A 71,477-nucleotide genomic window follows, 5' to 3' on the forward strand; every position below is an offset into this window, starting at 1 on the left:
GATCAACGGCAGACAATCGCTTTGCGCCTTTTTTCCTGGGTTACCTGTGCAGACGACATACCACAGCAAGCATGGAGCCCGCTCAGCTCAGCTCACCATCACCATACGTCATCTGGGTGCCGGCAGACATGGTACTGCATTGCTACACAGCAGCAGCTAATTGCCTTTTGGCAGTAGACGGTGCAGTATGACTGGTAGCCATCATCGGCATACTTGGTGCTGGCAGATGTGGGAGTGCATTGCTATACAGCAGCAGCTCCTTGCCTTTTGGCAGCAGATGGTGCATTACAATTGGTATCCGTCGCCGTCGTACTCCTCAGTGAGTTCGGTCAGAGGTGCCTGGGCAGACATGTTTTGTCTCCTGGAGACTCAGTCCTGCCGGCAGTCCTATTGCACCGTCTTGACAATGATGGCTAGCAATCATAATGCAGCATCTTCTGCCAAGCACCCAGAAGATGCCAATGGCTATCAGTCATGCTGCACCATCTGCTGCCAACCTAAGATGTAAAAGATAGATGGACCAGATTTGTTCTGTATTCATTTGCTTCACCCTCCCTCCGTGAAATCAACAGCCTGCTAAACCCAGGGTTTTGAGTTCAATCTTTGGGGGGGCCATTCTGTGTGACAGTTGTTTGTGTTTCTCCCTGATGCACAGCCACCTTTGTTGATTTTAATTCCCTGAGCCATGTCGTCAGTTGCCCCTCCCTCCCTCCATCAGACAATAGTTTTGCAGCTTTTTTGAGCCCAGACGCTATAGCACTGGGATCATGGAGCCCGCTCAGATCACTGCGGCAATTATGATCACTATAAACACCATGTGCATTATTCAGGAGTATATGCAGAGCCAGAACCTGCCAAAGCAAAATCAGGCGAGGAGGCGACTGCAGCGCGGCAACGAGAGTGATGAAGAAATAGACATGGACATAGACCTCTCACAAAGTATGGGCACCAGCAATGTGCAAATCATGGTGTTAATGGGGCAGGTTCATGCCATGGAACGCCAATTCTGGGCCCAGGAAACAAGCACACACTGGTGGGACCGCAACGTGTTGCAGATGTGGGACGATTCCCAGTGGCTACGAAACTTTCGCATGCATAAGGGCACTTTCATGGAAATTTGTGAGTTGCTTTCTCCTGCCCTGAAGCACCAGAATAACAAGATGAGAGCAGCCCTCGCAATTGAGAAGTGAGTGGCGATAGCACTGTAGAAGCTTGCAACGCCAGACAACTACCGGTCAGTCGGGAATCAATTTGGAGTGGGCAAATCTACTGTGGGGGCTGCTGCGATCCAAGTAGCCAATGCAATCAAAGACCTGCTGGTAGTTGGTCAAGGGTAGTGACTCTGGGAAACGTGCAGATCATAGTGGATGGTTTTGCTGCAATGGGATTCCCTAACTGTGGTGGGGCGATAGACTGAACCGATATCCCAATCTTGGCACCGGAGTACCAAGCCAGCGAGTACATAAACCGAAAAGGGTACTTTTCAATGCTGCTGCAAGCACTGGTGGACCACAAGGGACGTTTCACTAACATCAACATTGGATGGCTGGGAAAGGTACATGATGCACGCATCTTCAGGAACTCTGGTCTGTTTCAAAAGCTGCAGGAAGGAACTTTCTTCCCCGACCAGAAAATAACCATTGGGGATGTTGAAATGCCTATAGTTATCCTTGGGAACCCAGCCTACCCCTTAATGCCATGGCTCATGAAGCCGTACACAGGCAGCCTGGACAGTAGTCAGGACCTGTTCAACTATAAGCTGAGCAAGTGCAGAATGGTGGTAGAATGTGCATTTGGACGTTTAAAAGCGCGCTGGCGCAGTTTACTGACTCAGATAGACCTCAGCGAAACCAATATTCCCATTGTTATTACTGCTTGCTGTGCGCTCCACAATATTTGTGACAGTAAGGGGGAGACAATTATGGCGGGGTGGGAGGCTGAGGCACATCCCCTGGCCGCTGATTACATGCAGCCAGACACCAGGGCGGTTAGAAGAGTACAGCAGGGCGCGGTGCGCATCAGAGAAGCTTTTAAAACCAGTTTTGTGACTGGCCAGGCTACGGTGTGAAACTTCTGTTTCTTTCTCCTTGATTAACCCCCCCCCACCCCGGTTCACTCTACTTCCCTGTAAGCTAACCACCCTCCCCTCCCCCTTTCGATCACCGCTTGCAGAGGCAATAAAGTCATTGTTACTTCACATTCATGCATTCTTTATTGATTCATCACACAAATAGGGGGATAACTGCCAAGGTAGCCCGGGAGTGATGGGGGAGGAGGGAAGCACCAAGTGGGGTGGGGGAGGAGGGAAGGACAAGGACACACTGCACTTTAAAACTTTAACACTTATTGAAGGCCAGCATTCTGTTGCTTTGGCAATCCTCTGGGGTGGAGTGGCTGGGCATCTGGGTGAGGAGGCTATGGAACTTGTTGGTTACACGGGGGCTGTAGCAGCTGTCTCTGCTCCTGCTGCCTATCCTGCAGCTCAACCATATGCTGGAGCATATCAGTTTGATGCTCCAGCAGCCGGAGCATCGACTCTTGCCTTCTGTCAGCAATCTGACACCACCTATTCTCTTCAGCTCACCACTTGCTCTCTTCAGCCCGCGATTCAGCCCGCCACCTCTCTGCTCGTTCATATTGTGCTTTTTTGCACTCTGACATTGTCTGCCTCCACACATTCTGCTATGCTCTCTCAGCATGGGAGGACATCTGGAGCTCCGAGAACATATCATCCCGAGTGCGCCGTTTTCTCCTTCTAATCTTCACTAACCTCTGCAAAGGAGAAACATTTGCAGCTCATGGAGGAAAAGGAAGAGGTGGTTTAAAAGACACATATTAGAGAACAATGGGTACACTCTTTCACATTAAATTTTGCTGTTCACTTTACACAGCACATGTGCTTTCGTTACAAGATTGCATTTTTCCTCTTATATTGAGGGCTTGCCGGTTTGGTGTGAGAGATCACTCACGCAGTGCCAGACAACAGAATTCAGCTTGCAGGCAGCCATGGTAAGCCACAGTCTTTTGGCTTTTTTAACCTTCATAACATGTGGGAATGGTTTCAAACAGCAGTGCCCTCATTTCCCATATCAAGCGACCATTGGGTTGGCCATTTAAAATGGGTTTGCAATGTAAAAGGAGGGGCTGCGGTTTCCAGGTTAACATGCAGCACAACCCAACTAACCCCTCCGCCCCACACCCAATTCTCTGGGATGATCACTTCACCCCTCCCCCCCAACGCGTGGCTAACAGTGGGGAATATTTCTGTTCAGCCGAGCAGGAACGGGCACCTCTGAATGTCCCCTTAATAAAATCACCCCATTTCAACCAGGTGATCGTGAATGATATCACTCTCCTGAGGATAACAAAGAGAGATAAGGAATAGATGTTGTCTGCATGCCAGCAAACACCGGGACCATACGCTGCCATGCTTTGTTATGCAATGATTCCAGACTACGTGCCACTGGCCTGGCGTGGTAAAGTGTCCTACCATGGCGGACGGAATAAGGTAGCCCTCCCCAGAAATCTTTTGCAAAGGCTTTGCGAGTACATCAAGGAGAGCTTTCTGGAGATGTCTCTGGAGGATTTCTGCTCCATCCCCATACATGTTAACAGACTTTTCCAGTAGCTGCACTGGCCGCGAATGCCAGGGCAAATTAATCATTAATCATTAAACACGCTTGCTTTCAAACCATGTGTAATATATACAAAGGTACACTCACGAGAGGTGCCTTGTGTGCCCTCAGGGTCTGGGAGCGTGCCTTGGGTGGATTCGGGGTTTACTGCCTCCAGGTCCAGGGTGAAAAACATATCCTGGCTGTTGGGGAAACCGGTTTCTCCGCTTCCTTGCTGGGAGCTATCTTCATTGTCTTCATCATCATCTTCCTCGTCCCCCAAAACCGCTTCCATGTTGCGTGATTCTCCATTGATGGATTCAAAGCACAAGGTTGGGGTAGTGGTGGCTGCACCCCCTAGCATGGCATGCAGCTCACCGTAGAAGCAGCATGTCTGCGGCTCTGCCCCGGACCTTCCGTTTGCCTCTCTGGTTTTGTGGTAGGCTTGTCTTAGCGCCTTCATTTTCATGCGGCACTGCTATGCGTCCCTGTTATGGCCTCTGTCCCTCATGCCCTTTGAGACTTTTTCTAATGTTTTGGCATTTCGTTTACTGAAACGGAGTTCAGCTAGCACTTATTCATCTCCCCATATGGCGAGCAGATCCCGTACCTCCTGTTCGGTCCATGCTGGAGCTCTTTTGCGATCCTGGGACTCCATCATGGTTACCTGTGCTGATGAGCTCTATGTGGTCACCTGTGCTCTCCACGCTGGGCAAACAGGAAATTAAATTCAAAATTTCGTGGGCCTTTTCTTGTCTACCTGGCCAGCTGTCCAGAGCGGTCACAATGAAGCACTCTGGGATAGCTCCCGTAGGCCAATACCATCAAATTCCATCCACACTACCCCAAATCTGACCCAGAAAGGCCGATTTCAGTGCTAATCCCCTCATCGGAGGTGGAGTACAGAAATCAGTTTAAAGGGCTTTTTACGTCGAAAAAAGGGGCTTCGTCGTGTGGACGTGTCCAGGCTTATTTCTAGTTAACGCTGCTAAATTTGACCTAAACTCGTAGTGTAGACCAGGCCTAAGAAGAGATGAAGGGGTCTTATCATCCATCCAGGGTTATTGATCTCTGGTTGTAAAAACTCCCACCTTCCCAGAGGGCTTACAAAGCATGTAATGACCCTAAGTTAGCATCTCTCTGCCCCTTGTACACTGGGCTGGATGGCTTTATTGGACCGGCAAAATGTTATCCCCAGCTTCAACATCTTCTAGCAGGCCTATGCAAGTGTCTAGAACTCTGGCATTGAAAGGAGGGCACATTCTGGGGTGGGGTAATTGGTGCTAGTGGAAATGTAAGCTGGTTAAGTTTCATTCACTGCTGAAAACTGTATTTATTAATTGATTTATTGAAGTGCCTCCCGCTGATTTAAATTGGTTGTGACATTTTTAATTAATCTCAGCCTGTTATATCACATTTTCTTAAATTGTTAGATAAAGGTGTGTTTACTCTAATCTAAGTGTATATCGGGTGTTTATAATCAGTGCCTTGAGTAAGACCCATTGCATAGATTAGCTCAGGTTTATTCCTGGAGATTCCCAAGGTATGTCATTGAGTGGATACAGGACCCAGCCCAGTGGAGGAACCACCAAGATTCTATCTTTGCTGGTTTGTGGGTTTCACTGAGCCTTATATACAACATTGTCTCAGTACTAAACAACATTTTTATTAAAAAAAATAGAACAACATAAAATTAAGACAGCTCACATTAAATGCATTAAAAACTAGCTAATTGTTAGATCACAAAATGCAACTGTAAACAGGGAATCATCATTGAGTGGGAGTGTGTCTAACAGGGTCCTATAGGTATCAGTACTTAGCCTTTCACTAGTCAAGATTTTCATCAATTACCTGGATTATATTTGTAGGTGACACAAAAGTTAGGGCTGTATAAAATAATGAAGCTGATAGGTCACTGATTCTGAGTGATCTGAATTGCTTGGTTAACTGTGAACAAGCATACAATTGGCTTTTTAATCCGGCTACATGTAAATGTATGCATCTAGGAAGAATGAATGCAGGCCACACTTACAGCATGGGGGACTCTATCCTGGGAAACAGTGACTCTGGAAAACATTTGAGGGTTGTAGTAGAAAATAAGGTGAACATGAGCTCTCAGTGCAATGCTTTGGCCCAAACAGCTAATTCCATCCTGTGATGCATAAACAGGGGAATCTCAAGTAGGAGTAGAGGGGTTATTTCACCATTGTATTTGCTGTGGTGTAACCACTGCTGAAATGCTAACAGAGGGTCCTGTGGCACCTTTAAGACTAACAGAAGGACTTAAAGGTGCCACAGGACCCTCTGTTACTTTTTAGAGATTCAGACTAACACGGCTATCCCTCTGATGCTGAAATGCTGTCTACTTCTTCTGTCCACGGTTCAAGAAGGTTACTGATAAATTTGAGAGGTTTCAGAGAAGAGCCATGAAAATGATTAAAGGATTAGAAAATCTGCCTCACAGTGATGGACTGAAGGAGCTCAATCTATTTTGCTTTAGAAAGAGAAAATTAAGAGGTGACTTGATTACAGTGTATAAGTATCTACATAGAGAACAAATATTTTAATAATGGGCTCTTCAATTTAGAAGAAAAAGATATAACATGATGGAATGGCTGAAAATTAAAGCTAGACAAATTCAGACCCAAAGTAGGGCATACACTACCCATTGGAACAATTAACCAAGGGTCATGGTGGATTCTCCCTCACTGACCATTTTAAAATCAAGATTGGATGTTTTTCGAAAAGATCTGTTCTAGGAATTATTTTGGGGACGTTCTGTGGACTGTGTCATACAGGAGGTCAGATGAGGTGATCACAATGGTCCTGTCTGTCATTGGAATCTATGAATCCAGATGCCTAGAGAGAGGCCACGTTGCTCACACCCAGAGCCTTACAAGCAGGCATCTAGGGTACATTGACATCAAGAAACTGAGCTGCCTACAGGGCTTTGCGAACACCAGTGGTAGCTAAATCTGGGATTTAGGCACCTAAAGTAGCATTTAGGCACCATACTCTATTTGTGAATCTAACCCTAACCCTTCCTCACAATGAGGATATGAGTTGTGGGGTAATGTTTCCATTGACGTGCATTAAAGGCCAGACTTGCAAAGGATTCAGGTCATTCAGGTGCCTAACTCTGAGTCAAGTCAATGGGAATTAGGCACGTACATACCTTGATAAACATGGGCCTGGCTGCCTAAGTCACTTTCAAAATTGGTACTTAAGCTTGTAAATCACTTAGATGTTTAGAAAATTATATAGATTAGATTGATTAGAAAATTTTACCCTTGATTAATTAGGAGCAGGTTCTGCCAATCTTGTTCACATTGAAAATAACGGAGCTTTTGTAGATGAAGATGCTATTAATTGTTTTTAAGAATCTTTCCTTTGATGTTGTGAAGTTGCCATTTGTCAAAGGTAGCATGGGCTCAGTCCTGTAATTGTGATGTGATGCAACGATCCTGCCATTTCCCTTGGGTGGGAATTGTGTGCACTCAATGGCATTTGGCTGGAGGCGTCCTGCATTTGGACCAAACTATGAGGCCTTTGCTTGGTTATGAGAGGTGGAATTTCGAAAGGTGCCTACAGGATTTAGGACTTTAACACACAACCAAAGATGCAAATATTCTGTGCCAAATTGTACTCCTATTGAAGTCAACTATTTGGTATTGATTTTAATGGGAGGAAGACACTGCCTGAATAGATATGATATGGCTTCATATAATGGGGTATTTGAGGTGAATCAAAGACCAGGTCCCCAGGGTTTCTAAAGAAGCTGTTAAATTTTCAGATTCCTTCTGATACTGAATTTGTTGTTGATCACAGAAAGGAGATGAATGTGGCCTGCGGAAGAGGTGAGAAATTTCTTGTTTTGACTATATTTCCTTTGGATTCTTCTAAATGTTCTGAATCTAGATGAGTCTCCTTAAATTCCTATTATTTCTTGAACTGAAATGTGCTCTGTTTTAAAGTTCCAAGCACAGATATTCAACTGCGTGCAAAATCACAAGTGACTGTATTGCAGGTAATAGTAGAACAGTTTTCCACCGGAAAATGCTGATTTGATTAAATCAAAACCTTTACATTGCAACGTATTGATTCTGTCTAAATTTGGATAGGACATTATCAGCAAGTTTTGGCTATTTTATTCAATTCAAAATGATTACATGGGAAGATATCATTCAAATATACATTCAAATGAAATATTGTTAGATGATTGAAATGAAACATTTCATCATGTATTCATAAGATTCCAACAAAATAGTTTTGGAATAAATAATTTTGTAAAATAAAATCAGATATTTTGCCTTTTCATCCTGGTTTGTGATTAAATTAAATTTTGAAATCTTTGTATTTACCATGGGGCATAAATTCTGTTTTTTGATCAAATATAGTTAATAATATGAAAACTCTGATCTCACTTAATTGAGTTTACACTGATGGAACTATGTGGACTTCAATGAAATGACTGTGTACATCAGAAGATGATCTGATAGGGTAGATGTTTAGCTACCACAGCTTTCCTCCTATTTTTCACTGGCGTAATTTGCATTAATTGCAATGAGTTTCACAGGGATAAGAGAGAGGAGAACCATGACCTAAATAACTGTAATTTGACAAAGAGACTTAGGAGACTGTCAAAATATTTATTCAGTAATAATTCATTATTGGACTTTTGATGAAGACTCAGGGTGCAATTTTAGTGATGAGCAGGTCTCAAATACAAATAAAATAAAATGCAAATAAAAATTGCACTCAATAAAAACTGATTCCCATATATATACACATTCAAGAGGACAATAATTTTTACAATCATTATCTAAATGGTTTACATAAGGAGAGACATGTGTTCTCATCTTCCTTACCATAATGTAATGTTACTGCAACTCATTTGGCTCCAATAAAGCTACTGCTGATTTATCATAGTATAATTAAGCTTAAGAAAGGGACAACTAATGGGGGAAATGTTAGACTTCTATCAAATCATGAATGGTGTGGAGAAAATGAAAAGAGAAGTCTTATTTACTCATTTGCATAACATGACAAACCAGGGGTAACTCAATAAAATTAATAGGCAGCATGTTTAAGACAAGCATAAGGAATTATTTCTTCATATGTACACAGTGATCGTGTGGAACTTATTGCCAGGGATGTTGTGAAGATCAAAAGTATAACTGGGTTAAAAAAAGAATTAGATAAGTCCATCAATAGCTATTATCAAAGATAGCCAAGGACACAACCCCATGCTCTGGGTGTCCCTAAGTTTCTAACTATCAGAAGCCGGGACTGGATGAGAGGGGATGGATCACTCATTAATGACTCTGAACTTGTTCATCCCCTTTGAATCATCTTACACCGTCCACTGTCAGAAGACAAGATACTGGGCTAGATGGACCATTGGTTTGATTCCGGGTGAGCACCCTTACTTTCTGAAGTAAGAGTAGAATTGGTGAAATGAAGAGGATTAATAAAGTTTTATGATATGGGGAAAAGGGGAAGATTAATGGGTAGATAAAATGGGGCACAAACAGAGGTGGAGGGATGAAGAAAGGGAGGACAAAGTAAATCAGATCAGGATTACTGGCACTGAAGTCAATGGACTGTTATTGGTTTCGTGGAGAAGAGAGGAGAAACAGGCCATTAGATTATATGTATGTGTGTGTGTGTGTGTGTGTGTGTGTGTGTGTGCTATAGAGTAGCACAGTGAATAGCATAACCCCTACACGTGCTTTTCATATAGACAGTTGGAATAGCAATGCAGTGAAATTACGATAAACCCGTCCATATGCTCAGTTGAAGTATATTGGCGCAGCTTCCCAGATTGTTCCACATTCCCGTTGAGAATAAAATAAATGGTGATATATTATTTTAACATACATGTTCCAAGAAACTTGAGTGCAGATGTTGAAATTACTTACACTAGTGTAACTCTATTGAACCTGATTCTGGTTGCACCTCTGTTTTATATAATTATAAGGTCATTGATCCAAGTATTTTTTCTTCTGATGCTAGTATAGAACAGGTGCATTTCCACTGAGTTTATTAACATACACTAATATAAAGCCAGCGATACTGAGGAAAGAATGGAAACCATTGACTTCAGTGAAGTTACTCTGGATTTACTGTGTTGTGATAAGATAATTGGTCCAAAATGGTGGCCGGTCCTGATTCATATCAGACAGGCAGAGGTATGGTTCCATGGAGAGATAGGTGAAAGAACATAGATTAATAGATAAATAGATAAATATATTTAATTCACTGTACCAAACTAATATGTAGTTTTTCTTTTTATTTCTCAAGATGAAGTATGTTGATCGAGAAAAAATGAGAAATAAGACCTTCGTGACTGAGTTTGTCATACTTGGCTTCTCTAACCACACAGACGGGAATATCATTCTGTTTGTGGTGTTTCTATCCATATACATCATCACAGTGCTGGGCAACATCCTCATAATCATTGCCATAAGTGTTGATCCGGCCCTTCACACCCCCATGTATTTCTTTCTCAGGAACTTGTCCTTCCTGGAGATCTGCTACACCTCGGTCACTCTTCCCAAGATGCTGGCCAACCTCCTCTCAGAAGACAAAACCATCTCCTTTGCTGGTTGTGCTGTACAAATGTATTTCTTTCTATTCTTTGGTGGAACAGAGTGCTTCCTCCTAGCTGCTATGGCCTATGACCGCTACTGTGCCATATGCAACCCACTGCGCTACACGGCCATCATGAATAAGAGGGTTTGCATCCAGCTGTCTGGTGGCTCATGGATCTGTGGCACGCTGGTGGCTCTGGAGCACACAGTCTTTATCTTCACACTTCCTTTTTGTGGATCCAATGTTATCAACCACTTCTTGTGTGAGATCCAGCCGGTGCTGAAGCTGGTATGCGGGGACACCTACTGGAATGAGATCCAGATCATTGTGGGTGCTGCTGTCATCCTCATTCTGCCACTGTTGCTGATCCTGGTCTCCTACACCTGTGTCATCTCCACCATCCTTAAAATTAGGTCTGCTGAAGGCAGGCACAGAGCCTTCTCCACCTGCTCCTCACACCTCATTGTGGTGATGTTGTTCTATGGGATGGCCCTTATCATGTACGTGCGCCCCAAGTCCAGCTTCTCTCCAGATGTGAACAAGTTACTCTCTCTGTTCTACTCAGTGGTGACTCCAACCTTGAACCCCATTATCTACAGCCTCAGGAACAAGGAGGTGAAAGATGCCTTGCGGAAAACAGGCATGAAGATATTCAGTTAAGACAGAGATTATTGTCCTTCATCAGGTTTGTCATCCGTGGACTGTCTAAACTCTAATGGGACTTTACAGCTCTGAAGAGACCAAATGGCATCTGAACTCTACAAAGAATTTCCCTTTATCAAACTGGTCAACCTGTTCTGAAGTATTGTATTTCCAGGAATTTTTTGATTAATATTTTGAATGTTGACAAATCAAATGAGGAAAAATTATTTAATTTATTCATTTGAAATCTCCTTCAGGCCTTAAAAGCAATTAATTCTATTAAAATAAAGAAAAAGAAAGGAAAACTTTGAAATGTCATCTCTCCCCTTCCCATTGTTTGAGCAGCTCTAATCTGTAATTCAAGGATATCTGGATTTTATGAAAAAAGTCTTCCTTATTTTAATCAGAACTGGTTGAAATTTCCCATATGACCTTTTTCTCCCAAAAGCTGATGATAGAAATGTGTGTTGGGTAAAGAAACTTTCATGGGACATCCAAGGTCTAAGAGTAAATTTGCATTGTTGGTGTGATTCTTGCCAGGGCAATCCAGGGTTGCTTATAGTGAAATCAAATGTAAGTTTATTAAATAAAGCACAGATATTCGAATGATAGTAGGCAGAAGCAATGGAAACCAATGGTTACATATAAAATCATAACTGTGATGTAGAAACCCCACACTGGACAAGAAGGGGTTAAGGGATTATTTTGGGCTGAACCCGTGCCCCCCTCCCGGTTCCACATGCAGCAAATGCTCCATCTGCTGGAGGCATTAAAAACTGGGAATTAACTCATTTGAGTAGCAGAGCTGGAGGTGAGCAGCCCTGCAGCCCACAGCTCCAGCAGCGCAGAGCAGAGGGAAGCCTAAAGGCTCTCACACAACTGCCCAAAGGGGCCCTCCCTGAGGGAAAGGAGGACCCACCCTAGAGACAACCAGAGAGGGAAGTATTCTGTGGATCTTGGACATTGGTAACCCTCTCTTCTTTTGGTTTGGATTTCCCCACCAGGGGAAAGCCTTGGACGAAACTGGCCCCGGGGCAGGGGGGACAAACGAGAGGTTGCCAGGGCCCAGGATTGGAGCACAGTGGAGTGGGAGGACTCGGGCTCTTCTCCCCACAATCCCTTTGGCAGTCAGCAGTTGCAGCTATGACCACTAGGCCGTGCTCCCCAACCAATCCCTGAGTGAGGACTATTACTTAACACACCTTCTAGAGCCTAGATTTAATTAAGAACAGCCTCAGGAACAAGGAGGTGAAAGATGCTTTCAAGAAAACAGGGATGAAGACTGGCCAGAGACAGGACACTAAACAGGGAGGGCTCTGAGTTACTACAGAGAATTCTTTCCCAGGTAGCTGCCTGATGGGTCTTGCCCACATGCTAAGGGTCTAACTGATCACCATATTTGGGGTCAGGAAGGAATTTTCCTCCAGGTCAGATTGGCAGAGCCCCTGGGTTTTTTTCCGAGTGGTAGCCATGTTAGTCTGTATCAGCAAAAATAATGAGGAGTCCTTGTGGCACCTTAGAGACTAACACATTTATTTGGGCATAAGCTTTCGTGGGCTAAAACCCACTTCATCAGCTGTATGGAGTGAAAAATACAGTAAGCAGTATATATATTACAGCACATGAAAAGATGCTAGTTGCCTTACCAAGTCTGTGGGGGGGGAGGGGTCAGTGCTAACGAGGCCAATTTGATCAAGGTGGAAGTGGTCTATTCTCAACAGTTGACAAGAAGGTGTGAGGTATCAACAGAGGGAAAATTACTTTTTGTAGTGACCCAGCCACTTTTTTCGCCTTCCTCAGCATGGGGCCTGGGTCACTTGGAAGCTTAAACTAGTGTAAATGGTGAATTCACTGTAACTTCAAGCTTTTAAACCATGATTTGAGAATTTCAGTAACTCAGCCTGAGGTTAGGGGTCTCTTATAGGAGTGGGTGGATGAGGTTCTGTGGCCTGCAATATGCAGGAGTTCAGACTAGATGATCATGATGGCCCTTTCTGACCTTATAGTCTATGAGTCTATGAGTCTATAGACCTTGAGTCTATGAGTAACAACGTACTCCCCCGTCTAATAAAGTATAACTCTCCAGCACTTTACAGCCAGGCTGGCTGTAACCTCCTGTTTCATGAGACAAAACACAACGTTGGCTTGTCTCCTCAGGGAAGGATACAGGGAATGTTTTTGCACCCCTAGATATATCGAACTGCCCTTTGTTCTGTATTCATAAACAAGAGGCCCTCCTGCTGATTGATTATTCCTGTATATTTGCTTTCTTGTAGATATCACAATCTCTTAATCAGCACTTGGCTCTGTATGCAAATAAGCTAACATTATGAGGCAGACAGTATACAATGTACACATGACTAGACAGGAAGATAAGCATCTGTTACCAACTGCCTGAAGGGCCCATGTCCTAGGTGTGTCACCTCCTGGTTTCCTTAACTTCAAGACCTTGAGAACATCATTTCCAGTATAGATGCATACATTTTTAAATATTAGCCATCCATGCATTTCACAATACTTATGATGACCACAGGGCTACGTACATGCCACCCTTTGGCGAACTAATATGCAGATATCTGACCTAATGAATACCTGAATAAACCTCTGCCCCACCTGTCCATGCCCTCTGAAAGTTAGCAACAAGAGGTTGCTGGTTCATAGTTGGTCAGCTTATTTTTATGATTGTGTGGTCCTGGGACATGAAAAATCCTTCATTGCAGGATCTTTCCCCCCCTGGGGAATTCATTATTAGTCAAAGGTTCATCCAGTATTATGAGTTTTTCTCCTTCTGAGAAGGCCTAAGTTGTAGGCACCTAGAAAATCATTGGGATTCACAGAGCCTGGGTTAGGGGCCCAGACTCCCTGTGCAATGAGTGGAGGGGAATAGGCACCAAATAATAGGATCCATAAAAGCCAGAATGGTGAGTTGGGAACTGCCTAAACTAGCTAATTGGAGATGCCGAGTTGAGGGGTGTGTGCTAGGCCTTGTCCCTCAACAGGAGTTCGGCGACAAAGTCCAGGCTGAAGAGAGGTGCCTACCATGGCTTGGATTCCACAACCAGGAAGCCCTCTCCTAGAGTTAGGTGCCTATGGGGTTTCTCACAAAAAAAACTAAAACCAATACAAAAAACAGCAATGGAGGAGGAGGTGGTGCAGGAGGAGCTGTCTCAGAACCTTTAGCTCAGTGGCTAGGGCATTCACATGGGATGTGGGAGACCCCCTGCAGTTTGGTTCTCCATCTGTCTGATGAGGAGAAGGGATTTGTATCAGGGTTTCTCACATCACAAGTGACGGTCATAACCCCCGGTTACAGGATATCCTGATGTGGGGCTCCCTCAGTCTCTCCTGTTGGAGCTGTTCCATTTGAATAAACAACTAAAAAGTCATTGGAGCAGGGGGACAGGAACTCAGGGCTCTCAGCTTCCAGGGGATTACGCTAACCCCACACAGGAGAGTCAGTCTCACACACTCTCTGCCCCAACGAATATTCATGCATTTAACCAAAGTGAAAGAGCTTCAACAGGAGAGACAGAAGCGACCCCATACTGGAATATCTCATAGGCATTCACATGAGAGAAAGGGAACCCCTGTTCAATTCCCATCTGTTTGTGAGACTGGGGTGGGGACTGGAACAGGGATGTTCCCCATCCCAAGTGGGTATCCTAACCACTAGACTAAAAATTATGAAGGATGTCCTCATCCTTAGCTGTTTTTTTGTGGAGTTAGGTGCCTACTGAGCATGCCTACTGGATTAGGCCCCAGAAGCGAGACTGGCAGAGAAATTCTTATCTTCCTCTGGTTGGTGGATTACACTGGGGCCTTACGCATCCAGATGCCTAGAGTGAGGCTCAGAGGCCAAAAAAATAGGCACCTAGGGAAATTTTAAACCAAAAACTTAGGTGCCAAGTGAGTATTGTGATCTACAGGGTGTGGCAGCAGCTGAGTGGGGGTTTTGTGAATAGCAGTGGCACCTAAATCTAGGAATTAGGCACCTAAAGTTTCAGTTAGGTATCTGAGTTCCTTTGTGAGTCTTACCCTAACTCTTGCTTACAAGGAATATATGAGTCTCGGGCTAATGTTTTCATGGTCCCATTGAGTTTCTATAAGTGTCAGATTTTCAAAAGTAGTCAGGCAGCTAACTCGCATTCCAGTCAGTGAGATTTAGGCACATAAATACTTTTAAAAACATGGCTTAGGTGCCTACAGTTGTCTTTACACTGGTGCATATACTCGGTTACTAGATCATGTACATGCTAGTGCATGTTCCCCATACCCATGTCAATACTCCACATATGCTGGGATGGACATGGGTATAATGCTGTGTACATACATGTATAGCTGTATGTCCACAGCTGTTTTTAGGCAAGTATAACACTACCATTTCAGGGGTATCCCAGGGTTCTGAGTGTCAGAGGTGACTCTCTAGGACATGACTTGCTGTGCTTTGTTGGCTCTGTGGTCTGCCTTCACACATTTTCCAATGGGTGTTCCTGACCAGCTCTCCCTCCTTCCTAGCTTTGTGGTAGACATGGAGCAATCAGATGATGATCTGGTTCTGCGCCGGGTTCCTATTGCAGGATATGTGTTTATGGGGCAGTGTATGTGATCATCAAGATGTTGGATGAAATCTTGGCAGAACTTTCTGATATTCCAAAAATGGCTGACAATCCATGTGGGAACCATGGATCGGATATGGTAAATGCCGGCATTGCCATGGCATGCTCATGGGTGGACCCAGTGCTTCTAGTGCAGGAGAACCAGCTCAGTGTCCTGGGATCCCATGGTTCTTGAAACCTGGGATGATGAGCAGTGGCTTCAGAGCTTCTGTATGAGGAAGCAGATCTGTGTGGAGCGGTGTAATGTGCTTACAAGAACACTCAATTTAGGAAAGCCATAGTGGTGCAGAAGTGGGCGGCTCTTGCTTTCTGAAAACTAACAACACCAGACAGCAATTGTTCAGTTGCAAACCACTTTGGGGTTGGGAAGCCCACTGTCAGGGCTGTGGTTGGGCAGGTTTGCGAGGCAATGAACACTGTGATGTTCCCACGGGTGTTTGTCAAAATCAAAGTTCTGTAAATAATAGCTGGACTTGACAGGATGAGGTTTCTGAATGGTGCAGGGTCCATTGATGGCACCAACATCACCATATTTTGCCCATCAGAAGAGGTGAGTGAATATGTGAAGAGGTTACTAAAGACTTAGTGGACCACAGAGGCAGATTTATGAATGGCAATGTGGAAAACACTGGAAAGGTTCAAAATGCCCCATTGCGGAGGAGATCAGGATTGTAGTTGATGGGGGAAAGAAGGGACTTTATTCCCTGGAAACAACATGATTCTCTAGGGTTTGTCTGTGACAATAGTTATTTTGTGGACCCTGCAAACCTGCTTCTAACTTAGTTCAAGAAACCAAAACCTGCCATCCTGGAAACAAAACCCCATGGAAAAAGGAGGGAATTCAATTACAAATTCAATAGCCACAGAATGGTTGTGTAGTGCAGGTTTGGCAGGTTGAAAGCTCATTGGCGCTGCCTGCACTCCTGTCTGGAGGCCAATGCAGCCAATGCCATTCACATAATCATCACCTGCTTCATGCTGCATGAGTTGTGTGAGGGTGTCGTGGAAAAAGTCACCCACGCATTGATTTTAGTTCACAGACTCAAACCTGAGGCCAGTTTATTGCAATACATACCAATGCGTTGGGGTAGCAGTCCGAAAACTACCATACCTAGCACAGCACGCAGGCTGCTTTTGTTTCTTCAAACAGCAAGCATAGTACAAATAATATGTCATTTGCGTGAAATAAGAATTTGGGTCTGTCCCTTTTTCCCCTTACCCCTTTTTCCCTTTTCCCCCTTTTCCCCTTCCTCATTATTTTATGAGAATTGGGTGCCTATTGGGTGAGGGGTTTCTTGGTGGTTTCCGCCATGGGTGGTACTTGGCACCAGTTGGAGTGTTTTTCTCGGCAAGGTACATATTATTTTTCCGGGGTTTTACGGTTAAGGGCATAGGGGTTTATCACGGGACGCCCAAAGAAGATATATGATTGGTTAGTTTGGCAGTTAGCTGGAACTACAGGAGAAGTTGGCCTTTACTAGAAGCAATTTCTTCATATACGCAATAAACAAGCGGTTATCATGTTTCATAAACAAGCAGTTAATCTGTTGATGAGGCCTTTCGCATTGCTCCCTCCTCCTCCCTCCTCTGGTCATAGCCCTTGACCGTATTTGGCAGGGAATTGTACAACTTAGTTTTGTTCAGGCCCTGGCCTGTACTGTCCTTTGTAAGGGCAGTCAGCATATTGAGCCTCTGTCAGAGGGCCTGAATTTGGGCCTTCGGTGTTACTTTGGCTGTCATAAAGAAGGCCACCCAGTTCTTTTTACTCACAAGGGTAAACAGGAGAACTTCCATGCAGTATAGGCAGAGGGCATGTCTGGTTCACAGACTGTCTACAGGCAACCAGATACCAGCCATGTGCAGACTGCTCTGGATTGCAAGTAGGCAAGAGAAATCAGGGATGACATTTGCGTGCGTATTTGGCACAATCTCTTCTGCCTGTCCCAAAGGAAACTTTCACAAGAAAGCATATGAGGGATCACTGGCACTAATAGCTCTGTGAGCACTTTGTTCCCTTGTAGCTGGTGGTTATTAGCCATTTGTTCCTATGACTATTCACCCATTACAGAGAATTACAGCAGGGTGCCTCCATTGGGGTAGGGTAGGGGTTTGTGGCGTGTAGCATGGCAGCCACGTTGTATTGCAATCATATTGCAAATCCCTTTGTGTTTATGTTCTCACTTGTTCACAAAGCTTTTTTGAATGGGGAACACTCAATTGGTCTGAATGACTCATCAAGATTCTTTTCTTTCACCATTCACTCTTTGGCAGTGCTAAGTGTACCTAGGGCATGTCTGCACAGCAAAGAAAAAACCACGGCTGGTCTGTGCCAGCTGATTCAAGTTTGCAGGGTTCAGACTGTGAGGCTGTTTCATTGCTGTGTAGACTTTCAGGCTTGGGCTGGAGCCCAAGTTCTGGGATCCTCCCACCTCGCAGGTTCCTAGAGACCGGGGTCCAGACCGAATCCAGACTTCTAGATAGCAATGAAAAAGCCCTGCAGCCAGAGTCCTGTGTGAGCCAGAACTGTCAGGGATGGATGAGTCACAGATGTAGCTGTGCCCTAAGTGGCTGTTATGGAGCACTTAACAGAGGGCTGAAACTGTTCAAGGTTTGAGGGAGGAGGTAGTTTGAGGGGGAGAAGGGGCTGTTTCATCATTGGTTGCCTGCATTGTAACTTGAACTGTGTTTCATTGTTCTATATTATCTAAGCCATAAAGACATTTATCTACCCCTTTTCTGCGCTGTGAGTTCTGCTGCTTTTAAAACTACTGGTGCTTCCTGAGCACATAACAATGCACTTCCCCCATCCCTCTCATGTATCCTTGGGATGAGATACTTAAGGACCTGGGGGGGGTGGTTAGTGGGGGTGGGATGGACAGAAAAGTGCTTTCAGTGTGATGGCACCAGACAATTACACTCTTCTTATGAATGTGCTGGGAATCAAGGGGCTCCATTCCCAACCTGACAACATCTTACGTTCACCATACTTAAGGAAGGAAGGTCCACACACAAGTAAAGGAAATTTGTAACGTTTATTAAAACTGAAATATCAAATTTATAACCAAAACATTTGTAAAAGGAGATGTAAATAAACAAAAAACAGAGGGACAGATTCCCTGAACAATGGACAACAGTCAATGTTTCTGAACCTGTCGCCTTGACCTTCCCCACCACCTCCCCCTGAGAAGGGGGGAACGACTATGGGGGACAACCAGGAACATCTCCTATGTGGGGTTTTGGGGTTTGGCACTTGATGGGCTTCCAGGAGTGCTTCAGGCTCTTTGTTCCCCTCTTGAACACTGAGGTGGTTCCCTCTGTGAAGGGATTTGGGTGCTGGTGGAGGCTATTGTCCTGGGAGTCCTGTGGTCTCCTCTTGGTCTCTTGGGGCCTGGGTTCTCTGCCAAAGCAGCACCACTGGTGCCAGCTGGAGAAGGAGGAGGTGGTGCCTATTCCCAAAGAGATCCAGCTGCCATGGCAGCAAGCAGATTCCGAGCGCATTGTCCCACGACACCTGTGAGTCTCTCCACTAAGGTCCAGTGAACCCCTGATTGCTCCAGACTCTATGAAAGTTCCCATTACAGGTGTACGTCCCTCCTGCTCCAGGGGAAGTCATGGAGGTCTTATGAAAGGAGACTCAAGCTTGGTTTGTTTAGCCTAACCAAAGAAGGCTGAGGGGAGATATGGTTGCTCTTTATAAATATATCAGAGGGATAAATATCAGGGAGGGAGAGGAATTATTTAAGCTTAGTACCAATGTGGACACAAGAAGAAATGGATATAAACTGGACATTAGGAAGTTTAGACTTGAAATTAGATGAAGGTTTCTAACCATTAGAGGAGTGAAGTTCTGGAACAAGGGGAGTAGTGGGGGCAAAAGACATATCTGGCTTCAAGACTAAGCTTGATAAGTTTATGGAGGGGATGGTATGATGGGATAGCCTAATTTGGGCAATTAATTGATCTTTGATTATTAGCAGGTAAATATGCCCAATGGTCTGTGATGGGATGTTAGATGGGGTGGGATCTGAGTTACTACAGAGAATTCTTTCCTGGGTGCTGGCTGGTGAGTCTTGCCCACATGCTCAGGGTTTAACTGACCGCCATATTTGGGGTCGGGAAAGAATTTTCCTCCAGGGCAGATTGGCATAGGCCCTGGAGGTTTTTTGCCTTCCTCTGCAGCAGGGGGCACGGGTCACTTGCTGGAGGATTCTCTACACCTTGAGGTCTCTAAACCATGATTTGAGGACTTCAATAACCCAATCATAGGTTAGGGGTTTGTTACAGGAGTGGGTGGGTGAGATTCTGTGGCCTGCGTTGTGCAGGAGGTCAGACTAGATGATCATAATAGTCCCTTCTGACGTTAAAGTCTATGAGTCTATGAGTACAGTGGCCACACATGTGTGCTCAGCTGGCCAAGCGGCCGCTCTAGGAGAAGGTTCCATGTTCTTCTGGAGGGATCAAAAGAATGTAGCAGAAAAGTGTTCTGCTGAGCCACTGCAGCTCCCCACTGCCAGTGACATCGAGGTGGGAGGGACAGGGACAATTACCGATTGGGTAAGGGTCAGGCAGAAAAGGGTACAATGCACTGTGGGAAAGGGGGTGAAGGACTATTGGAACTCAAATCCTGGTAAGTACTTCTTCCCCCTTCTACATTTCACACTGGCATGGACACAGGGCCATTCCACAGCCTGAGGCATGCACTTATTCACACCACTCAGGCATGCTAGCTTACTCACCCCATACTCACCCTGAGACAGGTGCTACTGGGTTTCAGGGTGGGCACAACCACACATGTACATGTAGACACATGAACCGCCAGTACTGTAGATGTCACCCCCAAAATTTTGCTAGACTCTGTGAGTGGGCGACAGGGTATGGATCACTTGATGATTGCCTGTTCTGTTTATTCCCTCTGGGACACGTAACATTGGCCACTGTCAGAAGACAGGATCCTGGGCTAGATGGACCTTTGGTCTGACCCAGTATGGCCATACTTATATTCTTATGTTAACGATACTGAAGTTTCCAAGTCACTTAGATTGTTTCGAAAATTTTACCCTGGACTAATTACGGCCAGTTTCTGCCAATCTTACTCATGTGGAAAATATTGAGGCTTCTGTAGATCAAAGAACTATTGTTTGTAAGAATCTTCCCTTTGGACTAGTGCTGTTGTCATTTGTTGAAACCTTTATGGGCTCACGCCTGTAACTGTGGTGTGTTGCAACCATTCTGCCCTTGTCCTTGGATGGGAATTGCATGTACTCAATGGCTTTTTGCTGGAAGCATCCTGCACTTGGATCAAACCCTGAGATCCTTGCTTAGGCATTAGAGGTGGGATTGGAAAATGTGCCCATGGGATTTAGGAGCTTAAGTGCCAGCTGGACGTCTGTCCCTAAGATGCAAAACATTCAATGCCATATTCTACTCTGTTGAAATCATTAGATGTTTGGCACTGATTATAATGGGAGGAAAAGTACTTTCTTAATAATTATGTTATGGCTTCATATAATGAGGCATTTGGGCTGTAAAAAAACATAGGTCCCTGGGGCTTATAAAGAAGCTGTTAAATATTCCAGTTCCATGCGTGACTGATTTCTTTGGTAATCACAGGGAGGAGATGAATGTGGGATACAGACCAGGTGAGAAATCTCTTCATTTGTCTAGAATTATGTTTATTTCCTTGGATTCTTCTAAATGAGCCTAATCTAGATGAGTCTTGTGAAATCCGTATTATTTCTTGAACTGAAATGTGCTCTGTTTTAAAACCCTGATTTCAATCCCACTTAGCTTAAAGCCATGGGTAATTCTACTGCAGTTAATTGTAAAACTATTTGAAAATATTCCAACACAATTTTCCTTCAGAAAATGCTGGTTGGATAGAATCAAAACATCTTACATGGAAACATATTGATTTTGTCTGCATTTTTAAATAACAATATCAAAATGCTTTTTTTCTATTTTATTCCTTTCTATTCTGTTCCTGCCAAAATGATAACGCTGAGTTTATTTGGCCTTACTGAAATGAAACACATTGGCCCCCAGACGGGAGTGCAGGCAGTGCCAATGAGCTTTCAACCTGCCAAACTTGCACTACACAACCACTGACACAGACATTTGGGATACTCTCAAAATATTCCAGAGTAGCAGCCGTGTTAGTCTGTATCCGCAAAAAGAAGAACAGGAGGACTTGTGGCACCTTAGAGACTAACAAATTTATTAGAGCATAAGCTTTCGTGGACTATAGCCCACTTCTTCGGATGCATCTAAGGTGCCACAAGTCCTCCTGTTCTTCTCAAAATATTGATTCAAATCAGATTGGGAATTTCAAAAGAGCCTAAGGAAATTAGACACCCAACTCTATGTCACTGAAGAGAAGGCCTGATATATAGCAAGATAAAATTAAAATTAAATCCTGAACTCAGTAATGCTGATTCCTTTTTAAGGCACTCACCCTTTCCAAGTATGATCTAGATGTCTTAGATCTAGGCTTTGTCTTCACTGGTGGCAGTGTGTAGGGTACAGGAACTACATGTGTATCTATATGCCACAGGGAAAGGGAGGCTGTGTCCTCACTGCAGTGTGTGGCAGTGAAAGGCTCCCAGCAGTGGGAAGGCTGCAGGACACTACACTGCTAGAAATAAAAGTGTATGCTTTTAAAATCACTGCTTAGGGATGTTGAGAGCCATGTAGGGTACATACCCTAAAGCTCTCAAGTGTCTAAGCCATGCCTCACCATCTACACTGCTGTGCTAGGGGACTCATACAGTGTATGTACTCCAAACTCCTTCAAACACGTGTGCAATATAGACATACCAATAGAGAGAAACATGGACCCTGATCTTCCTTACCATACTATAATATTGGTGCAACTCACTTGGGTCCAGTAAAGCTATTCCTGATTTATCTTAGTGTCAGTAAGAGGAGAATTGGTGGAAAAGAAAGGGGTAAGAAAAGCTTTAGAATGGGAAAGGTTAATGGGTAGATAAAGAGGGGCACAGAGATGGAGGCATGAACAAAGAGGGGGCTAAGTGAATGTGAATGAAATCAGGATTAAGGGCACTGAAGTCAATGGATTGTTGTCAATCACATGGAAAGGAGAAGAGAAGCAGTCCATCTCTGTAGCACATTGCATAACATAACCCCCATGTCTGTTCCCATGTAGTTAGTTGGAATTGCCATGCATTGACATTATGATAAGAAAGTCTATGTTCTCGGTGATGTATATTGGCCTAACTTCCCTGATTGTGTCACTCACAAGATGAGAATCTGGTAAAGGGTAATATTTTATTTTAACATACATGCTCCAAGAGACTTGAAGGCAGTTTTTGACATTTAGTTCCACCACATTTAGTTCAGTGTAAATCCACTGAAGCTGTTTTATACAATTATAATTTCATTGGTCAAAATTTTGTTTCTCTGACGCTAGTATAAAACTGTATTTCCACTGAGGTTAGGAACATACACCAATATAAAGCTGGTGTGACTGAGAGGAGAAAACGAACTATCAACATTTGTGAAGTTTCTCTGGATTGACAGTCTTGTGAGAGGAGAATAGGTCTCTTTCCTGATTCATATCAGTTTGAGGAATGTATGTGTGGAGTGATAGGGGACAAGTCATGATAGATAGATAGAAGCCAATTTGACTTGATTTAAAACATCATACTAACAAGTTTTCTTTTTTACTTCTCAAGATGAAATATGCTGAGGGAGAAAATGAGAAAAAACACCTCTGTGACTGAGTTTGTCATTCTCGGCTTCTCTAACCACCGAGACATGAATCTCATTCTGTTTGTGGTGTTTCTATGCATTTACATTGTCACAGTGCTGGGCAACATCCTCATCATCGTCGTCATATATGTTGATCCGACCCTGCGCACACCCATGTACTTTTTCCTGAGGAACTTGTCCTTCTTGGACCTCTGTTACGTCTCAGTCACTCTACCCAAGATGCTGGCCAACCTCCTCTCAGAGAATAAGAATATTTCCTTTTCCAGTTGTGCTGTACAGATGTTTTTCTTTCTATTCTTTGGCATTACTGAATGCTTTCTCCTGGCTTCTATGGCGTATGACCGCTATAATGCAATATGCAACCCATTGCGCTACACTGCTATCATGAATAAGAGGGTTTGCATCCAGCTGACAGGTGGTTCATGGATCTGTGGCACGCTGGTGGCTGTGGGGCACACAACCTCTGTATTCACACTTCCTTTTTGTGGGTCCAATGTGATCAACCACTTTTTCTGTGATATCCAGCCACTGCTGAAGCTGGTGTGCTGGGACACCTACTGGATTGAGATTGAGATCATCGTGGGTGCTGCCTTCACCCTCATGATGCCATTGTTGCTGAGTCTGGTGTCCTACATCTGTATCATCTCCACCATCCTTAAAATCAGATCTACTGAAGGCAGACATAGAGCCTTCTCCACCTGCTCCTCACACCTCATCGTGGTGACATTGTGCTATGGGACTGCCCTTATTGTATATGCACGCCCCAAGTCCAGCTATGGTCTGGGTGCGGACAAGTTGTTCTCTCTTTTCTATTCAGTGGGGATTGCGCTCTTGAACCCCATTATCTACAGCTTCAGGAACAAGGAGGTGAAAGATGCTTTGAGGAAAATAGCAATGAAAATCTTTAAAAAAAATCAGATAATTTTTCTTCAGACACATGAGCCTCTGAGAAATATTTCCCAAGTAGCATCTCAGCCATAATGGAGATGCTTCCCTTGTGTAATATAGTGCTGGTGAAATTTACTGAGTTTTGTTTTTCCATGACATTTTTCCTTTAATGTTTTAATTTTAACAAAAGAAAAAATCATTTTTAGAATATTATTTTATTATTACTTGAATCCTTAAAATCTATTAATATTTTAGGGAAAAAACAAACAAAAAAAATAAAAAGACAATATGAATGGACATTTCTTTTCTCTCACCTCCCATTGCTTTACCAGGTCTAATTAAAAAACATCTCAGTTCTATAGAAAAGTGCCCTTGGGTGGTTGACCTTTTCTGAATTTCCCAAATATTTTCTCTGAAATGTTGATGATAGAAATTGGTAGGGGGAAAAGGAACTCAAAATATTTAACTTTTTTTGGATAATGAGCCAGCTCTAACCATTATATTTTACGGCACCAGTGGTCCTCTTTCCTATAGGTAGTTTGACTTGGGCTGCTGTAGCGGGGACCTCATAATTGCATAGGTGGTTTAAAAGCAGAGCTGGAAAATAATTGGAATTCCTGTCACCCAGGAAAAGCTGGCATTTCAACATTTGTTTTCATTCCAAATGAGGATTAAAAAAAAAATAAAAGTTTGAATTTTTTCACAGAATAGAAATTCTGAAAAAATTGTGATTTGGAAATATTGAAACATTTTATTAAGAAGATAAGAACTGCTATACTGGGTCAGACCAATGGTCCACCTAGCCCATTATCTTGTCTTCTGACAGTAGCCAATGCCAGGTACTCTCAGAGGGAATGAACAGGACAGGTAATCAACAACAGCTTCTGGCAAACTGAGCCTAAGGAGACCATCCCTGCGAATCCTGGCTACTAGACATTGATGGACCTATCCCCATTAACTTATCTAGCTCTTTTTTGAACTCTGTTACAGTCTTGGCCTTCACAATATCCTCAAGCAATAGTTCCACAGGTTGACTGTGCGTTGTGTGAAGAAATAATTCTGTGAAAGTTACTAGTGACCCCCCTTAACAGAGCAGCCTTTATGTCAACCAGTGGCCATTAGGGGGAAGCAGACACTTCAAGTACACAGTAGCCTGAACTTTTCAACTGTCTTCCCTTTCAAGGCCTTATGGTAGTTAGAGCTGGTCCCAAGCCGGTTTTCACTGACCAGATAGCAAAAGCACGCGTCTGACAACCACCAATCAAGTGTTAACACGGCAAGGACCTTTGTCTGAATGTGTATAAAGGATCTGTAAAATGTGTGTAAGACAGAGTCTTTGTACCAAGGTGCAAGGCTCTCCTTTCTTCTGCAGAATAAAGCAACTCTTCCTTATCCCTGTCTGGCTGTTATTGGCTCTCAGCTAGGTGGACCCGATATTTCGGTGACAGTTTCTGGCGACTCCGCCGGGACTCTCCTAGTTCGGACATTGGACTCCGGATGGCTGCGGTGAACTGGGAATGGTGCCAACGGGGTGTTTTACCCCTTTTCTCTGCTTCACCACAACCCCTGGGGTTCGTGCTCTGATAAGGTGAGTCCTAATAGGATAAGGAGACACTATCTGGTTCTGGTTCTGGTTTGGTTTGGTTTTGGTTAACCGGTTAATGAATTTCTGTCTTATACATTTGGGCGTTAGGTGTGTGGACGGAACTGAGCCTCTCATTCGTAATTCCTCAGAGTGGAAGCCATTGCGTGCAATGAAGCTCTGAGGTCGAATTGGGATCCTTCTGTCCCGTCCCCTGTAGCGGTCAATATTAGTAGAAATTCCTGTAATAGGATCCTATTAGGCCATAATTCTCTCTGTGCTCTGTGTAATTCTCTGTTAGAGTGTCAGCAGACAGATGGGTGGGTCTCTGGTAAAACCCTCTAAGGATAGCCCTTTGGATTATATGTTAAGTAAATGGTCTTTACCCGGTGTTCAAAAAGAAATAGTTACACCTTGTGTAGAAATTGATGTGGCTAGTGTTGTGGAAATTGAATTGTGGAAAGGATGTGCATTTTCCCCAGAACATGTGCAGTGTATATTGTAGCAGAGGTAAAAGAAATGCAAACCTACCAATATAGGTTGGTTTGTCTCTTTCAGATCACTGGGTGTTTGAAAGAAGGAGTTAGAAGTAAAAGGCAATCAAAAGTCTGAGAAAGTTGATTGTGTCCCTTTATAAGTAAGAATCTTTAAGCTGTGGATAGCTTTGGATCTGGAAGCAAGCCAGAAAGCATCTGTATTAATGTAATTTTCTAACTACTAAGGTAGAAGCCACTGAAACCTGGGCTGCCTTTGAAACAAATACAAGGAAATATGGGGTAATTCCTCTGTTTTGCCTAAAATCAACAAGAGTATGTGTATATAAAGGAAATATTTTAAGCAATGACTGACTGCCCAGAAGGGGTAGACCTCTGTTCTTTTGTCTTTCAGATCATCAGAAGATGCCAGCTGAATAGCATTCAAAGTACCATGCATTTACTGGCACAATAGGAATTATTTTTGTGTTCTATGGCCAAAATTGTTGTTAAAATTTGCATACCAACAGTCTTTGGAAGCAAGGACATGGAAGGTTAACCCACTCCCCATATTGCCCATGGGATCCTTCTGGCTACCTCAGATTTCTAGCCAGAGGGCTGGGGAGGAAGGAAAGCTATTGGACACCAGAGGTTGTACCAAGTGGACTCCTCAAAAGTGGGTGTGCTCGTCCTGGCTTGTTGCTCCAAAGCTCTGTAATAAAGTTATTTTATTGGAAGGGTGTACATGGCATACATTGAGTATTAAGACTAATGTACTGTATAATGGCAATGTGTATGTGTTCATTGTTGGGAAAAGGTGTATGTGTGAAGAATGGAAGTTTCCTTTGTAGGTTAAAAGAAGCCAAAAAGGGGAGAAGGAAAAAGAACAGAACGAGTTAACTGGAAAAAATAGCTAGCAAGCTCAGTCCAAAGATAAAATGCTGGCCCCAGTCAAGGACACTGCTCACAGCTAAGACTTGGCTGACAGCCAAGAAAAGGGGGGCCTGAATGTGCCCAAGCAACTATGAGATCTGCAAAACACTGCCAGACATTAATGAAATGTGTTAGGTTTCTTTTCTCACAGATAAAAGAAGTGCTACCCAAAGACCCTAGCAGCCCTGCCATTCATTGAAACAAGGAGACTGAGTCTATGTAAAGATCCACCAACGAAAGACTGCTTTGGCTCCCCACTGGAAAGGCCCTTTCCAAGTCCTGTTAACCACCAACACCGCTGTGAAGTGCCAAGGACTGCCTACCTGGACCAATGCTTCTTACTGTAAAAAGACCCCTCCACCTCGGGAGGACTCTTCGACTGATAAGCCTATTTCTCCTTCTAGCTCTGCTGTGCCTTCTGGACAGCAGGAAAAAGGAAAAAAAGACAAGGTGAAGTGCTAGTAACCTCTCCCTTGTCCACTGACAGACCTACTGTGCCTTTGAATTTTTTTTAGAAGACGCAAAACCATTACAGGGTGATGTGCTAGTAACCTCTCCCCTGTATGATGCTAAACCACACTGTTTCAGGAAAAGAGAAGAAGGAGCACTTTCTTCATTGAAACCACAAAGTCCAGGGATTCCTGCCTACAAGAGACATTAAGAACTGACCCTGGTGAAGAAACTTGTGGAACCCATGCTTGGGAATGTGGTATAGTACTACACCAAAGAAAAATGTATTAGGATATCAATGGACTGTGATTAACACTACACTAGGGACTGTTAAATTTTCATTACCTTTATCCAGTTTCCAGATCACCTCTACATACCCAAATTGCTCACAGGGGGCTGCCATTAGATTAGCACAAAAGAGGGCTTGGGTTATTTCTTCTAGAAAGAAGAGAGACTTGACCGGATCCCTTTGGGAGGGGGCCAATAGTGCAGCAACAGTTTGGAATATTTTTAAGAACCAAAACATGATGAAAAATTGGGGCACAGCTAACCCAGGTACAGGCTGGAGTTGGTGAGTTACATGTTATCTCCGCCCTTAGTTCTATGACCCAGAAGTTGCTAACAGAGATGGTATTGAATATCACTGAGGCTGGGAAGGCATTCCAGTGGGATCTAGCATGTTCAGAAATTCAGGATTTCCTGAATGATCAGCTAAATGGCCATTCGGAATGATCTAGAGCATCAGGCTTGGCCCACTGCCCTTACAGACACATCAGGAGTACCATCTGATCTGTGGCCATAGAGACATACTTGGAAACTTTCTGGGTGGAAGTGCAAATGTTCTCAATGCTCCTTCCAAGCATATGAACCAATTGGGGGGGACGGGGGGGACTTGTGCTCGCATCGGGGAAAAATGTTGTTTTTATGTTAATCATTCTGGCTTAATTGAGCAGGATTTACAAGCCATTGAGAATGCTGCTGTTGTTTTCCGTGCTGTATCTCTTGATCACACCTTTAGTTTTGAGGACCTCCTTCCAGACCTTGGGTCATGGTTTACGGGGCTCTTTCAAAAATTGTTAAATGGATTCTTTTCTTTCTTTTCTTTCTATGTGTTATCTGTAGGGTGACCAGACAGCAAGTGTGAAAAATCGGGACAGGGGGTGGGGGGTAATAGGAGCCTATATAAGAAAAAGACCCAAAAATCGGGACTGTCCCTATAAAATCGGGACATCTGGTCACCCTAGTTATCTGGATAATGATACAATGTGCCAAATGCCTGTGTAATGCTATGATCAAAAGCTCTGCTGTCCATATGAAAATCCAGTATCTGTCCCTCCAGCTTGATCGCAAATTGCGTAACGGGCCTGACAATTTTTGAATTTGTCAGGCCCGAAGGGGGGACTGTGAAGTTTACTAGTGACCCCCCTTAACAGAGCAGCCTTTATGTCAACCAGTGGCCATTAGGGGGAAGCAGACACTTCAAGTACACAGTAGCCTGAACTTTTCAACTGTTTTCCCTTTCAAGGCCTTATGGTAGTTAGAGCTGGTCCCAAGCCAGTTTTCACTGACCAGATAGCAAAAGCACGGGTCTGACAACCACCAATCAAGTGTTAACACGGCAAGGGCCTTTGTCTGAACATGTATAAAGGATCTGTAAAATGTGTGTAAGACAGAGTCTTTGTACCAAGGTGCAAGGCTCTCCTTTCTTCTGCAGAATAAAGCAACTCCTCCTTATCCCTGTCTGGCTGTTATTGGCTCTCAGCTAGGTGGACCTGACATTTCGGTGACAAGGTTGTGATCCTTGTCCTTTACCTCCGGGCCTCTGCACACCCTGGGGACTGAGCAGATATGGTCCCCTTCATCCCTGGGGGTCTGTGAACATGTGGGGCCCTGCACCCCTTGAGGTTGTGCACATGTGGCTTCCTGCACCACTGAGGCTTTGCACATCTGGGGCCCTGCACCCTTGGAGGCTGTACACTTGTCTGGACCGGAACCCCCTGGGGTTATACTCTTCTCGGGCCCTGCAGCCCTGGGCCTGTGCATATCTGGGGTGCTGTAGTCCAGGAGACATGCATATCTGGGGCCCTGAACCCCAGGCGACTGTGCATATTGGGGCCACTATGCCCCCCCCTCACCAGCCTGACCCCTGGGGAGTAGGTGTATGAGCAGCATTGTCATGGCCCATCTGGGGAGGGGACATCTGCCTGGGCAGTGAGTTACAGGTCCAGCTGGGCAGCGGGGATGCAAGGCTGGAATCCTTAGGTCATGTGTGCAGGAGTGTGGGTGGGGGACCTGCTGTCTAAGCACTTGGACCCCTCACCACATCAGCTGGGGGTGGGGGGAGGGTGGAAAAGTGGAGTCACCATGTGGGGCCCCTCATCCCCTGAGTGCATTCGGGGGAGGGTGCGGGCATTGCAGGGCTGTTCTCACCCTGCTCAGTGCTCTGCAGCCCTGCTGAGTGGGGGGGAAGTGGTCAGACACTAAGAGGAAGGGCCCAATTTGAAGCCTGTAATGCGGTTAACTTGATGTCACCTCAGTGCCTCTCTGCAACAGGAAGTCAGGAAGTCTCCTGCGTGTGGCTGAGGCATTCACCACTGGGGGACTCACAGACTCACTTGTCTGCCGTTTTGCAAAGCAACACTGTCCCCACTCTCCCTTCACGTCCAGGTGAAGGGGCTGGAGGAAGGTTCCTATACGGACAGGTGCCCTCCACAGCTGGGCATGCGGCACATCTGGACACTGGCTCAGTCTGAAGCCGTGCACATCTGGGGCAGAGCTGAGACCTGATGCAGCTTGCAGTGAGCCCTCCTGGTCCATGCACGCACCTGGTGAGCATGTGGCTAAGGCTGAGACATCTGTTGACATGGCTTCGCTGGCCTTTTCCTCCAGGTGCCTGTGTCGGAGTAGAGATGGAGTGGCGGTGACACCTCTGTGTGATGCTTCCAGCCCCCAGGTGAAGCCTTGGCCATCTCTATGCCTGCACACACCACCACACAGGCAGGGGTGGGGGGATCAGGCCCAGCTGGGTCAGGGTCCCCACAGCTGAGCCCTCAGAGCCCTGCCCAGATGGCAGCTTCCCATTCTGGAGGCAGGAAGGGTTGGGTTATTGAAAAGGAACCCCTAGATACAGAACCTGGCCCTTGTTGCTGCCAACTTAGATGGGCAGAAGGGTTACAGAAGCAACAAGGAAGGGAAAAGTATGGCAACTTATTTATCAAACAAAGAAATACTGCCTGCTTATGTCTTTATCCCCTAATGCCAGGTCAGCACATCAGCAGCTTCCCAGGTCTTTACTTAACCCTAACATATCCCAAGACAAAGGAAGTCCATATGAATTTAAAAAAGAACATGGGGAAGAAACATAGAATGGAATCTGTAAGGCTAGGGCAGAGACAGAAGTCTGGGAAAATAAAAGAGTAATTTCTGACTGGAGGGAAATCTCATGGCAGGCTCAACTACCATTTTTATCTACCCATCCCCAATATCCATCCATCTACTCTCCATCCACTCTTCTGCAATAGCCATACGTCTGTAGCCTTTTTATTTTATTGAAAGTGAATTTTGTACTATGTATATGGATTTGGCTCTGTTGGCTAAAGGTTCAAGCTCACAGAGTGAAAGTCACCTCTGCTAATTGCTTCAGATTTAGAAATGTTAGGAACACCTAAAGACCAAAGGTAGTGACTACATACACATTTCACAAGGACAAGGCCTTCTGTTTTTCAAGTTTTATTAAAGTTACAGTTAAAGTTATGATTACCCAAGGATGTAGAAATTCTATAGAGACCTAGACACACATTACATATATAAAAAGCAACAGAGGGTCCTGTGGCACCTTTGAGACTAACAGAGACTTTGAGGCACCTTTGAGACTTACAGATTCAGACTAACAGGGCTACCCCTCTGATACTTGATTACATATATAGTTACACTCAGATTTTTAATGATATTCTTAAGGTCTGATGGCACAAATTGCACAAAACTAGAGGCTGAGTCGAGAAGTTTTTAGAGCAGTGGTTTTCAACCTTTTTTTCATTTGTGGACCCCTGAAAACATTTGAATGCAGGGGCAGACCCTTTTGGAATTTCAAGCTGTGGTATCCAGACCCCTGCCATAGAAGTCTTAGACCGAAAACTGACTGAACAGAATTCAACTATAAATGTTGCACATGTTCGGAATGGAATTTGATGCTGCATGAGAAAGGGTGCTAAACTGTGTGCATCTATGGTAATGACAACACTCCAGGATTTGTCCTGTAGGAGGAGTATTCACATGCTTTTGATTGATCTGAAAAATGGAATTCCTTTTTTGGGATCTGAAACTTTATTTTCATAGTCACCTTTCGTGACCCCCTTAGACATAGTCTGTGGAACACAGGTTGAAAACCATTGTTTTAGAAAATTTGGCCCATGAACTTTGAAAATAATCCAATCTTTTGGTGGTTCCACTTGAATCTTTGAAAGAAACATTAAAAAAAAAACTTGGTCAAAAGATATCTCATTTTCCACCTGAGGCGAATAGACAGAATCTCTCTTCAGGGATCACAATGTAATGGATAAAATTGCTTTTGTTCACAGCTACATAAACATGTTAATAGATCCCTTTGGTAGCATGTGCCACAATACTTGTGAGATCCCTGAAACAGGAAGGAGTGGAAGGTGGGAGGAGAGTGAGAAAGAATAAAAATCCCCCGGGTCTTTTTGATTTGAAATTAACAATAACATGAGAGCCTACATCAAAGAAAGAGCTTCTTTCAGGAATGAATGATGGCAATGGATCACGCTCATTAGTGAGTGTTTATTTAGTTATGATTGCTATTACAGTGCACAGGTACATATGTGATGTCTGTCTTAGACATAGCTGGATGCAGGATGGATGGATGGAAGCTGTGTACTACATGTGTGTGTGAGAAAGCAATCAAATGGAGTATATCCGATCACTGTTCAAGACAGAACAGGTGAAATGTCTCTTTCAAAACAGGTACATTTTTCATTCTATATTTTTAGTGGAAATTTTCACCAAAATAATCCATTTCCTAAAAATAAAATAAAATAAACATATTTTCATTGAAAAAGAGATAATCTCCAAAGTGTTATTTTTTAAAATTATGTTTGACAACCAAAAACAAAACAAATCAAAACAAAAATTGGAGATTGTGTTTTTTTCAATGAAAATTCAAAACACTTCAAAAATGTTGAAGAAAAGAGAAAACACTTTCATTTTCACCAAAATTGTCCATGAGGGAAAATATTTCCCCAGCCAGCTCTTTTGTTTCTGGCAAGCTTCTCATCTTTGCATTGTTACATAAGAACATAAGAATGGCCATACTGCATCAGATGAATGGTTCATCTAGCCCAGTATCCTGTCTTCCCACAGTGACCAATACCAGGTGCTTCAGAGGGAATGATCAGAACAGGTAATCATCAAGTGATCCATCCCCGGTCGCCCATTCCCAGCTTCCAGCAAACAGAGGCTAGGGACACTTCAGAGCATGGTTTTGCATCTCTTATCAAGTTCTTTTTTTAACCCTGTTATAGTTTTGGCCTTAAGAACATTCTGTGGCAAAGAGTTCCACAGGTTGACTGTGTGTTGTGTGAAGAAATACTTTCTTTTGTTTGTTTTAAACCTGCTGCCTATTAATTTCATTTGGTGACCTCTTGTTCTTGTGTTATGTGAAGGAGCAAATAACACTTCCTTATTTACTTTCTCCATACTAGTCATGATTTTATAGACCTTTTCCAATTTCAGTATGTATATATATATATAAATATATATTTGAGATGGGGTGACGAGATCTGCATGCAGTATTCAAGATGGGGACATAGCATGGTTTTATATAGAGGCAATATGATATTTTCTATCTTATTATCTATCCCAACATTCTGTTCACTTTTTTGACTGCTGCTGCACATTGAATGGATGTTTTCAGAGAACTATCCACAATGTCTCCAAGCTCTCTTTCTTGAGTGGTAACAGCAAATTTAGACCCCATCATTTTATATGTATAGTTGGGATTATGTTTTCCAATGTGTATTATTTTAAATTGTTCCATTCTTGTAATCCTTGTTATTGTCCAGATCTCCCTCTATTTCTATTGTATCCTTTTTTGAGATGGGGATAGCAGAATCAGAACACAACATTCCATTTGGAGATATCTTGTTAGTAGATAGAATGGCATTAGACTATTTTCAGTGTTACTCTTCATCACATAACGTATGCATCCATCCAAGCCGGGATTGTCAAAGGAGTTTAGGTAACTGAAAGCCATGTGTTGTCCCTTTAAAAATAAAAGCCAGTAAGACATTGGAATAACTTTACATATCTGGGTAAATCTCTTCATGTCTCAGTTCATAGATTCATAGATGCCAAGGCCAGAAGGAACCATTGTGATCATCTAATCTGTCCTCCTGCAGAACACAGGCCAGAGAACTTTCCCAAAATAATTCATAGAACAGAGATTTTATAAAAACATCCAGTCTTGATTTAAAATGGAGTGGCAAACAGAGGGAAACATGTTCCCCCTTCCCCCGTGCTACAGGGTGGTTGAATGAACTAATTAATGTTTGAGAGACAACATAGGTGAATCATCTTCTGTTGAACCTCACCCACCTTTTCTCTCAAATATCCTGGGACCAACACAGCTATCACAACACTGCATACACTAACTGTGTGTGAGTTTCACAGTTACAGTGCTAGCTGCATCTCGTGCCTTTTCTGAGAGCCTCATGTCTTGGGTCTCCAACCCTTCCCTGTCCTGGGATGGTATCTGGTGCTTCTCCCACTCTTAAAAGGGGATGGGAGCACACTGCCCTATGCACAAACTACTTAGCACCCTGCAAGGCCAATTGAGACAGAGAATGAAAATGACGCTGTAGCCTAGTGGTTACTTGGGTGAGGTGAGACCAAGGATCACACTCCCTTTGCTGCAATGGATTACACAAAACAGAACAGATTCAAGAGGAGAGTTTGAGAGAGAGAGCTCCCCCATAGCCCAGTGGTTAGGGCTCTCCTCCAGTGTCCCAACTTCAAATCCCTTCTTCACTTCAGGCACACTGGGGAATCAAATGTGGGTCTCGCACATTGTGCATAAGTCCCTTAACCACTGGGGTAAAGTTTATAAAGAAGTAACCACCATCACCTCCCCTTGGTATTTTGTGAATTCTTTACTTTACTTTGCCCTGAAAAATGAAACACAAAGTTCTAGATCAAAACAAAATTAAACATTTCTATTTGACATTTCTGAAATTTTTTGAAATTTCTGAAATGTTTTACTTCCATGAAAACTATTTGGAGAACTCTGCATGAACTTCAGTCTGTGGTTTTCAGTGAATAAACTATTTGTCTGAAAAATTTCACCAAGCTCTAATTTACACTACTAACAATGTAGAATCACTCCTCTGAACTTGGATCAATAGTGATTCTGGATATACACGGGTGTAACTGAAGGCAGATTTGAGAGTGATATACCTGCCAAGCAGGCAGAAGGGGATTTTTACTCCTTCCTTTCCGCTGTTTTTCTCCAACACCTCCTCTTGCGTGTGAGTTACTGTCATTTTGCCACAAAGGCATGACCAATTGGTGCAAATTGCACTGATTTTTTCCTTCTAAACCTTTTTTTTTTGGGTCACCTTATGCCCAAGTCCTGAGTTTGCTGCCCCCTCAATTGAGTTTATACAAGGGCCACTCTGGTAATTTGGATGAATTTACTCCTGAAGAGATCAGAATTAGCACCATGGACTTTAACAGAGTTATTCTTTATTGACATGAGGTGTAAATGACAGAAGAATTAGGCCCATATACTTGAAATAAATGAGGCCATCTATATTCAGACTGAAGAAAGTACTTTTCCTCCCTTCAATAATCTAAGTATCCATCTATCCCGGTATTAGCTCATCTATCTGTAACCCATGCACACTGAGTATGGAGCTGTGTCCCCCTCTGCTGGTGACTGGGCCACATAGAGGTTGATGGGCGTTGGCTAACAGAGATGGCTTTTTTAGCATAGACAGTAGAGGTTCATAGGTTAAGTTCCAGAGGTCTCAGGTCTAATTCCTGCAGCCAATAATCTATCCAGGGTCATGGTGCTTCATAACTGTCTATTTGATAAGGTTTCCCACCACCATGGTGTCTGAGTGTCTCTTCACTTCCTTAGGAGGTGAAACATCCTGATGACATGAAAGGAAGAAACCAATCCACTGCAATTGAGTTCATCCTCTTGGGATTTTCTGGTCTCTCTAACCTTCCAGTTTTACTCTTTGTGTTGGTCCTAGTTATGTACATGATCATCCTGCTAGGGAATGCTCTCATCGTTCTTATAACATTGGCTGACCCAGCCCTTCACACCCCCATGTATTTTTTTCTCCGGAACTTGTCCTTCCTGGAGATCTGCTACACCTCGGTTACCATCCCCGAAATGCTGATCAACCTCCTCACTGGGGAGAAAACTATCTCATTTTCCAGCTGTGCTGCACAGATGTATTTCCTCATCTCCCTAGGGGGCACAGAGTGCTGCCTGCTGGCCCTAATGGCATATGACCGATATGTGGCCGTATGCCGCCCCCTGTCGTATACTGCCATTATGAACAAAGGTGTTTGCATGCAGCTTGTGGGCATTGCATGGCTAAGCAGCAGCCTTGTGACACTAATGCATGTCACGTGGGTATTTAATCTCCCCTTCTGCCTGTCTAATGAGATTGACCATTTCTTCTGCGATGCTCCACCTGTACTAGAGCTGGTCTGCGGAAACACCTACATGATTGAAATTGAAGCCCTTACCTCAACTGTATTATTTGTCGTGATCCCATTTGCACTGATACTTTGGTCCTACGTCTGCATCTTGGCCACAATCCTGAAGATGCCATCTGCTGAGGGACGGCGTAAAACCTTCTCTACTTGCTCCTCACATCTTACTGTGGTGGTCTTGCTCTTCAGCACGACTGGTCTCACCTACTTCCAGCCCAAGTCCAGTAGTTCACCCAGTACCAGCAAATTTTTGTCCCTCTGCTACACCATCCTCACACCGTTGTTAAACCCAGTTGTCTACAGCCTGAGGAACAATGAAATGAAAGGAGCTCTAAGGAGAACCTTTGGCAGGATATTATCTTCCTGGGGACACCCATGATTTTGAGATGAATGACTCTGGATTGAAACTTGAGGATCTGAATGTGACCCCAGAATTGGGATCACAATCTGGATCAGCATCTGACTTTGCCATTCAAAAAGATTCTTGCAAACTGGTTCCTCGTAATTAAGACTGTGGTACACAAATGAGCTAGAGACTTGCTTCTATTGTCCATCACTTCTCCTTCTGGGATGCTTTCTGCTGGTTTGGGCTCAGAATAGGACTCCCAGGAGTTCCCTCAAAGAGCTCAGCACCATTCTACTCCTGCTTTTTGCCTCAGTTTGTCTGGTGTTTCTTTTAGCGCCGGTCAACAAAATTATCTCAAAAATGTTTTTTTACAAAAAGAAATTTTCACGTAAAGAGTCTGCTTTCCTTGCAAATTTTCCATTTTTTAACCAGGAATCCAAATCCTCCCCAAATATTTCTTTGGTTGGTTGGTTAGTTGGTTTTGGTCATTTTGTTTTGTTTTGTTTCTCATTTGCTGAAAAACAATATATATATATATATATATTTTTTTTTTTGGATAAAAAATTTGAAATTTTCCAAGGAAAAAAATCTGACCCACTTTGATCAAATTTTTTGAAACTCTAATCAAACTTATTCACTCTAAAATTGGAGGAGAAAAAACATGCAGAAGAAGAAAATGAAGTGGTGGTGGATGCAATCAGTAGAAAGAGATGTTTTACTAATAATTACAGTCTCCTGCATTTAAGTTCTGTCTGTCTGTCCATCTAGGATATTTCTCTTATTGTTGTTCACTTATTGTAATGATTTATGTATTTGTTTTTAATTGTATGCCTCTCAAAAACTGACACTAAAATTTCACTGGTGTAAATGGGACCAACATTTCTCAGAACCTGTTTTCTAATTTTTATCCAATATCAAATTTACAAACCCATATATATATATGAATGCTATGTTAGGCCCAGAGACTTTCATGACATTTACCCTTGTTTACTGTGGATTTGCTTCTGGATAAATTCAGTCATTGATATGAGGAGTTGTATATGGAAATATGTGTACAAACAAGTATATGCAAATGATGGAGAGAGAGAGAGAGAGAGAGAGAGAGAGAGAGATATCATGCTGTTTCTCTCCCTCTCTCTCTCCTTTTTTCTTGGTCAGTAATTCAGATTAGATGTAGCTCATTGCAGAAACCACAAAGTGCTCTTTTCTAAACAATGAGAGTAAAATGTTCAAGAGTGTCTATTTAATTTAGGAATAGAAGTCCCATGTGTAAAAATGACCTAGGTGCCTAAATCTCATCAGCCTTGAATGTTAACTTACAATATTTGTTAGTCTATTTTCCTCAGCCCTCGCTGATTCTCTAGCTATCTGTCTGGTTCCAATAGTTATTTAAATATTTAATGCAAAGTGGAACAACTTCAGCAGGGTAGAGCTCCACCTGAGAATACCTTATAGACCGGTAGTTAGAGCATTCAGCTGGGATGTGGGAGGTCGACGTTCAAACCACATCTCTAAAATCAGGCAGAGTGCAGACTGAAACCTAGGTCTTCCACACAGAGGGTAAGCTTGAAGGGATAGAGGTATGCAGACACAGAGCCCTCTGAATCTCTCTACAGTTATTCCACCTTGTAGAACTGATGACATATTCATCAGACCAGGGTAAGAATGACAGGTTGCACTGATTGTTTGGACAGTCAGCTAGAAAGATGGAGCCTTTGGTTCTAGTCTCCATGCCAATGAAAATATAATTAGCCTACAAAGTGGAACAGCTCCAACAGGGAAGATTGAAAGCCACCTTCAAATACTGTAGTCCATGGATTAGGACACCACTCTAGGAAATGTAGGTGCATGGCATTGCTTCATAACAGATTAGACAAGGGTCTCCCACTGTGAGGATGGCAAACCAAGTGCCACTTCTGAGCAAGGCCATAGTCTAAGCTAAGAACTGACAAACTCAGAGCTGGAAACCAAACCAGTTCACCTGTATGTCAGTTTTGTTCAAAATAGTTATTAGTTGTATAAGAATGAATTTAGTGTTCAGTCTCTATGAAATGTGTGTAAATTGCTGCATGCATTAATCTCACTTGTAATGTCTGTATCCCATTCTATTAGGAAATACATAAATTTTGCTTTTTAACTATGTAAAAGTTTGCTCTGAATTTGTGAACCCAGGCACGTGAATCATCTCCCCCTGCCCATTCAGGAGGCCTATCAAGATTAAATGGACCATTAAGGAACATTGCAATACCAAGGACCAGTGAACGGCTCTACCATACCTTGGAAATGCTACATGCCAGGGAGCTCCTCTCGTGGACTGGAAGGCCAAATGTAAAAGATAAAGCAGGGTCACAAAATTTTGTCATCTCTTTGCTGTTTGAGAGCCAGAGATATTAAACTAAGGCAGCTATCCCCAGGGATTACTCCTGGATCTGCCCTGAAAGACATTTTGAATTGCCAGATTACTACATCTCTGTCATCTTTAGGAATCATAGATGGTAACTCATTTGTGTGTACATGTTTGCTTGCTTTAACCTGTAAATAACTCTCTTATTTCTTTTACCTAGTTAATAAACCTTTAGATAGTTTATTACAGGATTGGCTACAGGCTTTTTTTGTTTGTTTGTTTGGTGTAAGAGCTAGAGTAGCAAATGATCTGGGGTAAGTGACTGGCCTCTTGGGACTGGAAGCTACCTGAATATTTTGTGATTTTTGGTGTAAGTGATCATTTATCATGAAGTCTAGCTTGCTTGGGTGGCAAGATAGACTGGAGAGTCTAAGGGCAATGTCTGTAACTCCAAGTTAAAACTGTTATAGTGATCCAGGAGTTCATATTTGTTTCTGGGTTGGTGAAAACTAATGACAGAAGACACCAACAGTTTGGGGTGTCTGCCCTGTTTTTGACAGTGTGCCCTGAGGTGGGCACCTACATTTATGAACCAATCCAGGCAGTGCAACACCCACATTTTAGAGGTATGTTCTAAGTATTAGGCTACTGGATTAAAAGGGGCCCCAGCACCTCCTCCTCTGTGTGGGTTTGCAAATGCCCGAAAACAGATTTCCAGTATAGTTCCATTGAAGTCAGTAAAGCAAGCGTTCTAAAATGGAATTATGGAGATATAAGCAATTTGAGAACATGGCCTATAAAAGCAGTGCATGGTTGAGAGTTACTTCACAAGGAGGCATCTCTGCATTATTTCTGTGTTTGGTCCAAAAAATTGCTTTGTGTAATATTTCCAGGGTGGGGAGAAGTTCAACCCATTGATGGGGTAGCCATCCCTTTGAGGGACTCTGGGACACCACACACACCCCCTAAAAACTGGATGGGAGCTTGGAGTGGGCGGATCAGATTGCATGTTTACATTCAAAGGTTTTGAGCTAAGAAGGGTACATGAAATCACCTCCCCATAAGTACTAGGGAGAAAAATTAAACAGGACACCTGATTCATGGTGGCCTGCTAGCAGAATGTTTATTTTCTGAATAGTTGAAATGTGAAATTCTGGAGGGTCATGGCAAAAGGGTCATCTAGGGAATAAACTTGTCCAGGAAATAAATCACTGGGTTCCTCTCCGATGCTTGTCAAGCATCCTGTTTCCACCCATTTTTAACAGGATAGATAAATGTCACAGTTCAGTGTAACTGACTCTGTATTCCCTCTCCATGGTCCCTTGTATCCTCAGGCATCAACTCTTTAGACCAGTGACATGCATCTCTCTCCCTCCTTACTGGGTTTTTTCCAGGCTACACAGCCCCTTGTCTACACTGTCATATTCCTAGAAAGCTTAAACAGGCCAACATCTGCACTTTGCTTTCTCTTCTAAGGTAGTGTTTAGTGTAATAGCCTGTAGTGATAAGTTACCACACAGGTCCTTCTAAGCAAGCACATTTATTCTTAAGGTGAAAGCATTACAGGGACAACTTATGGAAAACAATGAAAGAATTTAAACACATGCTAAAAAGCTTACACCCCAACTCCAATCTCGGGCTCTGGTAGGTGACAAAACCTTCAAAACCCACAGCTGGTTTTTCCCTTTGGTTACAAGTTCATAATTATCTCAGATTCAGAACAAGATCAACCATGAATAGTTCATTCTTTCCTTTAGATAGCTTGTGCCTTTAATCTTAGCATCACGTAATAGGTGATCAGCAGCCAATACCATATCTCTTCCATGCACAATGTTTAAAGACCACTTAGAAACACATAATTGATTTGGACTGTAGTGAAGCCTCCCAGAACTGTGTTCTGTTTACACGAGTTTTCATAATGCACCCATCATCACAGTACCTTAGTGCCATCCTGTTGTGCATTAGTGAACATCTCTGCTGTTCAATTAGGAATATGAGCCCCTGGAGTGGGGAGGGAATATTAACCTATATTAAGAAATAAAAAGGCTCTTGGTGAAAAACGTTTTGCTTAAAATTTTGCCCAGAGCTTCTTTTATCTCCTGGTTTCTCAGGCTGTAAATGAGTGGATTTATTATTGGAGAAACCACAGTATACAACACAGCAGCTAACATGCCCTGATATGGGGAAGATGCTGATCCTGGCCTTAGGTATGTATATATTCCAGTGCTGATAAACAATGAAAACACAACTAGGTGTGGCAGACAAGTGGAGAAGGCTTTATACCTGCCCTGTGCAGAGGGGATTCTCAGCACAGCAGAAAAGATGTGAATGTAGGACACAAATATTGAAATGAAGAAAAATAAACCCACCAAAGCACTTAATACAATAACCACAATTTCATTAGCGCTTGTATCAGCACAAGAGAGTTTCAGTAGCTGTGGGATATCGCAGAAGAACTGATCAACAACATTGGACTGACAGAAAGGTAATAGGAAGGTATTAGCAGTGTGGCACAATGAATAGATACAGCTGCTGATCCAGGAACCAGCTGCCATCTGTGCACATGCCCCTCTGGTCATGATGACCCTGTAACGCAAAGGATGGCAGATAGCAACATAGCGGTCGTACGCCATTGCTGTGAGAAGGGTCACCTCTGCAAAGGCAAAGGTGATGCCAAAATAGAGTTGGGCAGCACAGCCAGAGAAAGAGATCAGCCTGGTGTTGTTTAAGGAGTTCACCATGGACTTGGGGACGGTGACAGAGATGTAGCAGACATCTAGGAAGGACAAGTTGCCCAAGAAGAAGTACATGGGGGTGTGAAGGTGGTGGTCGAGGGCTATGGCTGTGATGATGAGAAGATTGCCCATCAGGGCTGCCAGGTAAATCACTAGAAACACCAAGAAGTGTAAAATCTGCAGCTCCCGAACATCAGAGAATCCCCGGAGAAAGAACTCAGTCACAATGCTTTGGTTGGTCATTTCCTGCTGTGTGGAGAGAAATGCAAGTGTAAAAAGCCATGGTGAGGGCAGAAAAGAAGAAAAGCGGACAATATATGTACTTATTCTTCTGTAGAAAATAAGTCTGGTTCCTAGAACTAATGAGAAGGGTTTCCTTCTTCTCTAAGGTCAGACAGATCTTAGGAGAAAGTACTGGCGACAAATTATTCTCAATGAAACTTTTATTCAGATACTTTTTGTGTATTTAATGTTCATGATATCTCCTAGAGCGGCTTGCAATTTTCCCAAACTTTTTGCTCTTCAAAATGATTCAGCCTCATTTACATCTAGAGAAACCCATTGTGTCAAATGCTCTGCTACTGTAAATTTTTACCTTCTATAAAACTGTGTCAGCTTACAGCAGTGGAGAATTTCTCTGGCTGTTTTCAAATTACACCCTCAATTATGGCAAGTAGAATCCTTATAATTAGAGTTGGCAGAATTCAATATTTATTTGTGTAACTTCACCAGACAATATCAATGCTAATTTTTAAACATTAGTATTACCAATTTATATTTTCACAGTTGCAAACATTTATGAGTTTTAAGGATTCTTCCCTTCCATTTTATTTATTGAAATTTTCACAGTTGCGGGAAATTATTGGGAGGGTATCATACAATGGGGGGGACAGACAATGCTTTTTTAATGACATTGAGATTCAAAAAATTTAAGGTTTGTAACCATTAAAATACAAATTGTTAACATCATATCAAAATATACAAATTAAATAGCCTTTAATTAAAACTCTACTAAGTTCTCAAGTAGCATTTTTCTTATTTTGCCTAGCTCTATCTTTTGATTATTATCAATGGAAATATGTTTTATTGGTTTGTGTGTGTATGGTAAAATTAATATTTACTGATATTTACCAGGAAATCTCTAATTCTTCCAAGCCTGCTTATAATTCAATACAGAGGACATGGAAAAAAAGGAATCATAATTTTTATATACAGTACATGTGGAACCACATTTCTTTAGAATTCTTCCTTCAGTGAGATCTGGAAAGGAATACTGTCCTGTGATTGTGCCATCAATGACACCCATGAAAGAGAATTGGAATGAGAATTGCCTCTTTTAGATGCAATTTCTGTTGCATTGGATCTCCTAAGAAATTTGTGCTTTAACATTTACTGTAAATGAAAACTGGAATTGTTCTGTCAGCCAGGCAAAAATAGACTTGCATGTGCCCTGAAGAAAGCAGTCAAATGTGAATAGTATAATCTCTCATTCTGTTCCCTGCTCAGCACCTGGACACATAGGCTGAGATATTTTAAAGCTGCCTAAGGGACCTTGATGCCCAATTCCCATTAAATGAGTGGAAGCTGGATGTGCAAATCCTTTAGGCATCTTTGAACATTTTAGCCTTAATCCTGAGGAAGAATTTACTGATTTACTGAATCTGTCAAATGAGGATAACTTTTCTATCCTTCCCCTCCCATTCATCAGCCCCCTATCCATCCATCTTCACCTGTACACATCCTTAACAACTTCAACTGGGGTTTTCAAAGTTGTCTAAGGGAGCTAGGGACCTAACTCCCATTGACTTCAAGGTGTTTAACTCCCTGTGTCCCTTTGAAATGTATTTCATGAAATGTTTAATGCTTTCTTTCTTTATTTCTCCAATACGTATCACATCCAAACTCACTTCCTAGTCCATAAACCACCAGGATAGGAGCTCCTTATCCTGTGCTTGAAAATGACATGCCCAGAAAATAAGAAACCTTCTTCCCTCTGCCAAGAAAAAGACAATGCACTTGTTATTCTCTGGTAAAACTGCACAGTCAATGCACATGTATTTACAATGTTATTTGGTGTTTGTCTATACTGCCAAAGAGCACCCATTAGCTGCGAGTCTCAGAGCCTACGTCAACTGACTTGGGCTCGTACCACTGGCTAAAAAGAGCAGTGTAGACATTCCCGGATGGCCTGGAGGACCAATTCTAAAACCCAGTGAAGTGAAAGGTTCTCAGAGCGCGGCTCCAGCCTGAACTGGAATGTCTGCTTTGCTATTTTTAGCCCCATAGCCTGAGACCCATGAGCCCGAATCAATTGACTGAATCTTTGAAGCTTGCTGCTGTGGGATATTTTTTTCTTCTTTTGCTGTATAGACATACTCCTGGTGTCCAAAAAAGCCAATGCTGTTTTTAGTGGAATGAACATAAGAAAAAGGTGGTGGTGATATGAGTCCCATTCTACCTAATTCCATGGGGCACCTGGAACACAACACCCAGTGCTAGGCATCAAACAGAAAAATAATGATAAATGAAGGCAGAAGTGGGGAGGAACAGAGTTTTTATAGGTTGGAGGGACTTAACTGCGAGGAAAGCTTATTCTGTCATAGAATCATAGGACTGGAAGGAACCTTGAGAAGTCTTCTAGTCCAGTCCCTGCACTCATGGCAGGACTAAGTATTATTGAGACCATCCCTGACAGGTGTTTGTCTAACCTGCTCTTAAAAATCTCCATTGATGGAGATTCCACAACCTCCCCAGGCAATTTATTCCAGTGCTTAACCACCTTGACAATTAGGAAGTTTTTCCTAAAGTCCAACCTAAACCTCCCTTGCTGCAATTTAAGTCCTTTGAATCTTGTCCTATCCTTAGAGGTTGTAGAAGAACACTTTTTCACTCTCCTTCTTGTAACAACTTTTTATGTAGTTGAAGACTGTTATCATGTCCCCTTTCAGTTTCCAGACTAAACAAACCCATTTTTTTAAATCTTCCCTCATAGGTCATGTTTACTAGACCTTTAATCATTTTTTTTTGCTCTTCTCTGGACTTTCTCCAATTTGTCCATATCTTTCCTGAACTGTGGTGCCCAGAACTAATAAGCTCAGAGTAGAGTGGAAGAATTACTTCTCATGTCTTGCTTATAACACTCCCACTAATACACCCCAGAATGATGTTCGCTTTTTTTGAAACAATGTTACACTGTTGACTCATATTTAGCTTGTGGTCCACTATAACCCCCAAATCCCTTTCCGCAGTACTCCTTCCTAGGCAGTCATTTCCCATTCTGTATGTGTGCTGTGACAAAGTTCTGTCCTTGACTCTGTGGGTCCTGCATTTCCTGATGGATTTTGCTAGCCTCAGAGGCTCACTGTGACCCTCCACATAGCCCTTCTCTCTCTAGAGGCAAGGGTCACAGTCTACTGAGCCATTTTCATCATAAGCAGGCAAGGGAGGTAAGGAGAAACAACCCTCCCTCACACATTCTCTGTTGTCTCCCAGTATCAGTGATTAATCAGGGAGGGAAGGGGGGAGCCCGGGCCCACTCTCTACTCTGGGCTCCACCCAGGGACCCTAAAATTAGCAGCTATGGAAGCTGACTTTTAGGAAATAGGACGTGTACAATTCCCTGTCCTTGATTGGCTTCAGGTGTCCCAATCAATCTAGCTATCTCCACTACCTTCTAGAAGGATCTAAAATGGCCCCAGGTGTCTTGATTAACCTGGAGCAACTGTCATTTGGTTACCATGGTACCAGGGATTTGTTTAGTCTGGGGCTAACATACCTGTTCCTCACTACTTTACTGTAGCCATCTGGCCTTGCCCCATCACAGTGCAATTGATTGTTCCTTCCTAAGTGGAGTACTTTGCATTTCCCCTTATTGAATTTCATCCTATTTACTTCAGACCATTTCTCCAATTTGTCCAGATAATTTTGAATTATAATCCTATCCTCCAAAGCACTTCCAACCCCTCCCAGCTTTGTATCATCTGCAAATTTTATGTGTACTCTCTATGCCATTATGTAAATCATCCATCCATCCATCCATCCCCATAAGAATCTATCTATCTATCTATCTATCTATCTATCTATCTATCTATCTATCTATCTATCTATCTATCTATCTATCTATCCTGCTTTGACTTTTACATAACGCAACACCATCTTCTTGAATCAGACAGCAAAGGACATCAACATATACCTTGGTAAATTATCCCACTAAAAGAATATTGATAGAAAGACAGATCTGGATGTCAGTGCAGAAATAAATTCAAGATTTACATTTGCTGGTGCTGAAATCAAAATCATGTTCAGTTTCATGCTAGGAAGCTTACCTGCTGGAATCCCAAGCTGAGATGCCAGTATTTTTTCAGATGGTATAAAACTGTAAAATGAAAATAAGACACTGAAATACATGCATTCCTATATCTTCCTGCCCTCCTAAGTCTGTGACCAAAGAATTACTGATGACTGGGAAAGGGAGACTGACTCACGATGCAGCCACTTAGAATTGGTTAATAATGTTGATTATAGTTCACCTTTTTCTCAATCAAAGCAAGCAATTCCCATCCCACCAGTGCTCTGGAGTCACCACTTAAGACAAAATCCCCTTTTGATATGGTGGGTACCCAAGCCAAACCTTCCTAACAGTGAGCCACTGGTGCCTTGCTAAGGAGATTTATTCAGGTGATTTATCTGACGTGTATCAGGGCTGTTATTCCCTGGAGGCCTGCAGAGCTCAGAAACAAGGACAAAGGAGGAATCTGCCTTGTAATCAATTATAAAAACAATTAGATAACTAGGACTGGTCCCAAAAAAATCAAATTAAACCTTTTCTTGTTGGAAAATAAGGCAGCATTGCCAGGGCCAAATATTCAAAAATGTCTCCTCCCAAAAGTATTCACATTGGCTTAAAAATCATATCTATCGATCTATCTATTCCAAGGCCAGAAGGGAACATTGTGATCACAGGTCATGGAATGTAAGGGATCTATTCCCTTTCTCTGGGACAGCTTTGTCGCAGATGGGGTCAATGGTAAAACTCTCTTTGATTTGAATGTGAATTAGATTGGGCCCTGAGTTACCTATACTCAATATAGGTAGGCCTGTGTTATATGGGAGGTGTGTCTACTTAATATAATGGTTCCTTCCTGCTTGAAAATTTAGAAATCTAGGAACAGCCAGTGCAGAGGCTTCCCCACAATACAGCATGATGGATCCTGAGTGTGTCCAGAGTGAGACAAGTAACACCAGCATCACTGCCTAATGCTGTAGGTCACGACTGTGGTTAAATGTTTGTCTGCGTGTGTGTTTTTGGCTGCATGTGAGGGTCACCAGTCTGATTAGATGTTAATAAGTGTTTGGCTGCATGTGTGTTTCCTTTGTGTGTCCCCATAGCCCAATGCAAACAGCTGGCACGTCAGACCTCAAGTGAACCACCTAATGACCACAAGATCCATTAAGGACAAAGGCATTAAGCCTGGTTTATTGTCAACAAAGCATGGTACTAGTATTCTGCGTTATCCACTGGAACACTAATACATGTATACTCATAACAACAGTGAACAGTGGGATGTTCCATTCCTCCCTAAGGCCAAACAAAAATACTCTCTCTGAAATACATCTTTATACTCCGATACAAACATGATAATACTGGCCCTGTAACATAGTTATTGTAGTTACTTCCCCCTAACATGGCTAGTTATTATTCATTATCTTGTACATATTGGTTTAATTAAAACATTTGTATTACATACTGTTATCCTGACCTTATCTTTCAGGAGGGGTCAGTGTGTTATCCTTGGGGAATTTTTTTGTATCATCCTTAATATCAGAATGTTCTGGTACCACTTAATATCAAAATGTGTTTGCATAAGTACTCTGTGACTAGCACTTCTAAAATGTATATTTCTGCAACATTAGCCCTGTTCTTGCCAGATTCTGTGAGCAGGTCCTGTCTCATATTAGGCCTCTAAAACAAGGACCTATATCTCAGACTCTTTTCCTGCGGTCAATGGAAAAAATTCAGCTCAGTGATAAGCAAGATTTTCTCCATGGTGGTCCACTTCTGGAGGTCATTTAATAGTGGTGTGCAACTGCTGGCTGGGAGGGGGAAGATTGATGCATACATTAGCATGAGCAGGGACAGCTGCCGGTGAGCCTGGTGCCTGCCCCAGTGGCCCATGCTGGGGGCAGTACAGCCACAGCGGAGGAGCTGCCTGGGCTGGGCGCTGGCTCCTGAGAGTGGTCTGACATGCTGCTGCAGTTTCTGGTCCAGTTGCTGGCCATGACCCTGCTAGTGTTGCTCATTGTCACTAGAGCCCTGCAGCGCTGCAGAGGTCAGCTTTACATCTGTGGATATCCGCACCCATGGATATAAAGTTTGTATCTGTGCACAGCTGTAAGTGCAGATCATCTGAAATCAATGGACCAGATCTCCAGCTTGGGTAAAGCAATGTAGATCCTCTGAAATCAATGGCGAGTTCCCCAGAACCCCAGTATCATTCCAATGAAGTCAGTGAGGCCAGTGGAATAATATGGATTTATGGAGATGTAAGGAATTTGAGAACATGGCCCATTCTGATGACACAAATCCCAAATGAACGACGGCTGAGACACGGCTAAGAATCTTACAGAACTTTTTTCATTAGAAGGTGAAGTAGAGAGAACTGCATCACACAGTACAAGATAAAGGGTGCATGAGACGCCATGGTGTGCAATGATCAGGAATACATTTCTCAGTGGCCTATCCTAATCACAGATCAGGCAGCAGTACACAGCATGGTGTGGGCAGTGTCTCCATGCAATAATAGGGATGCTGGGGCAACTGCAGTGTACTGCCAAATCTACAGCACCTACCCCAGGGTGGGAAATAGGTGACCAGGCAACAAATGTGAACAATCGGGAGAGGGGGTGGAGGGTAATAGGAGCCTATATAAGAAAAAGACCCCAAAATTGGGACTGTCCCTATAAAATCGGGACATCTGGCCACCCTAGTGGGAAATGTCCTTGTAAAGTGTATGACAGCTGCTTGGGAGATGACAAAGGTAACTACAGACAGGAAGGAGGTGAGACTTCTTCTCACATTTTCTGACTCCCTTATGTCCTGCAGAAAGGTAAAGGACCCTGAGCTGGGCGGGAGAGGAAATCTGCTCTCCTTGGCTGAGTGTGTGGGGGAAAACAGGCCACCCCAGTGGAGTGGGGAATCAATATCCCTCCTATTTGCCTCAGTTCAGGCTATCAGAGTTCCTGGGCCCTGACTGCAGGGGAGGTGGGGCAGAGAGAGGAATTTAGCCTATGGGGAGGTTTGAATAATCTTCCTTGCTAACCTTCTCTGCTGTTAAAAGCAGTGCATGGTGGAGACCGACTTCACAGCGAAGCATCCCAGCCTTATTTCTGCTTTTGGTTGAAATAATTGCTGTGTGTAATATTTCCACGGCAGGGAGAAGTTCAACTCATTTAGGGGCAGCCATCCCCATGAGGGACAATGGGACACCATACACAAGCCCTTCAAACTGGATGGGAGATGGGAGTGGGAGGATCAGGTTGCATGTTTACACCCAAAGATTTTGAAGTAAGAAGGGGTCATGAAGTCTTCTCCCCATAAGCACTAGAGAGAAAAAATAAAGATGGCTGTCAAACGATGCTGTACAGGCTTCTGCTGTCTGGTGGACTGCTAGTAGAATGTATATTATCTGAATAGTTGAAATGTTACATAGTGGAAGGTCATGGCAAAAAAGCCCTCCAGGGAATAAACCTGTCCAAAAAATCAATCAATGGGTTAACAAAGGTGCTTGTCATCAGCCTAGTTTCACCAATTCTTTACAGGATAGATATATGTCACAGTTTAGGGTAATTGACTCTGTATTCCCCCTCCGTAGTTCCTTGAGGGCAGCCACTCCCAACTCCTAGCCATCACCTCTCTTGAGCAGATGCTCTCTCTCCCTCCTGACTGGAGTTTTTCCATGCTGCACAGCTCCTTGCCTACCCTATAACATTCCCAGAAAACTGAAACTGGCCAGCGTCTGGACTTTGATTTCTCTTTTAAGGCTGTGAACAGCACAATAGCCTGCAGTTATAAGTTACCACAAAGTCTTTCTAAGCAAGCACATTTATTCTTAAGGTGAAAGCATTGCAGAGAAAACATTTCAAAAACAATGAAAGAATTTACACACATGCTAAAAACCTTAGCAAAGCTTATCCCACCTCCACCTCAGGCTCTGGTAGGGATGAGTCCTTCAAACCCACAGCTGGTTTTTCCCTTTGGTTACATGTTCATAATTGTCTCAGATTCAGAACCACCATGAATAGTTTATTCTTTTCTTTAGACAGACTTGGCTTTTAAACTAAGTGTCATGTAACAGGTGATCAGCAAACAATGGTCCTTCAGGGTGTACATACATAAGAACATAAGAATGGACCTACTGGCTCAGACCAATGGTCCATCAAGCCCAGTATACTGTCTTCCTCCAGTGGCCAATGCCAGGACATTCAGAGGGAATGAGCAAAACAGCAATCATTGAGTGATCTATCCCCTGTCACCCATTACCAGTTTCTGACAAACAGAGGCTAGGGACACCATCCTTACCCATTCTGGCCAATAGACCTTGATGGACCTATCCTCCATGAACGTACCGAGTTCTTTTTTAAATGTTGTTATAGTCTTGGCTGTCACTGTATCCTCTGGCAAGGAGTTCCACAGGTTGTCTGTGCCTTGTGAGAAGAAATACTTCATTTATTATTGTTTAAAACCTGCTGCCTATAAATTCATTTGGTGACCCCTAGTTCTTTGTTATGAGAAGACATAAATAACACTTCCTTATTTTCTTTCTCAACACCAGTCATAATTTAATAGACCTCTATCATATCCCTCCTTAGTCATCTCTTTTCCAAGCTGAGAAATCCCAGTCTTATTAATCTCTCCTCCTACGGAAACTGTTCCATACTCCTAAACTTTTTTCTTTTCCTTTTCTGTAGTATTTCCAATTCCAATGTATCTTTTTAATATGCGATGACCACATCTGCACGCAGTATTCAAGATGTGGGCCTACCATGGATTTATATAGCGGCAATATGATATTTTCTGTCTTTTCATCTATCACTTTCATAAATATTCCCAACATTCTTTTAGCTTTTTTGACTGCTGCTGCATATTGAGTGGATATTTTCTGAAAGCTATCCACAATGACTCTGAGATCTGGAGTAGCAACAGCTAATTTTTACTCGATCATTTTACATGTATACTTGGTATTCTGTTTTCCAATGTGCATTACTTTGTATTTGCATGTGTAGGCTGGGTTTTTGCATAAGCAGAGATAGGAATTTGTATTCACCTTGCCCTAGAAATTCCCTCAGCAAACCACTTAACACTGTTTGTCCAAAGGCCATTTTTGTCTGGCTCATTGTTCACTAGAGTCCTTTGAAATTCATAACCCTTCCCAGGGTTCACATCCCATCTCCTTGCTAGCTAGGATACATACAAATATAAGACAAACTTTGCATTCATTACAATGGACTCCAAAGTCTTTAAAACTTAATCCAGTCCATTTTTTCCCCAGGGATATTTCCGGGACTTGCCATATCTGTCCCACGCACCATGTTTAAACACTGCTTAGAGACACATTACTGATTTGACCATGTAGTGAAAACTCTCAGAATTGTGTTCTGCGGTACATGAGTTTTCATTATACACCCATCATTACAGTATCTTAGCACTGTCCTGTAATGCAGAGATTCAAAAACTTCATTGCACCATGACCCCCTTATGACAACAATTACTACACAACCCCAGAGAGGGGAACGAAGCCTGAGCCTGCCCGAGCCCCTCCACCCAGGGCAGGGGGTCCAAAGCCCAAGGGTTTCAGCCCCAGTCAAAGGCCTATAACCTGAGCCCCTCTGCCTAAGGCTTCTACTGCTGCCTCGGGCGGTGGAGCTCGGGCTTCAGCCCTGGACCCCAGCAAGTCTAAGTCAGCCCTGGTGACCCCATTAAATTGGGATCACAACCCACTTTAGGGTCTCAACCCACAGTTTGAAAACCACAGCAATAGTGAATTTATGAGCATATCTGCAGCTAAAAGGAATCCCGCCATCCATTTATGAATATGAGAACCTGGACTGAGGAGGGACTATTAACCTATATTAAGAAGTAAAAAAGCTCTTGGTGAAAAATATCTTGCTTGAAATTTTGCCCAGAGCTTCTTTTATCTCCTTGTTTCTCAGGCTGTAAATGAGTGGATTTATTACTGGGGTAACCACAGAATACAACATAGTAGCCAGCATGCCCTGATACGGGGAAGATTCTGATCCCGGCCTTAGGTATGTATATATTCCAGTGCTGATAAACAACGAAAACACAACTAGGTGTGGCAGACAAGTGGAGAAGGCTTTATACCTGCCCTGTGCAGAGGGGATTCTCAGCACAGCAGAAAGGATGTGAATATAGGACACCAATATGGAAATTAAGAAAAATAACCCCACAACAGCACTGCATACAATATCCACTATTTCATTCACACTTGTATCAGCACAAGAGATTTTCAGTAGCTGTGGGATATCGCAGAAGAACTGATCAACAACATTGGACCCACAGAAAGGTAATAGGAAGGTATTAGCAGTGTGGAGCAATGAATAGATACAGCTGCTGATCCAGGAACCAGCTGCCATCTGTGCACATGCCCCTCTGGTCATGATGACCCTGTAACGCAAAGGATGGCAGATTGCAACGTAGCGGTCATATGCCATCGCTGCAAGAAGGACCAACTCTGAAAAGGCAAAGAAGATACCAAAATAGACTTGGGAAACACAGCCAGAGAAAGAGATCAGTCTGGTGTTGGTTAGGGAGTTCACCATGGACTTGGGGACAGTGACAGAGATGTAGCAAACATCGAGGAAGGACAAGTTGCCCAGGAAGAAATACATGGGGCTGTGAAGATGGTGGTCACTGGCTACGGCTGTGATGATGAGAAGATTGCCCATCAGGGCTGCCAGGTAAATCACCAGGAACACCACAAAGTGCAAAATCTGCAGCTCCCGAACATCAGAGAATCTCAGGAGAAGGAACTCGGTCACGGTGCTTTGGTTGGACATTTCCTGCTGTGTGGAGAGAAATGCAAGATAAAACCAGGTGAGGGTAGAAAAGAAGAAAAGAGAACAATATATGTGCTTATTCTTCTTCAGAAAAGATTCTGGATTCTAGAACTAGTGCGTAGAATAGTGCTTTTCTAAGGTCATTCAGATACAAGGAGAAAGTATTAGTGACATATTATTCTCAATTTATTTAAATACATTTTGCATATTTAATGTTCATGCTATGTCCTAGAGTTGATTGAAATTTTCCCAAACTTATTTGCTCTTCAAAATGATTCAGCCTCATTTACAGCTAGAGAAACCCATTGGGTCAAATTCTCTGCTACTGTAAATTTTTACCTTTTATGAAACTTTGTCAGCTTACATCGGCGGAGAATTAGTAGGGCTGTTTTCAAATTACGCCCTCAATTATGGGAAGTAGAATCCTTATCTTTAGACATGGCAGAATTCAATTTTTATTTTTATACCTTCACCAGATAATAGCAAAGTTATTTTTTAAACATTAGTATTACCAATTTATATTTTAACAATTCCACAAATTTATGTTTTAAGCATTTTTCCTTGCATTTTATCTATTTAAATTTTCACAGTTGCAGGAAATTATTGGGAGGGGATCACAGAATGTGTGTGTGTGGGGGGGACAGACAATACTTGTTTCATGACATTGAGATTGAAAAAATTTAAGGTTTGTAACCGTTAAAATGCAAATTGTCAATATCACGTCAAAGTATAGGAAGTAAATATCCTTAAATCAAAGCTCAACCAAGTTCTCAAGTAGCATTTTTCTTACTTTGCCTAGCTGCATATTTTGATTATTCTCAATGGAAATATTTTTTGTTGGTTTTTGTGTGTATGGTGAAATTAATATTTACTGAGAGTCCTGTGGCACCTTTAAGACTAACAGATGTATTGGAGCATAAGCTTTCGTGGATGAATGCCCACTTATGTGCATCCGACGAAGTGGGCATTCATCCCCGAAAGCTTATGCTCCAATACATCTGTTAGTCTTAAAGGTGCAACAGGACTCTCTGTTGCTTTTTACAGATCCAGACTACCACGGCTACCCCTCTGATACTTAATATTTACTGACTTTTATTGATAAAACTGCAATTCTTCCAAGCCTACTTATAAGTCAATCCAGACTATATTGGCACAGTCAATGGACATGTATTTACAATGTTATATGGGGTATGTCTACATTGCAAAAAAACTCCCGTTAGCGACGAGTCTCAGTGCCTAAGTCAATAGATTTGGGCTCATGCGACTGGGCTAAGAGTAGCAGTGTAGACAATCCCGGTTGGGCTGGAGGACCAGATTTAAAACCTGGTGAAGTGAAAGGATCTCAGAGCCCGGCTCCAGCCTGAATGGGAATGTCTGCACTGCTATTTTCAGCCCCTGAGCCCCGTGAGCTCAAGTCAGTTAACTGAATCTTTGAAGCTTGCTGCCGTGGGACATTTTCCCCCCAGTATAGAGATACTTATGGTGTCCAAAACAGCCAATGCTGTTTTTGGTGGGATAAACAAAAGAAAAAGGTGGTGGTGCTGGGAGTCTGATTCTATCTGATTCCATGGGTCACCTGGAACAGTGCACTCAGTGCTAGGCATCAAACAGAAAGATAATGATAAATGAAGGCAGAAGTGGGGAGGAACAGAGTTTTTATAGTTTGGAGGAGATTAACTGTGAGGAAAGCTTATTCTGTCATCCATCCATCCATCCATCCATCCATCTACCCATCCCTATAAGCAGCTATCTATATAACAATTCACCCATCTTCATAAGTATATACCTATAAAACAACAGCAATTCATCCATTTCCATCATTATCTATCTATCTATCTATCTATCTATCTATCTATCTATCTATCTATCTATCTATCTATCTAATCTGCTTTGACTTTTACATAAGTCAACACCATCTTCCTGAATCAGACAGCACTGGACACCAACATGTATCATGGTAAATTATCCCACGAAAAGAAAATTGATAGAAAGACAGATATGGATGTCAGTGGAGAAATAAATTCAAAATTTACATTGTCTGGTGCAGAAATCAGAATCATGTTCAGTTACATGATAAGAAGCTTACCTGCCGGAATCCTGAGTTGAAACACCAGGTATTCTTTCAAATACTCTAAAACCGAATAATAAAAATATGACACTGAAATACATGCATTCCTATATCTCCTTGCCCCCTAAGTCTGCGACCAAAGAATTACTGATTACTAGTAACATTTTTGGCTGGGAAAGGGAGACTGACTCATAATGCAGCGGCTTAGAATTGGTTAATAATGTTGATTATAGTTCACTTGTGTCTCAATGAAAGCAAGCAATTCCCACCCTACCAGTGCTCTGGAGTCACCACCAGGTACGATGGAAATATATTAAGACAAGATCTCCTTTTGATATGGTGGGTACCCAAGTCGGACCTTCTTAGCAATGAGCAACTGGTGCCTTGCTAAGGAGATTTATCCAGGTGATTTCTCTGACGTGTACCCAGGGTTATTATTCCCTGGAGGCCTGCTGAGCTCAGGAACAAAGACAAAGGAGGAATCTGCCTTGTAATCAATTATAAAAACAATTCGATAACTAGGGCTGGTACCAAAAAAATTCAAATTAAACCTTTTCTTGTTGTAAAAAGAGACAGCATTGCCAGTGCCAAATGTTCAAAAATGTCTCCTCCCAAAAGTAATGACATTAACCTATCTATCTATCTATCTATCTATTCCAAGGCCAGAAGGGAACATTGTGATCACAGGTCACAGAATGTAAGTGATCTATTCCCTTTCTCTGGGACAGCTTTGTCGCAGATGGGGTCAATGGTAAAACTCTCTTTGATTTGAATGTGAATTAGATTGGGCTCTCAGTTACCTATACTCAATATAGGTAGGCCTGTGTTATATGGGAGGTGTGTCTACTTAATGTAATGGATCCTTTCTGCTTTAAAATCTACAAATCTATGAACAACCAGTGCAGAGGCTTCCCCACAATACAGCATGATGGCCGCTGAGAGTGTACTGAGTGAGATAACAGCAGCATCACTCTCTAATGCTGTAGGTAGCAGCTGTGGTTAGACATTAATACATGTTGGGGGGAGGGATAGCTCAGTGGTTTGAGCACTGGCCTGCTAAACCCAGGGTTGTGAGTTCAATCCTTGAGGGGGCCACTTAGGGATCTGGGGCAAAATCAGTACTTGGTCCTGCTAGTGAAGGCAGGGGGCTGGACTCGATGACCTTTCAAGGTCCCTTCCAGTTCTAGGAGATGGGATATCTCCATTATTTATTTTTTTTTTTTTTGGCCGAGTGTGAGTGTTTGGCTGCGTGTGAGGGTCACCAATCTGATTAGATGTTTGGCTGTGTGTGTGTTTCCTTTGTGTGACCCCTCCCCCCCCCCCCGCAGCCCTGCGCAAACAACTGGCACATCAGACCTCAAGCAAATGACCAAATAACCACAAGATCCATTAAGGGACAAAGGCAACTAGCCAGGTTTGTTGTCAACAAACCATGGTACTAGTATTCTGTAGACTCTACTGGACCACTAATACATGTATACTCATAACAGTGGACCAGCTCAGTGAACGGTGGGACTTTCCATTCCTCCCTAAGGCCCTATACAAACTAGTTAGTATTGCCCCTCTGACATAGTTACTTTAATTACTGCTTCCTAACATGACTAGTTTTTATTCATTATCTTGTATATGTTGATTTAATTAAAACGTTTTTATTACGTACTGTTATCCTTACCTTAGCTTTTGGGGGTGGGGGGTGTCAGTGTGTTTCTGTTATCCTTGGGGAATGTTTTTGTACCATCATTAATATTGAAATGTTCTGGTACCACTTAATATCAAAATGTGTTTGCATAAGTACTCTGTGATTAGCACTTCTTAGGAATGTATATTTCTGCAATATTAGCCCTGTTCTTGCCAGATTCTGTGAGCACCTCTTATACAAGGGTTTATGTCTCAGGCTCTTTTGCTACTACAGGAGCCAATGGAAGAAATTAAGCTCAGTGATGAGCAACATTATCTCCATGGAGGTCCACTTCTGGAGGTCATTTAATTGTGGTGTGCAACTGCTGTCTGGGAACGTGCAATCTCCATGCACACACTACAGTAACCAGGGACAGCCGCCTGTGAGCCTGGTGCCAGGGCGCCATGCTGGGTGCAGTACAGCCACACCGGAGGAGGTTCCTGGGCTTTGTGCTGGATCCTGCGAACGGAGGACCGACATGCTACTGCTTTGGCCGCTGCAGTTTCTGGTCCGGTTGCTGGCCATGACCCTGCTGGTCTTGCTCATTGTCGCTAGAGCCCTGCAGATGTGCAGAGGTCTACTTTATATCTGTGGATATCCGCACCTACAGATATAAATTTTGTATCTGTGCACAGCTCTAAGTGCAGATCATCTGAAATCAATGGACCAGATCCCCAGCTTTGGTAAAGCAATTTAGATCCTCTGAAATCAATGGCGAGTTCCCCAGATCCCCAGTATAGTCCCATTGAAGTGAGGCCAGCATTATAAAATTGATTTTGGAGATTTAAGGAATTTGAGAACATGGCCCATTCTGATGACACAAATCCCAAATGAACGATGGCTGAGACATGGCTAAGAATCTTACAGAACTTTCTTCATTAGAAGGTGAAGTAGAGAGAACTGCATCACACAGTACAAGATAAAGGGTGTATGAGACGCCACGGTGTGCAGTGATCAGGAATACATTTCTCAGTGGCCTATCCTTATCAGAGACCAGGCGGCAGTACAGAGCATGGCGAGGGCAGTGTCTCCATCCAAATGTAGGGATGCTGAGGCAACCGCAGTGCACTGCCAAATGTACAGCACCTACCCCAGGGTGGGAAATGTCCAAGTAAAGTGTACGACAGCTGCTTGGGAGATGACAAAGGTAACTACAGACAGGAAGGAGGTGAGACTTCTTCCCACAGTTTCTGACTTTCTGATGTCCTGCGGAAAGGTAAAGGACCTCGAGCTGGGCGGGTGAGGAAATCTGCTCTCCTTGGCTGAGTGTGTAGGGAACAACAGGCCACCCCAGTGGAGTGGGGAATCAATATCCCTCTCGCTTCCCCCGGAAAAACTGAGTATAAGCCATCAGAGTTTGTGGGACCTGACTGCCGGGGAGGTGGGGCAGAGAGAGGAATTTAGCCAATGGGGAGGTTTGAATAATCTCCTTTGCTAGACCCCTCTGTTGTTACAAGCAGTGCATGGTGGAGAGCTGCTTCACAGGGAAGCATCCCTGCCTTATTTCTGCTTTTGGTTGAAAAAATTGCTCTCTGTAATATTTCCACGGCAGGGAAACGTTCAACCCATTGTGGGGCAGTGTCATAACTATAAAAGGAAGGGTAACAGCTCTCCTGTGTACAGTATTATAAAATCCCTCCTAGCCAGAGACTCCAAAATCCTTTAACCTGGCTGACACCTGACCCAAAAGACCAATAAGGGGACAAGATACTTTCAAATCTTGGGGGGGGGGAAGGCTTTTGTTTGTGCTCTTTGTTTTGGGATGTTTCAGAGTAGCAGCCGTGTTAGTCTGTATCCGCAAAAAGAACAGGAGTACTTGTGGCACCTTAGAGACTAACAAATTTATTAGAGCATAAGCTTTCGTGGACTACAGCCCACTTCTTCGGATGCATATAGAATGGAACATATATTGAGGAGATATATATACACACATACAGAGAGCATGAACAGGTGGGAGTCGTTCGCTCTTGGGACTGAGAGGGACCAGACATCAATCCAGGTTCTCCACATCTTTCTAAACAAGTCTCTCATATTTCAAACTTGTAAGTAAACAGCCAGGCAAGGCGTGTTAGTTTTCCTTTGTTTTCTCAACTTGTAAATGTACCTTTTACTAGAGTGTTTATCTCTGTTTGCTGTACTTTGAACCTGAGGCTAGAGGGGGGGGTCCTCTGAGCTCTTTAAATTTGATTACCCTGTAAAGTTATTTTCCATACTGATTTTACAGAGATGATTTTTACCTTTTTTCTTTAATTAAAAGTCTTCTTTTTAAGAACCTGATAGATTTTTTCCTTGTTTTTAGATCCAAGGGGGTTGGAACTGTATTCACCAGGAGTTAGTGGAAGGAAGGAGGGGGGATGGTTCATTTCTCCCTGCTTTAAGATCCAAGGGGTTTGGATCTGTATTCTCCAGGGAATTGGTGAAGAGTTTCTCAAGGCTTCCCAGGGAAGGGAATCCACTTGGGAATGGTGGCAGCGGACCAGATCTAAGCTGGTAGTTAAGCTTAGAAGTTTTCATGCAGGCCCCCACATTTGTACCCTAAAGTTCAGAGTGGGGAAGCAGCCTTGACATGGTGGCAGAGCGGTGGGATTCATTTTAAACCCAAAAGCCAGTAAGATTTTTTTTCCTTCTAGCTGCTTGGAAAGCAGAGCTGAAGGTAGATGCATATCTTATCTCTCCTTGCCTGAAGGCAGAGGTGTTAAGTTTTTTTTAACAAGGGTCTTTGTTAAAGAGAAGGGTTCAATCAATGAGCAAACAGTTGGTAAAAGGAATTTACAAGCTGAATTGTTTTTTTTTCTTTCTACCTCCTCAGGAGTAGCTAGTTAGAAAGTCTCTGTTAACTCAGCAGCAGCCTGAGCTGAGTGCATCCCAGTTTCAGTCAACTGCAGAGGCGTGTGACCCAGCACAAAAAAACAGGAAAATGACTACCAAAGAAGAAAAAGCCAAAGAGGAGGCCCACAAGAGAGCTATGGAGCTGAAAGAAAAAGAGATGGAGGAGAGAGAAAAAGAGAGGAAGCATGAGCTGGAAGTAGCAAGGGCTAGGCCGGATACATCAGCCAATCCTAGCAACCCCTCTCCAGGTACCCATTTCCATCCCAGAAAATTTGCCACCTACAAGGCAGGCGATGATACTGAGGCCTTTTTAGAAAATTTTGAAAGGGCCTTCCTTGGATACAGCATCACTGCAGACCAGTACATGGTAGAGCTGAAGCCGAAGCTCAGTGGACCCTTAGCAGAGGTGGCGGCTGAAATGCCTAAGGAACACATGAACAGTTATGAACTTTTTAAAAACAAGGCCAGACTCAGAATGGGGCTAACACCCGAGCATGCCCATCGGCGGTTCAGAGCCCTAAGGTGGAAACCCGATGTGTCATTTACCCGACATGCCTACCACATTGGGAAAAATTGGGATGCCTGGATATCAGGAGCAAATGTTAAATCTACGGAAGAGTTGCCCTTCTTAATGCAACTGGAGCACTTTTTAGAGGGTGTTCCTGAGGAAATAGAAAGGTACATCCTAGATGGGAAGCCCAAAACTGTAACCGAGGCGGGGGAGATTGGAGCCAAATGGGTGGAGGTGGCAGAAAAGAAAAAAACTAGTAGCAGTTGGAGTGAATATCAGAAGGGGCAACCCGAAACCAAACCTTACCACCGGGGACAACCCAAGGCCCCACCCACATCCCAAGGGAAACCCCAGACGCCTTCTCACCCGACCACACCAGTCTCCACCAGCCAACATCGCCCCGGTGATACCTTAGCAGGGCGATGTTTTAAATGTAATGAACTGGGACATATAAAGGCTCACTGCCCCAAGAACCCCAACTGATTACAGTTCATTACACCTCAATCACACCAAAGATCCCCAGACCCAGATGCCTCTCTCATACCTTTGGAGCGAAGGGAAACCTTGAGAGTGGGTGGAAAGAAGGTTATCGCTTGGAGGGACACTGGGGCACAAGTGTCAACTATCCACCAATCCCTAGTGGACCCCAAACTCATCAACCTGGAGGCTCCAGTGACAATTCAATCCTTCGTGTCACAGTCTGTAACCTTGCCTACAGCCAAGTTGCATGTCCAGTACAAGGGCTGGTCAGGAATGTGGACTTTTGCAATCTATGACAATTATCCCATCCCCATGCTGCTGGGGGAAGACTTGGCCAACCATGTGAAGCTAGCCAAGAGGGTGGGAATAGTCACCCGCAGCCAGACCAAGCAAGCTTGCACCCCCATCCCTGTTCCTGAGCTGTCCACCAGGGCCCCGTCTGTGTTACCAGAGACCCAGACAAAGGTGGTGGAACCGGATCCCCTGCCAATGACTGCAACAGCCGTAGTGGATCCAATCCCAGAGACCCAGCCAAAGCCAGTCCCAGAACCGGAACTGGCAACGCAACCAGCACCAGAACCATTGCCAGCACTGAGTCCAGCGCTTGCAAACCCGTCTACAACTCCAATGCCAGAGGGCACCAGCGAGCCTGAACTGGCGGAAGCAGCAGATAACCCTACCCAAGAGGCTCAGCCAGAGCCTGAGATACCACATAGTGCACCAGTGGACAGCGGTTCACAGTCATTGGAAACAGCCCCAGCACCTGCATCGCTTCCAGAGGGGCCACGCCCCAGTCCACAGTCCAAGGAGGAACTGATGTCTCCAGCATCAAGGGAACAGTTCCAGGCCGAGCAGGAAGCAGATGACAGCCTTCAGAAAGCTTGGGCGGCGGCACAGAGCAACCCACCGCCTCTCAGCTCTTCTAACTGATCCCGGTTTCTTGTAGAAAAATGACTTTTATACAAGGAGACTCTTTCTGGTGGGCACCAGGAAGACTGGCATCCTCAAAGACAGTTGGTAGTTCCCACTAAGTATTGGGTAAAGCTCTTGAGCTTAGCCCATGATCATCCCAGTGTCCATTCTGGGGTGAACAGAACCAAAGACCGGTTTGGGAAGTCCTTCCACTGGGAGGGAATGGGCAAGGACGTTGCTAATTATGTCCGGTCTTGTGAGGTGTGCCAACAAGTGGGAAAGCCCCAAGACCAGGTTAAAGCCCCTCTCCAGCCACTACCCATAATTGAAGTCCCATTTCAGCGAGTAGCTGTGGATATTCTGGGTCCTTTCCCAAAGAAGACACCCAGAGGAAAGCAGTACATACTGACTTTCATGGATTTTGCTACCCAATGGCCGGAAGCAGTACCCTTAAGCAACACCAGGGCTAAAAGTGTGTGCCAGGCATTAGCAGACATTTTTGCCAGGGTAGGTTGTCCCTCCGACATCCTTACAGATTTGGGAACTAATTTCCTGGCAGGGAACATGAAAAACCTGCGGGAAGCTCATGGGGTGAATCACTTGGTTGCCACTCCTTATCACCATCAAACCAATGGCCTGGTGGAGAGGTTTAATGGAACTTTGGGGGCCATGATACGTAAATTCGTAAATGAACACTCCAATGATTGGGAACTAGTGTTGCAGCAGTTGCTTTTTTCCTACAGGGCTGTACCACATCCCAGTTTAGGGTTTTCACCATTTGAACTTTTGTATGGCCACGAGGTTAAGGGGCCATTACAGTTGGTGAAGCAGCAATGGGAGGGGTTTACGCCTTCTCCGGGAACTAACATTCTAGACTTTGTAGGCAACTACAAAGCACCCTCCTACACTCTTTAGCCCTTGCTAAAGAAAACCTAAAGGATGCTCAGGAAGAGCAAAAGGCCTGGTATGATAAACATTCCAGAGAAAGGTCCTTCAAAGTAGGAGACCAAGTCATGGTCTTAAAGGCGCTCCAGGCCCATAAAATGGAAGCGTCCTGGGAAGGACCATTCACGGTCCAGGAGCGCCTAGGTGCTGTTTACTATCTCATAGCCTCCCCCACCTCCAACATAAAGCCTAAGGTATACCATGTTAATTCTCTTAAGCCCTTTTATTCCAGAGAATTAAATGTTTGCCAGTTTACAGCCCAGGAAACAGATGACGCGGAGTGGCCTGAAGGTGTCTACTACGAAGGAAAAAAGGATGGTGGCGTGGAAGAGGTGAACCTCTCCACGACCCTTGGACGTCTGCAGCGACAGCAGATCAAGGAGCTGTGCACAAGCTTTGCACCAATTTTCTCAGCCACTCCAGGACGGACCGAATGGGCATACCACTCCATTGACACAGGTAATGCTCACCCAATTAGAACCCCACCCTACCGGGAGTCGCCTCATGCCCAAACTGCTATACAAAGGGAGATCCAGGACATGCTACAGATGGGTATAATCCGCCCCTCTAATAGTGCATGGGCATCTCCAGTGGTTCTAGTTCCCCGTAAGCTAAATGCTGTAACTCGTCCTGACAACTATCCAATGCCACGCACAGATGAGCTATTGGAGAAATTGGGACATGCCCAATTCATCTCTACTTTAGACTTAACCAAAGGGTACTGGCAAGTACCACTAGATGAACCCGCTAAGGAAAGGTCAGCCTTCGTCACCCAGGCAGGGGTGTATGAATTCAATGTACTCCCTTTCGGGTTGCGAAATGCACCCGCCACCTTCCAAAGACTTGTAGATGGTCTCCTAGCGGGATTGGGAGAATCTGCAGTTGCGTACCTCGATGATGTTGCCATTTTTTCTGATTCATGCACAGAACACCTGGAGCACCTGGAAAGAGTCCTTTGAAATTCGTAATACTTCCCAGGGTACACATCCCATCTGCTTCCTAGCTAGCATACATACAAATATAAGACAAACTTTGCATTCATTACAATGGACTCCAAAGTCTTTAAAACTTAATCCAGTCAGTTTTTTTCCAGGGATAGTTCAGGTACTTGCCATTTCTGTCCCACACACCGATGTCTCTAAACACTGATTAGAGACACTTTACTGATTTGACCATATAGTGAATACTCTCAGATTTGTGTTCTACTGTACATGAGTTTTCAAAATACACCCATCATCACAGTACCTTAGCACTGTCCTGTAGTGCATTAATGAGCATCTCTGCAGTTAAAAGAAATCCCACTGTTCCTTTATGAATATGAACCCCTGGAGTGGGGAGGGTGTTTCGGGTTTCCACTGGGGTACCACTGAGCCCACCTAATTTACCAGCTTGGGTTCATTTCAGACTGCATTTCTGATGAAAGTCTGCCAAGCCCTTCCTCAGGGTTCAGACTGCACTTTAGCAGCACACCTACAGGTAGGGACACACCCAGCTGCAGCTATAAACACAGATGCTGAGATCAGCTCTGCATGAGAAGGCTCAGCTAAGGAACTGCCCAGTACTCAATTGCCCACCCCCCTCTTGAGTCCAACCCCCAAATTATACCATTGTTTGCTTCACAGAGAACTATACAGCATAAACTCCTCCCTCAATGTAGAGAGAGATCATAGAATCATAGAATATCAGTGTTGGAAGGGACCTCAGGAGGTCATCTAGTCCAACAACCTGCTTAATGCAGGACCAATCCCCAACATTTTTTTTTTGCCCAAGATCCCTAAATGTCCCCCTCAAGGCTTGAAGTCACAACCCTGGGTTTAGCAGGCTAATGCTCAAACCACTGAGCTATCCCTCCCCACAACAGCTTCTCCCCCCGCACCACTATTATGAATTCCACACACTTGGTTTTAGACAAAATAAAAACAAGTTTATTAACTACAAAAGATAGATTTTAAGTGATTATAAGGGATAGCAAACAGATTCAAGCAGAATACCCAGCAAATACAACAAAACAATCGAAAATTAATATACTAAAGAAATTGGTTACAAGAAGCAAATTCTCACCCTAAATAATGTTTTAGGCCAATTGCGGAGATTCTTGAAGGCCAGGTGCACTTGACTGCAGCTTAAAATTTCAGATATTTCATTCATAGTCTAGACAAGCTTCTGGCCTGGACTTAGTCCTTCTCCCCTCGGTTCAGTCTTTGTTTCTTAGATGTTTACAGCAGTCATCTTAGGAAGGGATTCCATGAAGAATGAACCACGATTATGTTATTACCCTGACTTAAATACATTTTACATATGGTGGGAATCCTCTGTCTTCCAGTATGATTCCCACCCCACAGCCAGTGGAAAAATACTAATATGATGGATTTCATTACCAGGTGACTTGGTCACTGGACCCGGTAGAGCCACCACAGCTGTGACTCAGAGGCTGTTTTCAGTATCCTCAGGAAGGCTTCTCAGTTGGTGATAAGCCATCTTTTAAGACCTATTGTTCTCCCTAATGGCCCTTATTGGTGCGACACTTAGACTGATTGCCTTCTACCTAGTGGGCATTCCTCAGATGTAAAGACATTTGTGATGGATGCATAGACAATATTCTTAACTTCAGATATAAAAATTATACATGCATACAAATAGGATAATCATATTCAGTAAATCATAACCTTTCCAAAGATATCTCACATGACCCATCTTGCATAAAACACATCTTAGATATGCCATAATTATAGAATCATGCAATCATAGAACTGGAAGGGATCTCAAGAGGTCATCTAGTCCAGTCCCCTTCACTCAAGGCAGGACTAGGTATTATCTAGAGCATCCCTGACAGGTGTTTGTCTAACCTGCTCTTAAAAATCCCCAAAGATGGAGATTCCACAACCTCCCTAGGCAATTTATTCCAGTGTTTAACCACCCTGACAGGTAGGAAGTTTTTCCTAATTTCCAATCTAAACCGCCTTTGCTGCAATTTAAGCCCATTGCTTCTTGTCCTATCCTCAGAGGTTATAGAAGAACAATTTTTCTCCCTCCCCTTGTAACAACCTTTTATGTACTTGAAAACGGTTATCATGTTCCCTCTCAGATTTCTCTTCTCCACACTAAACCAACCCTTTTTTTTCAATCTTTCCTCATAGGTCATGTTTTCTAAACCTTTAGTCATTTTTGTTGCTCTTCTCTGGATATTCTCCATTTTTGTCCACATCTTTCCTGAAATGTGGCGTCCCAGAACTGGACACAATACTCCAGTTGACGCCTAATCAGCGTGGAGTAGAGCGGAAGAATTACTTCTCGTGTCTTCCTAACAACACTCCTGCTAATACATCCCAGAATGAAGTTTGCTTTTTTTGCAATAGTGTTACACTGTTGACTTATATTTAGCTTGTGATCCACTATGACCCCCAGATCCCTTTCTGTAGTACTCCTTCCTAGGCAGTCATTTCCCATTTTGTATGTGTGCAACTGATCGTTCCTTACTAAGTGGAGCACTTTGCATTTGTCCCTATTGAATTTCATCTATTTACTTCAGACCATTTATTCAGTTTGTCCAGATCATTTTGAATTTTAATCCTATCCTCCAAAGCACTCGCAACCCCTCCCAGCTTGGTATTGCCAGCAAACTATATAAGTGTACTCTCTATGCCATTATCTAAATCGCGGATGAACATATAGAACAGAACCAGACCGAGAACCACTGATTACTCTCTGGGAATGATTTTCCAATCAGTTATGCACCCACCTTATAGTAGGTCCATCTACGTTGCATTTTCCTAGTTTGTTTATGAGAAGGTGATGAGAAACGGTATCAAAAGTCTTACTAAAGTCAAGATATACCACATTTACCACTTCTCCCCTATTCACAAGGCTCGTTACCCTGTCAAAGAAAGCTATCAGGTTGCTTTGACATGATTTGTTCTTGACAAATCCATGCTGACTGTTACTTGTCACCTCATTATCTTCTAGGTGTTTGTAAATTGATTTCTTAATGATTTGCTCCATTACCTTTCTGGGTACAGAAGTTAAGCTGACTGGTCTGTAATTCCCTGGGTTGTCCTTATTTCCCTTTTTATAGATGGGCACTATATTTACAAAAAACATATCTCTAAGAAGAATTTGAGCTAAAAACCAACAAAGAGAATATTAACCTATATACATATCAAGAAGTAAAAAGGGTCTTGGTGAAAAATATCTTGCCTAAAATTTTGCCTAGAGCTTCTTTTATCTCCTTGTTTCTCAGGCTGTAAATGAGCGGATTTATTATTGGGGAAGCTACAGAATACAATACAGCAGCCAGCATGTCCTGATATGGGGAAGATGCTGATACCGGCATTAGGTACGTATATATTCCAGTGCTGATAAATAACCAAAACACAACTAGGTGTGGCAGACAAGTGGAGAAGGCTTTATACCTGCCCTGTGCAGAGGGGATTCTCAGCACAGTGGAAAAGATGTGAATGTAGGACACCAGTATTGAAAGGAAGAAAATTAACCCCAAAAAAGCACTACATAGAATAACCACAATTTCATTCGTGCTTGTGTCAGAGCAAGAGAGTTTCAGTAGCTGTGGGATATCGCAGAAAAACTGATCAATAACATTGGACCCACAGAAAGGTAATCGAAAGGTATTAGCAGTGTGGAGCAATGAATAGATACAGCTGCTGATCCAGGAACCAGCTGCCATCTGTGCACATGCCCCTCTAGTCATGATCACCCTGTAACGCAAAGGATGGCAGATTGCAACGTACCGGTCATACGCCATTGCTGTGAGAAGGGCCAGTTCTGCAGAGGCAAAGTGGATACCCAAATAGACTTGGGCAACACAGCCAGAGAAAGAAATCAGCCTGGTGTTGTTTAAGGAGCTCACCATGGACTTGGGGACGGTGACAGAGATATAGCAGATGTCTAGGAAGGACAAGTTGCCCAGGAAGAAGTACATGGGGGTGTGAAGGTGGTGGTCAAGGGCTACGGTTGTGATGATGAGAAGATTGCCCATTAGGGCTGCCAGGTAAATCACCAGGAACAGCACAAAGTGCAAAATTTGCAGCTCCCGAACATCAGAGAATCCCTGGAGAAGGAACTCGGTCACAGTGCTTTGATTGGTCATTTCCTGCTGTGTGGAGAGAAATGCAAGGTAAAAGCCATGTTGAGGGTAGAAGACAAGAAAAGAGGACAATATATGTACTTATTCTTCTGCAGAAAAGATTCTGGATTCTAGAACTGTTGCAAAGGATTGTCTGTCTTCTCTAAGGTCATTCAGATACAAGGAGAAAGTACTAATGACACATTATTCTCAATTAAACATTTATTCAGATTCATTATGCCTATTATGTTCATGCTTTGTCCTAGAGTGTCTTGCAATTTTCCCAAACTTATTTGCTCTTCAAAATGATTCAGCCTCATTTGCAGCTAGAGAAATCCCTTTGTGTCAGATTCTCTGCTACTGTAAATTTTCATTTTCTATTAAACTGTCAGTTTATATCGGCGGAGAATTTATCTCCCTGTTTTCAAATTATGCCCTCAATTATGAGAAGCAGAAGTCTTATAATTCAACTTGGCAGAATTCCATGTTTATGTTTTATAACTTCACCAGAAAATATCAAGTTTAATTTTTAAACATTTTTATTTTTAATTTATCTTTAAAATTAAAAAATATAAATTATTAAACAACTTTTAAACATTTCAATTTAAATTTTCACAATTGCAAAAGGTTATGAGTTCTAAACATTTTATCCTTGCATTTTATCTATTTAAATTTTCACAATTGTGGGAAATTATTGGGGTGGAGGATCATACAGTGGGGGGACAGAGAATACATACTTAATGACATTGGGATTCAATAAAATACATTTTATACCATTTAAATAAAAATTGTCAAGGTCATGTCAAAATATACAAAGTGAAGAGCCTTACATCAAAACTCTACTAAGTTCTCAAATACCATTTTTCTTATTTTGCCTAGCTGTATCTTTAATTATTATCAATGGAAATATTTTTGTTGGGTAGCGTGTCTATGGTGAAATTAATATTTACCAACATTTACCAATACATTTTTAATTCTGCCATGTCTACTTATAATTCAATACAGAGGACATGGAGAAAAAAGAATCATAATTTTTATACACAGTACATATGAAGTTTCATTTCTGACTTCTGGAAAGGGATTCTGCCCTAATGACACCCATGAAAGAGAAATGGTGTGAGAAAAGAGTGTAGGTTGAATTAGTATTTAATTGGAATCATTGAAGCATAGAAGATTACATAGAAGAGACCTCAGGAGACCATCTAGTCTAATCCCCTGCTCAAAGCAGGACCAACACCAGCTAAATCATCCCAGCCAAGGCTTGGTCAAGCCGGGCCTTAAAAACCTCTAAGAATGGAGATTCCACCACCTTCCTACGTAACATTCCAGTGCTTCACCACCCTCCTAGTGAAATAGTGATCCTAATATTCAACCTAGACTTCCCTCACTGCAACTTGAGACCATTGCTTCTTTTTCTGTCATCTGCCACTACTGAGAACTGCCTAGCTCCATCCTCTTTGGAACCCCTCTTCTGGTAGTTGAAGGCTTCTATCAAATCCCCATCACTCTCCTCTCCTGCAGACTAAATAACTCCAGTTTCCTCAGCCTCTCCTCATAAGTCATGTGTCCCAGCCCCCTAATCATTTCTGTTGCCCTCCACTGGACTCTCTCCAATTTGTCCACATCCCTTCTGTAGTGGGGGGACCAAAACTGTACTCAATACTCCAGGTGCGGCCTCACCAGTGCCGAATAGAGGGGAATAATCACTTCTCTTGATCTGCTGGCAATGCTCCTACTAATACAGCCAAATATGCCATTGGCCTTCTTGGAAACGAGGGTACACTGCTGACTCATATTCAGCTTCTTCTTCACAGTAATCCCCAGGGCCTTTTCTGAAGAACTGCTGCTTAGTCAGTCGTTCCCCAGCCTGTAGCAGTGCATGGGATTCTTCCTTCCTATGTGCAGGACTCTGCATTTTTCCTTGTTGAACCTCATCTGATTTCTTTTGGCCCAATTCTCCAATTTGTCTAGGTCACTCTGGACTCTATCCCTACCCTCCAGCGTATTTACCTCTCCCCCCAGCTTAGTGTCATCTGCAAACTTGCTGAGGGCGTAATTAACCCTATCATCCAGATCATTGATAAAGGTGTTGAACAAAACTGTCCCCAGGACAGACCACTGGGGTCTGCCAACTAGACAATGAGACATTGATCACTACCCGTTGAGCCTGTGCCAACTAGACAATGAGACATTGATCACTACCCGTTGAGCCTGATAATCTAGCCAGCTTTCTATCCACCTTATAGTCCATTCATCCAATCCATACTTTTTTAACTTGCTGGGAAGAATACTGTGGGAGACAGTATCAAAAGCTTTGCTAAAGTCAAGATATAATCGCCTAATAAATTTGGGCTTTAAGATTTACTGTAACTGAAAACTGGAATTGTTCTGCCAGCCAGGCAGAAATAGACTTTCCTGTTGCTCTGAAGACAGAAGTCACATGTGAATAGAATTGTTACTGGTTCTGTTCCTAGCTCTGCAACAGGACACTTAGGCTGAGATTTTTAAAGGAGCCTAGCACACGTTGATGTCCAATTTCCATTAAAGTAGTGGGAACTGGATGTTCAAAGCCCTTAGGCATCCTTGAGCATTTTAGCGTTAATCCTGAGGAAGAATTTACTGATTTACTGAATCTGTTGAATAAGGATAACTTTTCCATCCTTCCCCTCCCATTCATCAGCTCCCTATCCATCCATCTTCACCTCTATGCATCCTTAACCACTTCAACTGCCTAAGAGAGTTAGGGACCCAATCCCCATTGACTGCAAGGTACTTAACTCCCTGTGTTCTTTTGAAATGTATTTCATGAAATGTTTAATGCTTTCTTTCTTTATTTCTCCAATACGTATCACATCCAAACTTGCTTCCTATTCCATAAACCACCAACATAGGAGCTCCTCATTCCGTGCTAGAAAATGACATGCCCAGAAAATAAGAAACCTTCTTCCCTCTGCCGCAAAAAAGACAATGCACTTGTTATTCTCTGGTAAAACTGCACAGTCAGTGGACATGTATTTACAATATTATTTGGTGTTTGTCTACACTGCCAAAGAGCACCCATTAGCTGCGAGTCTCAGAGCCTACGTCAACTGACTTGGGCTCGTACCACTGGCTAAAAGTAGCAGTGTAGACATGCCTGAATGGCCTGGAGGACCAATTCTAAAACCCAGTGAAGTGAAAGGATCTCAGAGCCCGGCTCCAGCCTGAATGGGAATGTCTACACTGCTATTTTCAGCCCCGAAGTCTGAGCCCTGTGAGCCAGAGTCAATTGACTGAATCTTTGAAGCTTGCTGCTGTGGGACATTTTTTTTTCTTTTGCAGTATAGACGTACTCACGGTGTCCAAAAAAGCTGATGCAGTTTTTGGTGGGATAAACAAAAGAAACAGGTGGTGTTGCTGGGAGTCCCATTCTATCTGATTCCATGGAGCACTTGGAACAGAACACTCAGTGCTAGGCATCAAAAAGAAAGATAATGATAAATGAAGGCAGAAGTGGGGAGGAACAGAATTTTTGTAGGTTTGAGGGAATTAACTCTGAGGAAAGCTTATTCTGTCATCCATCCATCCATCTATCCAGCCATCCCCATAAGCAGCTATCTATATAGCAATCCATCCATCTCCATCATTATCTATCTATTTATTTATCTATCTATCTAATCTGCTTTGACTTTTACGTAAGGCAACACCATCCTCTTGAATCAGACAGCACAGGATATCGACACTGATTATGGTAAATTATCCCACTAAAACCGAATTGATAGGATGCCAGATTTGTATCTCCATGCGGAAATAAATTCAAGATCTACATTTGCTGGGACTGAAATTAGAATCATGTACAGTTATGTGCTAGGAAGCTTACCTGCTGGAATCCTGAGCTGAAGTGCCAGGTATTCTTTCAGATGCTATAAAACTGCATGAAACACTGAAATACATGCATTCTTATATCTCCCTGCCCCCCTAAGTCTGCAACCAAAGAATTACTGATGGTTGGTACCATTTTTGACTGGGAAAGAGAGACTGACTCATGATGCAGCCACTCAGAATTGGTGAATTACGTTGATTATAGTTCAGTTGTGTTTTAATCACAGCAAGGAACTCCCACTCTGTCCATGTTGTGGAGTCACTCCCAGGGATGATGCAAATGTATGAAGAGCAGATCTCAGTTTGACATGGTGAGCACCCAAGTTAGACCTTCCTAGCAATGAGCCACT

The 71,477-nt window shown here is 43.2% G+C and overlaps 6 protein-coding genes and 1 long non-coding RNA gene across 9 annotated transcripts; 4 read left to right on the plus strand and 3 right to left on the minus strand.

Annotated features, from left to right (window-relative positions):
• The first annotated feature begins 8,572 nt into the window (after positions 1–8,572).
• On the plus strand, positions 8,573–10,868 carry LOC101945800 (olfactory receptor 10C1-like). Of its 3 annotated transcripts, none has more exons than XM_065565425.1 (2): positions 8,573–8,583; positions 9,947–10,868. In XM_065565425.1, the coding sequence occupies exons 1-2, from the start codon at positions 8,573–8,575 to the stop codon at positions 10,866–10,868; spliced, it is 933 nt and encodes a 310-aa protein (XP_065421497.1). The 3 variants fall into 3 exon arrangements, with proteins under 3 accessions (XP_065421497.1, XP_065421498.1, XP_065421499.1); XM_065565426.1 differs by lacking the exon at positions 8,573–8,583 and adding an exon at positions 9,072–9,089 and having other exon boundaries at positions 9,954–10,868; XM_065565427.1 differs by lacking the exon at positions 8,573–8,583 and having other exon boundaries at positions 9,915–10,868.
• Positions 10,869–23,164: 12,296 nt separating this feature from the next.
• LOC101946079 (olfactory receptor 10C1-like) lies at positions 23,165–24,175 on the plus strand. Its single transcript, XM_065565160.1, has one exon. The coding sequence runs from the start codon at positions 23,165–23,167 to the stop codon at positions 24,173–24,175; it is 1,011 nt and encodes a 336-aa protein (XP_065421232.1).
• A 972-nt stretch (positions 24,176–25,147) lies between these two features.
• On the plus strand, positions 25,148–29,254 carry LOC135975243 (uncharacterized). Its single transcript, XR_010592176.1, has 2 exons — positions 25,148–25,670; positions 27,206–29,254. It is a non-coding gene; the product is annotated as an uncharacterized LOC135975243 (long non-coding RNA).
• A 6,427-nt stretch (positions 29,255–35,681) lies between these two features.
• Positions 35,682–36,641, plus strand: LOC101946369 (olfactory receptor 10A3-like). Its single transcript, XM_005310401.2, has one exon. It carries the CDS (start codon positions 35,694–35,696, stop codon positions 36,639–36,641), a length of 948 nt encoding a protein of 315 aa, XP_005310458.1. The 5' UTR covers positions 35,682–35,693.
• Positions 36,642–40,239: 3,598 nt separating this feature from the next.
• Positions 40,240–43,726, minus strand: LOC101946640 (olfactory receptor 14A16-like). The gene is made up of 2 exons (XM_005310402.2): positions 43,595–43,726; positions 40,240–41,936 (listed from the first exon to the last, which is right to left on the minus strand). The coding sequence occupies exon 2, from the start codon at positions 41,928–41,930 to the stop codon at positions 40,983–40,985; it is 948 nt and encodes a 315-aa protein (XP_005310459.2). The 5' UTR covers positions 41,931–41,936; positions 43,595–43,726; the 3' UTR covers positions 40,240–40,982.
• An 8,089-nt stretch (positions 43,727–51,815) lies between these two features.
• LOC135975114 (olfactory receptor 14A16-like) lies at positions 51,816–52,763 on the minus strand. The gene has a single exon (XM_065565161.1). The coding sequence runs from the start codon at positions 52,761–52,763 to the stop codon at positions 51,816–51,818; it is 948 nt and encodes a 315-aa protein (XP_065421233.1).
• Positions 52,764–66,342: 13,579 nt separating this feature from the next.
• LOC101947182 (olfactory receptor 14A16-like) lies at positions 66,343–67,290 on the minus strand. The gene has a single exon (XM_024111525.2). The coding sequence runs from the start codon at positions 67,288–67,290 to the stop codon at positions 66,343–66,345; it is 948 nt and encodes a 315-aa protein (XP_023967293.2).
• Between the last annotated feature and the right edge of the window lie 4,187 nt (positions 67,291–71,477).

Source organism: Chrysemys picta, chromosome 13 (genome assembly GCF_011386835.1).
Source record: "Chrysemys picta bellii isolate R12L10 chromosome 13, ASM1138683v2, whole genome shotgun sequence".
NCBI lineage: Eukaryota > Metazoa > Chordata > Testudines > Emydidae > Chrysemys > Chrysemys picta.

Coding starts and splice junctions, on each gene's coding strand:
- LOC135975114 (XM_065565161.1), bottom strand. CDS start 52,763: ATGTCCAACCAAAGCACCGTGACCGAGTTCCTTCTCCTGAGATTCTCT.
- LOC101946369 (XM_005310401.2), top strand. CDS start 35,694: ATGAAAGGAAGAAACCAATCCACTGCAATTGAGTTCATCCTCTTGGGA.
- LOC101946079 (XM_065565160.1), top strand. CDS start 23,165: ATGCTGAGGGAGAAAATGAGAAAAAACACCTCTGTGACTGAGTTTGTC.
- LOC101945800 (XM_065565427.1), top strand. CDS start 9,918: ATGAAGTATGTTGATCGAGAAAAAATGAGAAATAAGACCTTCGTGACT.
- LOC101947182 (XM_024111525.2), bottom strand. CDS start 67,290: ATGACCAATCAAAGCACTGTGACCGAGTTCCTTCTCCAGGGATTCTCT.
- LOC101946640 (XM_005310402.2), bottom strand. CDS start 41,930: ATGACCAACCAAAGCATTGTGACTGAGTTCTTTCTCCGGGGATTCTCT.